Source organism: Euprymna scolopes, chromosome 46 (genome assembly GCF_053919585.1).
Source record: "Euprymna scolopes isolate OS-2025 chromosome 46, ASM5391958v1, whole genome shotgun sequence".
Taxonomy (NCBI): Eukaryota; Metazoa; Mollusca; class Cephalopoda; order Sepiida; family Sepiolidae; genus Euprymna; species Euprymna scolopes.
Window position 1 is genome coordinate 25,776,567 of NC_136527.1, and position 72,089 is coordinate 25,848,655.

Below are 72,089 nucleotides of genomic sequence, written 5' to 3' on the forward strand. Positions count from 1 at the left end.
TCAATATTTTCATTAAAAAATATAATTATAAAAATATTTTTGATATTTCACAAACATTACGATAAGCAGAATTCATTCAATATTTTCATGAAAAAATATAATTATAAAAATATTTTTAATATTTCACAAACATTACGATAAGCAGTATTCATTCAATATTTTCATGAAAAAATATAATTATAAAAATATTTTTGATATTTCACAAACATTACGATAAGCAGAATTCATTCAATATTTTCATGAAAAAATATAATTATAAAAATATTTTTAATATTTCATAAACATTACGATAAGCAGTATTCATTCAATATTTTCATGAAAAAATATAATTATAAAAATATTTTTTAATATTTCACAAACATTACGATAAGCAGTATTCATTCAATATTTTCACAAAAAATATAATTATAAAAATGTTTTTAATATTTCACAAACATTACGATTAGCAGTATTCATTCAATATTTTCACAAAAAATATAATTATAAAAATGTTTTTAATATTTCACAAACATTACGATAAGCAGTATTCATTCAATATTTTCATGAAAAAATATAATTATAAAAATATTTTTTAATATTTCACAAACATTACGATAAGCAGTATTCATTCAATATTTTCATGAAAATTATAATTATAAAAATGTTTTTAATATTTCACAAACATTACGATAAGCAGTATTCATTCAATATTTTCATGAAAAAAAATATAATTGTAAAAATATTTTTAATATTTCACAAACATTATGATAAGCAGTATTCATTCAATATTTTCATGAAAATATATAATTATAAAAATGTTTTTAATATTTCACAAACATTACGATAAGCAATATTCATTCAATATTTTCAAAAAAATAATATAATTATAAAAATAGTTTTAATATTTTACAAACATTACGATAAGCAATATCTATTCAATATTTTCATGAAAAAATTATAATTATTAAAATATTTTTAATATTTCACGATAAGCAGTATTCATTCAATATTTTCACAAATTATAATATTAAAAAATATTTAATGTGGTTTTAATGATAAAATTTATCACAAATGTTTCGTTTACATGCTTTAATGACAGTTTTTCTCTCAGAAAACATTCACATTCATTTCAAGTTTGCATAATGAACACTCGTTACAAGAAAACGTTTACGTTTGAACGATTCGAATTATTATTCCTAACATGTAAATAAATGTTGTTATTTCTAGTTTTTATCTTAATACAGTGGTTTCGAGTTCTTTGTCAAGTGTCGCTATTTGCCGGAGTTATTTCTATATTTTTATTTTATGTATGTGAGGATGTGCCTAGATGAAAACCTTCTATTAACCAGTGATCTTGTTAAATTTACATTTAATGATCCTGCAGATACTCTACTACTTTCGACTTCAAGAGATTCCTGCACCTGCAACCTCGGTCGTAAAAATTGATAGACCTCGATTGTGAATAGGTAAACACGGAGTCAAGTTAGTAACTCTTCAGTCAGTTCCTGTCACTATTTCTGTGAGTTCTATAGGGTCAGAATTAAAAAAGAAATCATTGTACATTTTGTACATTCATCTTAGTTTATTTTTAATCAGTTCATATGCGTGTTATGTTTGTACAGTGGTAACGTCACCAGCTTTGAATACTACAGTTTTTACTTTTGGTTTCGATTCTAGCTGATGACACCCTAATATTTTTTAGTACTTCTGACATCACGACACTAAAATATAGGAAATCTGAAATTAAATTAAAATATTATATTTAATCGTATTTTTCGAACAGGCAAAACCTGCCCCCCCTTCCTTGTAATAAAATAAAATTAACTTTCTGCCATTTTTTTGGCTTCTGTAGAATTTATGCGCGACTTGTTGTCACTTGTTTTGATCTTTTACTAAACTCTCGCTTTGGAGGTGGTGGTGTTGGGGGTAATTAAGCTTTTTTTGTATCAATATCTTAACACTTTACTTTATTAATTATCTTTGAAATTTATTTAACTTCTAAATTTAGCTGAATTTGTCAGTTTCTGAAGCCGCCGTAAAAACATTTTTCATTATAACTTTTTTTTTCACGTGTATTTTTCATATTTTAATCTTTCAAACACAATTTAAAAAATTAGAAATCTATAAAAGAATTCGATAATAAATAAATCTGTTTCTATAAAAAAATTTAAACAAATACGATCAGGCGGCTTTCAAAACTATGTCCACCTGTCAGTTTCCGCCATTAAATTGCACGTGCAACGAATTAGAGAATTAATAAAGATGAAACTTGTAATCTGTTCTCTCTCATGTAAATATTAAAATGTTAAATAAAATAATATTAATTTTATCCGTGATATTCACTAAATAGATCGGCTCTATTTCGGAATGATTTCTTTTTTTTTATTTTTCCTCTTCAATTTTGTTTTCTGCGAACTTGCTCTTCGGTTCGTCATCTTGAATGTTAACTTGAGTTTGTAAAGTCAATCACATTTGAAAAATCGTTTCCTTTATAAAAGCAGATAAAGTTAATCGAAAGCAGATTATAAAACAAAAACGTAAGTATTACTACATGGCGCACGTATGTGTATTTTTTTTATTTTCATCTTTTTTTCATTTTTTTTCATCGGATTATTATCGAATTATCTATCAGATTTTGTTTTCAATACTGACTTCAAAAAAATAAAAAAGGTCAATACGTAATTCTTTATGTTATCAGTGGTGGCCAATTATGAATGTGCTTTCACGTACAGAATTGATAACATTTTTCTTGATTTTTGTTCTTTAATGTCTCTGTGTCTTTATTGAAACATGGAATCAGAACGAAAGAAAAAAAACAAAACTTTTGGCTTAAAAAATTTTTTTAAAAATGCTTGCCTGACTAGTTGGCTATAAAGTGGGTGCTCATTTTAATCGAAAGCAGATTATAAAACAAAAACGTAAGAATTACTACATGAATTTAGTCTCGATTTTTGCGCATTTGCAGAATACGTTCAAAATGTAAGGGAGATAACTACATTTACTAAACGAATAATCCTAATGAAAATGTTGATTTATTGTTGAACATTTTTCGCTGTCGATTGTTTTTTTTTGTTTTTTTTTCAATACTGACTTAAACATAAAAAATAACTTGATTATTGCTAAAGAAAAAATCGTTTCCTTTATAAAAGCAGATAAAGTTAATCGAAAGCAGATTATAAAACTAAAACGTAAGTATTATTACATGGCGCACGTATGTGTATTTTTTATTTTCATCTTTTTTTTTTATTTAATGTTATTTTCAATACTGACTTAAAAAAAAACGTTCAATACGTAATTCTTTATGTTGTCAATGATGGCCAATTCTGTATGCGTTTTCACGTACAGAATTGCTAACATTTTTGGGTAAAATTTTAGAAAAAGCATGAACTCTAACATAGAAAACAAAATATTTTTCTTGTAGATTTCGGTGTGTTGAAACAGAATCTGAAAACCGTATCCATCGCAAATTAATAATTTTGGAAATATTAACATTTTTCTAATGGATTATTTTCTTTGTATAATCAGTTATAATGGATTATTTTCTTTGTATAATCAGTTATAATGGATTATTTTCTTTGTATAATCAGTTATAATGGATTATTTTCTTTGTATAATCAGTTATAATGGATTATTTTCTTTGTATAATCAGTTATAATGGATTATGTTCTTTGTATAATCAGTTATAATGGATTATTTTCTTTGTATAATCAGTTATAATGGATTATTTTCTTTGTATAATCAGTTATAATGGATTATTTTCTTTGTATAATCAGTTATAATGGATTATTTTCTTTGTATAATCAGTTATAATGGATTATGTTCTTTGTATAATCAGTTATAATGGATTATTTTCTTTGTATAATCAGTTATAATGGATTATTTTCTTTGTATAATCAGTTATAATGGATTATGTTCTTTGTATAATCAGCTATAATGGATTATTTTCTTTGTATAATCAGTTATAATGGATTATTTTCTTTGTATAATCAGTTATAATGGATTATTTTCTTTGTATAATCAGTTATAATGGATTATGTTCTTTGTATAATCAGTTATAATGGATTATGTTCTTTGTATAATCAGTTATAATGGATTATGTTCTTTGTATAATCAGTTATAATGGATTATGTTCTTTGTATAATCAGTTATAATGGATTATGTTCTTTGTATAATCAGTTATAATGGATTATGTTCTTTGTATAATCAGTTATAATGGCGTAAGTCACCTGATTACGCATACGTGCAGACCAAAGAGAACTCACATTTATTTTTAAAAAATTATCATTTTTTTTAGTTTCTGTAAGTGAAAAGTAAATATCACAACGCATCATTGTATTTGTGTATGTAATTTCGGTTCCTGCGTTCACGTGTGCACGAGTGTAAAGTGTAGGTACGATCAAAAATAGGGGACAAAAACGGGGGACCAAGTTTTGAAAGCCGATTTATCATAATTTTTTTGTATGTTTTCGACTACTTTTTGATTGTATTTGAATGATTAGAAACTAAAGTTAATTTCCTAAAGGAAAACATATTTGTGCACATGAAAAAAAGAAAAGTTATGAAAAGATTTTCACAGTGAGCTACCCAATTCAGCTAAATTTGGAAGTTAATTATATTCATTGTAAAAATCTTTTAAAAATTAAGTTATTAGTTTTCTGGGTCTATTTCAAAGATAAAAGTAAAGTCCTAACGTATTGAATTAAATAATAAAAAAAACACCTTGTTTGTACAAAACTTAAATTAATTAGCCCAAAAATCGAGTGATTCTGGCGTTCGCAAAACGCAACAAACTAAAAAAATTTTAAGACGAAAATCACGAAGGCCAAAAATTTCAGGCTGTCGAAAGACTGTGAAAATGACGTCATGTAATTAAAAGGGAGAAAGTTCTCCCCCCCCCCGTCATGCATCCGTACATTTCTTTTCTGGACATTTGTATTAATTTTTGCATTTTTTTATTCAATTATTTTTGTACGTTCCTGTTTTTAAATTAATTTTTTTTAATTATTGTTCAATATTATATAAAAAATATGTTACGCCGAAAGTTTCACATTCTTGCGAGCAAGGAAATTATTAAAATCTTGCATATAAAAATTATGCAAAATCTGTAGTTTAAAAAAAAATGTAGAAATATTTTTTCAATTATAATTTCTTTGTGTGTAAATATTAAATAAGCAATGCTTAATTCAATGGTAATATCGGTAGTTCGAGAAATTAATTTTTCGAGTTATATAGTATTCATCAGAATTAGGGGCTTTTTTCGTAATGTTCCTGTAAAAATTATTTTATTTTTATTTTATTGTTACAAATTACGATGTTTTATTATTTATGTTATATAAAAAAGCAAAAATAAATTCTTGCGTTTTTTTATTTACTAGTGAAAATCATAACTTTAGTAAAGGTATTTTTTGTTTAAACAAAATAATACATTTCCACTAAGATTTTAATAAAAATAATTAGTTTATTATATTCTGCGATCATTATTTGATAAATACTGAAAATTTGATTTTTGGTTAATTTTTAAGTAAAGGAAGGAGTCAAAATGTTTATACATTTTGAGCATCGGCATTCATTTTGTCCGTACCTAGTAAAGTGATTTGTCACATTGTGGAGGAATTTTTAGCGCACTTTTTAAATAAGAAAGTTTTTAAATGTAGTTCAGTTTTTGTGTGTTACATAGTTTTTAATGCTTTTTAATTGATCTAAAAGAATAAAGTTTTCATGAGCGGTTTACAAAAACATAATTATCCGTTTTTTCTATAAGTAACATACTGATATTTGTCGAGCAGAGTACTGATTAACATTTCACAAAAATTCTGTGTTTACATTGGCGGTGCAGAGGGGAGCAGGAGCTGTGCCGAAACAATAACAAAAAAACCTTTGACTTAAAAAAATTAAAAATAAGAAATGCACACTTTACTAGGTGGCCATAAAGTGGATGCTCATTTTACATTAAATTTATAATGAAAAGTGATCCCCCACTTTTGAAAAAGTAAATTTTTCATATCATGAAAACTATTTCTCCATTCCACTTTTAAATTCGTTTTCAGCACCCTTGAAAAACTTTTAAAAGTCGTCAGTGTAAAGATTTTTTTGGTGGGGGGTTGGAAATATTCTTGATGTAGACCAAAACAATTTATTTATCGTTTACTAAAAAAAAATATTTGATAAATTTTTCACTGATTCAAAAGTTTAAAGTAAAAGAAGAATGCATGTATGGAAGTGGTACACACCCTGTGTATTTTTTATTGTTATCTTTTTTTTTGTTAATTTTTAACGGATTATTTGTTTTTTTAATTTCGACGGATTATTATCTAATGGTCACTAATCCACCAGATTATCACAAAAAGAAATCAATATTTACCATTTTTAAGTTGTGCTCTGTTTCTAATACAAAGTTATAGTAAAGCGATCCCCCATTTTAGAAACATCCACTTTTTCAGTCAAATTTCGCGAATTAAGCCCTTTTTTAGCCTTTTTGACATTCAGTTGCTTTTTCTCATTTCTTTAATTAAATTTTTTGTTTCAATCTGAGGGATCGGTGTATTAGAAACTGTTTACACACGTAAGTATACCAAAGAGTTTTCATTTTAATTTATTTGGAAATGCAGTTATCAAATTTTCTGTTCGTTTGTTTACAGAATTCTTATAATTAAAGAAACTTATGTTGTATTTTTAAGTTCTCTCCAAAATACATTTAACAAACCTTACAAATAACTTTGATTAAATTAAAAAATAACCATGATTTTTAAACAAATTACAATATTACGGTTCTGAATTTTTAGATGGGGAATGATTCTTTGTATTATTTAGATAATTAAGACTACTGTTCTCATCTTGAGTGCTATTTATTGTGCAAACATTGTAAAAATAACATTTAAGATGAGAACAATAATCTAAATAATCCAAATGATACAACAATGTTACCGACTATGTGCATTGGTTTTTGCCTTTGTTTCATTCGACGGACCTCACATAAACAGTGCACCCTCGTTTCCTTGGATAGACTTCTTGTAGAATCTCTGTACGTGGCGCCCCTCTCCACAACAGTAACATTTCATTTTCTACCTGCCTATTTCCTTCTCTCTAATTTGAAATACTAGTCCCCTGTTCACTATTTAGTTTCCTCTTTTACCTCTGGACTCATAGCCCCAAGTAGAATCGGCTGTATCGTGTGAAAAACCTCCATGGGCTCGTTTTCATATTGCTGGCTTGCATCGAGCCAAGTCTTCCATTTCACTTTTGCTAGGGCTTTCTGATAAGCTACTGGAAGATCCTGTGGCTCATGTCTAATCACAACCATCTTCACCTCCCTATCCCTGACTAGTCTGCTTCTCTGCTCTATCCACCTATAAGCGCCTTTTGCATATCTAACTATCCTTTACATTTAGTATTGTATCCCTTCTAACCTACCCTGTCTCACGTTTGCTAATTCAACAATATGCTTCTTAGTGATTGCGACAATTCCATAGTAGTCCTCTAGGGATCTCTCACATTCGACCCATGTTAAACTTTCATTGTTTAACATGAGATTAGGAATCGTCTGACTGGGTCACTTGTTGTTTATTTTCTGAAGAAAAGATTCCCCTCTTATTGATCTTGTTACTGACCCCACTGCCTTTTCAATAGTGAAGTCCTCTGCACAAAATTTTAAAATAGTTGCTGCTTCATTATAACAATAGCAAATGCTACTGACGAAAGAACAATATATCAATACAACTTAAAATCAATTTTTTAAGAAACAGAAGATAGAAAAAATAAGCTTTAAAAATTTTGAGCATATATATCTGTTTTTGTTATCTTATGTGCGTCACATGTATATATATATATATATATATATATATATATATATATATATATATATATATATATATAATCATTTGTACCTCCTCGACGTGACTACCCCCGACAAACCCGACAAGCAACTAAACTAAGTCCCACCCCTTTACAGTAGAGATCCCTAGGTGTAAGAAAGCCTTTTACTCCAATAGTTTCTTCCCCAGAACTCCAGGTTTTGGAACTACCTTCCGGGATTCTGCTTTCCCAACTGTACTGATATGCAGAAGTTCAAGTATAATGTGAATAAACATCTCCTACTACCCATCTGTCTTCATAATGTCCCAGCAAAGTATCTCCCCAATAGTAGCCCCCTACTTCAAAGTAGCACTGTGCCTTATTTGGGATGAAAATTGAATAATATATATATATATATATATATATATATATATATATATATGTATATATATATATTTCGAGCATAACACAAGGGTAAAAAATCAAATGTCATCTATCTTATGGTTTTTTTTTCGTTTTCCTAAACTTCACAGGATCATTCTTTATCATGTGTTGACAGTTCGTCCAGACTCCATTATTCTTTGTTAGAATAACTGGTCAAAAAACGGTACCAAACAAAACGTATGCTGCACAGTTTTTGTTTCTTTACTGCATCATATTTGCACACCCAGCTAGAGCTGAAGAGTGTTGAGCAGAAGATGGATAGATGGAGCCATTCCCTTTAATCTTTTGCATTTTTTTTGCAGTTGCACTCACCTCTGACACCTCCGTGTGTGAAATAGTTGGCCTTTCATCTCTGATGATTCCAATCCTGACAAACTGACCCCATCATTCAGTGCGTTTGCTACCAACTGCCATGTGTGAGTTTGCATATGTGCACTTTCAATATGTGACACTAAGGAAATAAACTCTTGTCTCTTTTACTTTCCAAGGTATGTGATGCCACGTGGGTTTAATATTATTAAACATCTCTCATAATACTACATTAATAATATATAATATCTTTAAATATGTAATGAGTAACCCCAAATATAAATTATACAATTAGTCACCCCAATCTACGGTGCTAAGCATACGTAGTATAGTATTTTACATGATATATATATATATATATATATATATATATATATATATATATATATATACACATGTAGTAAAGTGTCTATACATCCATATATAGAGTGCCGTCAAAAAGAAAGTCCGCACTTGTCATCTTTTTCAAAAACTGCGAAATTAAGCTGAATTGAATGTCACAGTTTAAACAACCTTATACATAATTTGATTCTATTCATTCCTCTATAATTTTACCTGTTCATATTTGATTTTAATTTAAGTATCCTAGTGTTCACATCAATTAAAAAAAAATACCGTAAAATCGAGGAGGCAAAAACTATGCAGCAACAAATGAGCTTAAAATCAGTTTAAATATTAACAAAGCATCACTAATTGTTATACAACGTAACATTTACAACACATGCATCGACTTGTGATTAGAAAACGGTATGAGTGACTGTGCAAAAGCACTAAAAACTTGCAGTGTTCGTGATGCCACTAAATCTGGTCGTCCTAGAGCTACTTCTTACAGAGAAAATAATGCTATCAAGATTCATAGTTTAAGGAACAGATTTGAAACGGCTCCCCAAATTCAATAAAAGTGTAATCGTGTTAAAAAGGGTTTCATTTTCTATAGTTAAGAAAAGATTGACGAAATTTTATTTGCAAGGTTGTGTTCGCAAAACACAAGCCAACGATTTCTGAAACAGAACAGAAAGCGCCCTCTCGACTTCATCAGATGCAATGAAGAATATGACTTCATATTAGTCGAAAGTGATTTTTAGTAATGAAAGGAGAGAGGGCAAGCTGTATGTGCATTAAAGAAAGGCTGAGGAATGTAATCCTAGGTGCACAGTTTCAACACTACAAAGTGGTAGAGATTCAGTTTTGATGAGAGGCATTAATTAGGCTTAATTAATTGGACTGGTTATTTTCTAAAAATACTTTAATTTGATTGAGAATTTTCTTAAAATGCTTTAATTAATTTGACTGAGGCTTTTCTAACAATACCTAATTTATTTGATTGAGCATTTTCTAAAAATATTTTTAATTTGATTAAACATTTTCTAAAATACTTTAATTAATTTGACTGAGCATTTTATAAAAATACTTTAATTAATTGATTGAACATTTTCTAAAAATACTTTAATTAATTTGATTAAAGCATTTTCTAAAAAATACTTTAATTTGACTGAGCATTTTCTAAAAATACCTTAATTAATTTGGTTAAGCATTTTCTAAACTACCTTTATTAATTTGATTAAACATTTTATATAAATACTTTAATTAATTTGATTAAGCATGTTCTAAAAATAGTTTAATTAATTTGATTAAGCATTTTCTAAAAAATACTTTAATTAATTGATTGAGCATTTTCTTAAAATACTTTAATTTTTTTGAACATTTTCTAAATTACCTTTATTAATTTGATGAAGCATTTTCTAAAAATACTTTAATTAATTTGATTAGGCATTTTTAAAAAATACTTTAATTAATTTGACTGGGCATTTTCTACAAATACTTTAATTAATTTGGTTAAGCATTTTCTAAACTACCTTTATTAATTTGATGAAGCATTTTCAAAAAATACTTTGATTAATTTCATTGAGCATTTTCTAAAAATCATTTATTTAATTTGACTTAGTATATTCTAAAAATAATTTAGTTCGTTTCATTGAGCATTTTCTAAAAATACCTTAATTAATTTGGCTGAGCATTTTCTAAAAATACCTTATTTTATTGGATTGTGTATTTTTTAAAAATACTTTAATTTATTTGATTGAGCATTTTCTAAAAATGCTTTAATTAATTTGATTGATCATTTTCTAAAAAAAAAATAATAATTTCACTGAGCATTTTCTAAAAAAATACTTTCGTTGGAATTTGATAATCTTCGTGCAGAATAATGCTCTCATTCACACAACTGGCAATGTCAAGAGTTTCTCTGAAGTGCATGATATTTCGCAATTAGATTGGCCTACACAATCCCAAGACCTCAATTCTATTGAAAACGTATGATATTACATCAGGCAACAGCTACACACTGATAAATTTTCAAACCTGAAAGAATTTTGGACAAAACTTAAAGAGATGCCATTTTACCAGAGTATTTCCATACACTTAAAAAAATACCCAAAATTGTTCAGGCTGTCAAATTGCAGAAGTCCTATGCTACTAAATATTAACTCGTTCATTAGGTTTCTGTTCTAATATTGTTATATTAATGTCTTATCGTTATATTAAAAAACAATTTTCCATTGTGTGGAATTTTATTTTGCCTTCTCAATTAGAAGTTAATTTTTTAAATTGATGTGAACACTAGAATACTTTAATTAAAGTCAGACATGAACAGGTAAAATCATAGAAAAAACGAATCAAATGAGATTTTGGTTGTTTAAAAAGTTATTTAGTTACATTCAAATAAATTAGCTTAATTTTGTGGATTTTGAAAAAAGGATAAGTGCGGACTTTCCTTTTTGTATCACTATATATATATATATTTTTATTATTATTAAAAAGTTGTGACATCTAGAAGGAAAATAGTTTCAAAGATTGTCTTCTAGGACCCGTGGTGCTATGGTTACAGTACTTTATAAAATTTAGTTGTAAGTTACTAATTCCTGAACGTCGAAGTTTCTATCCTCAGTGAGATTGAAAATAGAATTAGAAATTATGTCGCACATGTACTCAGTAATGGCTAACAACATGAGAACGCATGCTATACTCAAATACTAAATAAAGGCTTCCATTCAGAATTCTGTACAGATTTCTCAATTCAAGAGAAAGGTTCCAACTGAATACGATCGGAGGTAACAGTAACGTTGTGTAAATGACACACAAGATAAGAACAGTATTCTGAAGAATCCAAATAATCCTCATCCTTAAAATCAAGAAACAAAAAGTAATGCATAAGACTATGCAAATTCTTTTGAATTTCATTCATGATAAATGTTTTTGATATTTTTAATAAAAAATCAACGTAATAGATAAACTTTTAACAACATGAAATATGTTTTGTAATTTCATTTTATATTTCCAGAATTTACAACAATGAAAAGAAATCCCTTAATTGATAAGAATGATCTTTCTTCGTTGGTTGATTAAAAGTTTCAAAATAAATATAAATTCCTTCATATGAATTTTGAAAGGTTTTAATACAAAAGCCTGCCTATCATCATACACTCCATTGTACATACTTTGAATATACTTTTTGTGGAATCATGCAAGCAAGCATGGTGGACAAACCACATTCTTGCGAAGTATGTGGTTCTTCTTTTGCATGGAAGTCAAATTTGTTCAGGCATATGAAAACACATACAGGGGACAAACCACATTCTTGTGAAGTATGTGGTTCTTCTTTTGCAGAGAAGTCAAATTTGTTACGTCATATGAAAACACATACAGGAGAGAAACCACATTCTTGTGAAGTATGTGGTACTACTTTTGCATGGAAGTCAAATTTGCTGAGTCATATGAATACACATACGGGAGAGAAACCACATTCATGTGAAGTATGTGGTTCTTCTTTTGCAAGGAATTCAAATTTGTTGAATCATATGAGAATACATACGAGAGAAAGACCATATTCTTGTGAAGTCTGTGGTTCTTCTTTTGCAGAGAAGTCAACTTTGCTGCGTCATATGAAAACACATACGGGAGACAAACCACATTCTTGCGAAGTATGTTGTTCTTCTTTCGCACAGAGGTCAAACCTGTTGTGTCATATGAAAACACATACAGGGGACAAACCACACTCTTGTGAAGTATGTGGCTATTCTTTTGCATTGAAGTCAAACTTGTTGAGTCATGTGAAAACACATACAGGAGAGAAACCACATTCTTGTGAAGTCTGTGGTTCTTCTTTTGCACAGAAGTCAACTTTGTGGAGTCATATGAAAACACATACGGGAGAGAAACCACATTCTTGTGAAGTATGTGGTTCTTTTGTATGGAAGTCAACTTTGCTGCGTCATATGAAAACACATACGGGAGACAAATCACATACATGTGACATATGTGGCTCTTCTTTTGCACAGAAGTCACATTTGATTAGCCATATGAAAACACATACATGGGACACCTTGTCTCCTTGATAGAAATTGTGAAAACGTTCTGCATGAAGGGAGAAAAAACAACATCCGAACATCTTTGGTTAATGACAGCCTCACTGAAGTTTTGAGAGAGGATTCCACATACAACTACCTCGGCATTTAGGAAAACATAAATGTGTAACATGGAAAAATGAGACGTAGGGCAGAACAGGAATATACGGTACGTCTGAAAAATATCCTCAAATCTGAACTAACCCCTAAAAACAAAATTACGGATATAAACCAGCTTGCAATACCTGTGATCATGTATGGTTTCGGTATTACAGACTGGCCTCAATATAACATAAACAGGCTCGATACAAAGACCAGGAAACTATCCCTACATAAGGTAACATACCAAAAATAATGCATGGACAGGATATACCTACCACGAAAAGAAGGTGGCTTAAGCCTCGCTGAATTCAACCATGCATATCGAGCCACTATATTAAGCATGGACCAATATATTAAAAGTTCAACAGACATGACAATTGAGATGGTGAAAGACCATCATGATCATCTTTCTCAATAAACCTCAATCACAAAGCTTGCTGAAAACTTTGGAGGAGTCATACCGGAGAACACTGTCGATATACACGATAAACCAGCGATACAGATTGCAAGAATAAAAAAATGCACCAAAATAGAGATAGAGACAAGAAAACAAGGATAGAAACAAAATAAGCGGGCAGCGAATTTCCTAGAGGAGCTGAAGCAGGCGTACATAGACAAGGATGCTTCACTCCAGTTGCTTAAGAGTGGGAGACTTCGATTTGATGAAGAAAGACTTATTGTAGCTGGGCAAGATTCAGGCTTACTCACAAATGGATTTTAAAAAATGGCTGGCCTACAAACAAATGGCCAGTGTAGGTTTTGTCACTCAGCGATTGAAAGCGCAAGCCATCTAATGTCTGCATGTGTAATCTTATTGGCAGATGGCCATTATACTGCTCGTCACAACAAAGTATGCAAGTACCCCCATTGGAAAATCTGTGGAGAGATGCAACTTGACAGATCGCCGAATATCTGGGAACATGAACAACCACCAATAACATCAAACAGAAAAGTGACCATGTTCTACGACAAAGACATACAGGCGGGCAGATACGCAAAAGACAAGGCCATTACACCAGATATTATATGGAACAAGCCCGAAAGAACTGCACTCATTGTCGATGTCACAGTCCCAAATGATTTCGGCCTTAATAGAGCAGAACGGGAAAAGATAAACAAAATATCAGGACCTAAAAAGTGATCTAAAAACGACATGGTCTCTGAAAGAAAGAAATAATCTACCGGTTGTGATAGGAGCAACTGGCTTAAAATTTATATCATAACAGAATCAAGCGTTACCTCCAGAGGGAGCCCCTCGATCTCTTAAAACTTACTGAAGTAAAATAAAAAAAGGACAAACCACATTCTTGTAAGGTATGTGGTTCTTCTTTTGCATGGATGTCAAATTTGTTGCATCATCTGAAAACACATACGAGAAAGAAAGCACATTCTTGTGAAGTATGTGGTTCTTCTTTTGCATGGATGTCAAATTTGTTGCGTCATATGCTAACACACACAGGGAACATGAACCACCACCAATAACATCAAATGGAAGAGAAACTACATACTTATAAAGTATGTGAAGTATACCAGCCACATGCAACACGAGCAAAAGAACATTTATTATGAAACTGTCCAACCATTTTACAAATATGACACGTAGAAAATAAGCCTTCTACAGAAAGTTGTTAAATTATTCCAGAATTTCTATTACATAACATTGGAAAAATAGGCCAAACAATATCGTGACAATTATTTTCTCAGTTCATTCACCAAGTAAGGAAGGCTTTAGAAAACAGCTTAAAAGAGGATGTCTCCACTATGATCAGGAGATAATTATAATAACTGTCAACGATTAAAGTTTATGACCAATTTTTCTAAGATGAGTGGTCTAAGCAACGACAAGTGCAGATTGAACTACACAGAAATAGTGAATGAGTGATTTCACATCGAGCTGTCAGGTTCTGCTAGAGGACGGCTACTATACAATGGAATATACAGCAATGTGTAAATATATCCACATGACGATTCTAACAACTTTTTTGCTGACAACTTTTTTATTGTTACAATTTACGATGCTTTATTTCCATAAAAAAACAAAAATAAACCCAATCATTTTTTTTACTACAGAAAACGATAACTTTGGTAAAAGTATTTTTGTTTAAATAAAATAATACATTTCCACTAAGTATTTACCGTTTAATTCAACGCAGTAACTGACCACACACTGCCAGGGGTGTATTGGTATTGGGTGGGTCATCAGAGGTTGTTGCTGTTGTTGATGTTGGGTCAGTTGACAGGTTTCACACCTTCGGACTGCCTCGGTGATCTCTGCATGAATTCGGGTGTTGTGTGCCTCGGTATGCTCGACCATTTTCAGAACACAGTTCATCGCAGTATGGCTAGTCTTTAGTGGGCTGTCGTTTTTGTCCTCAGCCCTTTTTGTGATCTTTATTAGTGTCTGTAGTGTTGTGTCATGACTGGTCTCTTCTCAAATATGTAATCTGGAGTTGGAATATGGTGCCCTTATCTGCTGTTGTGGCTTCAGGAGTAGGTAGTGACACACAAGACAGAGTATCACTAATGGACATTTTGGGGTCCTGGCTTGTATTTCACGTCCAAGCAGTAGTTTTTTTAGCCTTAGCCCCCATCCGCTGGAGTCTCCTTGGGCTTACATGAATGAGTTTTGCGAGTATTGAGTGGTTTATGGTCGGGGAATACTTTTACTTTCTCTTTACCGAGAATGTATTTTTCACAAAAGTGAAGAATAGGGGCTTCAGTGATGAACTTTTTTTAATCTAGAATAAATAACAGTCAGTCAAAGACGATTTCTTGTCCAGAAAGTGTCGCAGTGGTTCACATACTGTACTGAGTTTGGGTGCAAACTTAGCGAAGTAGTTTACGACTCCTAGTAATCCCTGAACGCCTTGGATGTCCGTAGGGCGTTGCATCTGATATTGCTTTGACTTTATCCGGATCCGATGCCAACCCTTGTGCACTGAAAGAATGTCCCGTGTAGCTAACAGAGTTATTTTGTAAGTTGAACTTATTAGGGTTGAGCGTTAGTCATTTGTGGCACCTTTCTAGAAGGACCATAAGGGCAGCATAATGGCGTTTTTCAGCTTCTGCATCGCTATCACCGGACATGTAGAGTATAGTATCGGGTGCTATCACTTGTATGTTATGGAGTCCTTTGAAACAGCAGTCGAATCGTCGCTGTCATTCTTCAAGGGTTGAGCTGATTCCAAATGGCATTCAAAGCCACCATATCTTGCTAAAAATGTTCAGCATGTCGTTAAATATGAGGATGGCTCGTTTAGAATGACCTGAAGAAAACCGTCTTTGGCATCTACAACTGAGAAGAGTCTTGTGTTCTTCATTTTCGTTGCGATTTCCTCGACTGTTGGCTTTGGGTAATGGTTTCCATATGACAACTAGGTTGTTGATTCATGAAGTTGGCTCCTCAGTGACGCAGGCTATTATTCTTTCGTTGACCATTTCGTCAAGTTTTCTTTTTAACTCAGCTTTATGTGGCAGAGGGACTCGGCGAGGAATATTTTGCATAGATTTGGCGGTTGGGTCAAATTTAATTTTCTATCCACCTGGTAGCCTTCCCAGTCCAGTGAAAATGTCGCTGTAGTTGCTGAGGATTTCTTCTTTAGTAATTTACTTCACTCATCTGTCGCACACATTCTGTGTTAAAAGCTATGAACTTCAGTGCAGAGCGTTCCCATCTAGAAAATAATGATGGAGTTGTCGTACAGCTTCAACTTTGTGAAAGACGGTTGTAGCGGTGCTTTAGTAATCCGTTTGCAGTCAGCAAAGGCCAAGGTACTGCAGCTTGCCCCAGTGTCAATTTAGAATTTGCATAAGGTTTTTTGCTGTCTCCCGGGCTGGATATGCGAACGTTTGCCTGATAGTGTTTGCGATCTGTGAGACTTCTCAAGCATAGATGCTTTCGTCACTGCTGACTGGTTCTGTTTCCACGTAGCGCACCTTTGCAGTTTGCTGTTGAGGATTTATTTTGCCGCTATGATGGGGTGGGTTGCACCTGTGATTGGCATACTCTAGCAATATGTTTGCGCTTTAAGCAGATAGCACATGTAAGTTCATAAGCCTGACACTTTCCTTTGTCATGGCTCTGTCCACAGAATTTGCTTTTTCTTATCGTGTAATAGTTAGTTTCTGTTGGGTTGTTCAGTTTGTCGAGCTTTTGTTCAGCCTGTTTGGTGCTTCTGTAAATATCTATCATGCCTGTTACTATTCGGTCATGCAGTAGCTCATCCTCAAGGCCACCATAGTTACACGTTTTGATTAAGTGTCTTAGTTTGATCAAATATACGTAAAAATTTCCGCCCTGTTCCTGTGTACATGAATTAAATATATACCGTTGGTATATTATATCATATTTTGGTGTAAAGTACTCTGTCAGTCTTTCATAAAATGTTTTTCTCTCTGCTCGTTCCTCTAATAATATCGGCAGGCTTTTGTAGGGTGAACTGGGGTAATTCCACCCAAAACTTTACAATAATGGCTGCCAAAGACAAAATAATAGTTTTTTATGAAAGAAAATTTAACACACACACACACACATATAGGTCAAAACAGTCTAATATGAAAATAATTGAACTCTTGTGACAGAGCCAGTGAAAAAACATGTTTGAAATCAATTTCAATATTTACGAAAAAAAGGAGCAATTCCACTCCATCTTCCTTCCATTCCTGTTGCCTCCTTTGAGAATCAAAAGTGTAATTAACAATATAATATATCTACAGTGTCTTTTCAAAGGCACCTTACATGAACAAAGTCAGCTCTAAACCCCACACAAGGTAGCCTCTCCTATTGTTTGACTGAAAAGATTTCAAAGAGGTTTCTTGACCGGGTTGACGGAGTTTGTTCATCATTATCGTCATCATCACCATGGGGTGACTGGTTTAACCAGCCCTCATCACTGTCCCCGATTTGTGAATCTTCATCAGAGATGGTAGCATGTTCTTTCTTTCCATTTCCATTTCTCTTTACTTTCTGCTTTCTTGCTGAGGAAGTTTCATCTTCATCGTTGTTGCCAACTCAAGCTGACCGTTTTGACTGCCAATCTTCATCACTTTCGGTGTTACAATTGAACTCTAGATCGGGCTCGTCATCAGCATTTCCACTCTTGATTTCTTCCCCTTTCCTTTTCCTTTTACATTCCCTCTTCCCTTTCCTCCCTCTTTTTAGCTGGCCAGAGTTTTGCTCTTTTAGGCTGCCTTTCTTCCTCTTGTTGTACTATCGCTTGAATAAATTCAGCAGATGTCAGACTCTTCCCATATATCCTGGCAACTGTTTTTGCTAGCATAATCCTTCAGGACTCAACAGAATGAATGTTGGGAAATTCCACCAACCTAAAGAGTGGATTTCCCCCCAAGAGATAAAACCCACCTGTTTACTATACTAGTCTGAAATAGAAAGATTGAGTGTTTCAAATTGTAGAAAAAAGGGTAACAAATTCGTATAACCTGTGTCAGATTAAGAAAGCAGCATCTTGATTCTATGATCTCATCATAAAAAGTGCGAAAAATGTACTTACTTGATGGATGAAGTAGGATGATGTTTTCAAGCTGGAAGCAGTCAGATTTCCCACTAGCATGCCTTTTGGAAAGGAAATGCTATTCAAGGAAAGCAACTCTATTAAATGGACAACTCAAGTTAGGGATGAAACAGCAGTTATTTCCCATTATATGTAAAGGGGGTGGAATTACCCCAGTTCACCCTATATTTGAAGACATTCTTTGCATTTAAAATAAATATATTTATAAATAAATAAAGTAAAATATAAAAAATATATATTTGAAGACATTCATTGCATTTAAAATAAATATATTTATAAATAAATAAAGTAAAATATAAAAAATATATATTTGAAGACATCCCTTGCATTTAAAATAAGATTAAGAAAGCAACATCTTGTGCGTTTGCTGCTTTTTCCCAATTTCTGCCACGGCTGCATAGTTCTCCCATGTTAGTTTGAAAAACGCCCAGTTTTTTCAAAATCGCCACCCATTTCCATTTTTACTGGTGGTGGAATAAGTGTGTCAGAATTTGGAGGAATTTTTGACAGCCCTAACAAATACTGCGACTAAAATATTAAAAAAAACTCGTAATTTCTCTTTTTAAAGTGGGTTGTTTATTTTCTTTATGGAATATACTTCCAAAATAAACTATTAAAGTTGTTTAAAAATTAATTGAAATATTATATTTTATTTAAACAAAAACAGTGTTAACAAAGTGCCTGCGCGCATTTATGCAGCCATTTTGTTTATGTAATGAAATCAATTGAATTTTACGAGTTAATTTTTTTCAATTTTTTCACTTTAAAAATCTATCAACATTTTTCTATTGGTGATATTTTCAGGTTCAATGTAAAATTTAATGCTCTTCCCAATAAGCCGAATATAATATTCAAAAAAAGATTTTTTAACCCCTCCCCTATTTAGAAATGTCTATTCAAATGAAAATAATTAATTTTCTTACCTCAAATTTATACCTCACAAATTGAAGATAAAAGATCAATAAATAAAATAAGCTAATTTTAAACAAACAAGAAATACAGTTATTTGCAAATTTACCTGTAAAGTCCAAACTCTAAAATCTTTTGTTTTTAACCACGTTGATTTTTTAAGTGAAACCTTATAATCTTATATTGCACAGAAAGTTTCGTTTTATTACGAAAATTATTTCTATTTCATTCAATGTTTTTTTTTTAGATATTAAAAAGAAATTCACTCCATAAAGTAGCAATAAAATATATTAAATTAAAAAAAACTCTGAGAAAAGAAAAAAGAAAATCTTCAGTTTTTTTTATAAGTAAAATGTGACTAGTTTTTACCTATGGAGGCACAAATTTCTTTACGCACAAGGCTAGACAGCTAACGCGAACGTGTGTGTGTGTGTGTTTTTTTTTACCTCAATCTGTTCATCCGTAGTTCAAAACAAAAAGAAACACTAGTTTGGCGGTTGGCTAAACACCGTAATAATGCTTACATAAGTGCTGGGTTTTCAAATAGTTGTTTTAAAAAATTCTTTTATTTAAAAAAATACATGGAATTTCAAATATAAATATGGATAAATTCTTAACAATGAAGAATGGAACTACCAATTGAATAGTATTTTTTATAGGTAAGTCATTTTTTGGCATTTCTATATGCATATATTTTATCGAAGCAAGTTAAAATATGCTGATTTTCTTTAAATCTTTTTTTAAAGAAAACCGATTAAAAAAACAAATATTGCATAATTTGCTATTAAAACTATTATTTTTTATCTTTGCTTCTTTTATTGAAAAACTTAGGGTTTGAATTACATTTTTCAAGTAGTTATAAGCTTGGAAAGATAGGAGGTCGAATTATTCAATTTTTTATCACGCATTTTTAATGTCAGTTTCTGACACTGCTAATGGTGGAATTGCATATGCCATGTTTATTGATGAATAGGTTTTGTCAAACTTCCAAGCTTGTTGAAATCCACGTGATCCAATAAATGTCTCTCTCATATGGAGAAAAGGGTGTATGTAAGACAAGAGTCTAGAGTATTATACTGCATAGGTTTTTGCCGAACATGAGTTGGAAGTGTTCACTGAGTGTATATGGGTCATTCCGAAGAGAGAAATCCGATGACACCATGTTAAATCACGAGAATCAGGGAGAACACGAAGCTGATATTGAGTTAAGAATATGCCGCAGCTTTATTGCCTGAAAATGGTGGCCGGAAAAGCTAGTCATATTTTCATATGCATAGTTTCGCAGGAGATTGTAGACGCAGCTACATACTTTGTTTTAGCCATAGCTACGTACTTCATAAAATCTTCTTTGAATTTTAAAGTATTTATCAAACATGTCCTTTGTTTTTAGGTTTTTTGGGTTTTTTTTTTAATACAGTGGCGTAACTGAACCATTATATATGTAGCGTGTGCTTGCTCCGTGAAGTGTGTGGAAAAGTGAAGTGAGATTTATTAGCAAAGACACTCCGATGGTGGGCTCGGATGAGTTAAACTCAGGTACGTGCAAAATGAATGGCCGATACCCAAAGTGCATAAACATTTTACTCCCTAGGTATCCCTAAAACAATGTGAAAAACGGAGCGCATGTTCCCGTGACGTCAAACTTGTGTTAACTATACGAACTATGGAAAAGCAGAAGCGACTTAATGATTTTTAAAACCTTTCTTTATCTTCTTCAAACTGCCATTAATAATTCATCTTTGTTATAATTTTGATAAGTTTTAAGATTTACACAGTTTAATGATTAATAATAATATAGACATTTGTATATTAAATACGAAATACATTTTTACTGAACATTCAGTTGGTTAACTACGGGCTTCCATATTTCATTCGGTAAAAAGAGACGAACAAAAACTGAGGTGGGGTTACAAAATGATTAACATTTGTGCAATAATATTTCAAATCTGTTATAATCTGGCGATAAAATAGCTGACAAGAGCCATGTTGATGTAAAAACTTAATATTAAAAAAAAATATATAAACAATTAATTAAAACCCTATGTTGTAACGGAACATTTTGAAATAATGGAATTTTAATCGTTTTTATCTTTTAAAAATAATTAATGTTTGCGAAGTTTCTTTTTCTTGGCAATTAAACTGATTATAGTATATATCAATTCGAAAAAAAACCCTATTTGCAAAAAAAAAACATAATAAAATTAAATTTATATCATTTTTTAATTGCAACTTCAAGGTCAATTTTTGTTCAATACGCGTATTTAAACTTAAAAAAAATAAATAGTTTTTACTTATTTGAATTCTTATGTTTCATAATAAATAGAAATTTCGATAGATTAAAATATATTTTGTTCGAATTTCGACAAAATATATAGGGGGGGCACGCACTAAAAAAATATTTCCTCTCATATATTTTACGAAAACTGCATTTTATATGCAATTTCATTCTAAAACGGATAACAATCGAAAATTTCACGGTTGATTTTTGCTAGATTTATTAAACACGGGTAGTTTTTCGCGTTTGGAATGTCTACTACATGGGAACGTTATTTTAAAGCGCCAATTATGTAAACACTATTTTCGTCTCGCAATTTCATTATTTTCGTTCGATGAAATTTTTTTTTAAGTATTACTGGTTTATTTTGCCCTTCTTCTTTTAAATGGTACAAAAGTTTTACTGATAATATTAATTTATAATAAAGTTACATCGTGTTACGTATAGGGTGGGGTAATTCTGTGGCGAATTTTGGCAGTCCCTTTTCAGTATTTATTAACCATCACAGAATATTCTGTTATATTCGCATATCCCTCAATATTCACATGAATAAGCCAGAAAAGCAGCAGCAGCTGCGACGGCAACAACAATGGCGATGATAAGAAAAATCTGTTCGGCGAGTCAATACAAACGAACTCAATAAATACACATGACAACTCCAAATCCCATTTCTTTAGATACACACATGATTAGAATAACTCGAATCTTACTTTAACAAAGAAAACCGCCACAGAAAGCCGCACAGCAAAAACCAAAACCAAAATATAAAACACGGACATCGCAGCACTCAGCAGTGATTCAACAAACACAACTCCTAAGCAAGCATATAAACACCAATATATAATTCCTATAACAATGCAGCCGTACAACACCGACTAGATTACATTCACAATTTTATTAGCTTCAGTCAACAACCACTCAACCAGCATGGGATAATTATCGGCTCACATAATTATCGACGTTGAACCCATGTTCGCGCACATCATCCATCAACCTCTCCACGTGGAAACACCAACAGCGAGAATTAACACTCACATTCTCATTTCATCCTGAATCATCCTAGAGCGCCCAACTTTTCTCTCCTAAGAAGTTATAAACATTAACTTTACACCGAAAGCCTTCTTTCCTGAACATTCTCACATCCTTACGAACTTTGAACGCTTTGTTTGTTTTTACCTTCTCGTTAAGTTTGTCTCTTTAAATAAACGATTGAGAAATCAATCATTTAAAAATATAAACACATATTGTTTGCCTGGTTCCTTCTCGCTACCATACGCTTATGCATAATATAACAATACTAAACTCGTTATTTTTTTTTTAATTTTAGTGAAAATATATTATTTTTTGTAAACCACTAAAGTTAATGTTTTAAGAATTAAAAAAAAAAAACCTCATGAATATCTGTTTGCTTTTTTTTATTTGGTGCTAATGCACTTTTTTTTCTTTTTTATTATTATTATTATTATTATTATTATTATTATTATTATTATTATTATTATTATTATTATTATTATTATTATTATTCAATTGTAAGGTTTAAGTACAGAATAGGTACAGAACACCCTCCCCTCTCCATGTTAAGAGTGACGTTTTAAATAATAACGTTAATATTTCAGCACGGATCAATAAGTGTACCTTATTTTTAATAATGAGCAATTTATTATTATTTTTTAAATTAAGGTGTATTTTTTTTAAATCACTATTTTAAGAGTTTACTTTACTAATTAATCTTTCCAGTCAAGTTAGGTTTCTAATGAATAAAAACATTTCACGTGTATTTTTTCGTATAGATATAAACAATGGTTCTTTTTCAATATCTTCATTTTTAATGTGTTTAGTAAACTGCACAAGCTCCAGATTAACTCTCGGCTTAAATGTTTCAAACACAATACAAAAAAAAAAATACAAAAAAACTGGAATCTACAAAAATTTAAAAAATAATAAATAAAATACGAAAAGGCGGCTTTAAAAACTATCAGTGTCCGCCATTAAATTGCACGTGCAACGAATTAGAGAATTAATAAAGATGAAACTTGTAATCTGTTCTCTCTCACGTAAATATTAAAATGTTAAATAAAATAAAACTAATTTTATCCGTGATATTCACCAAATAGATTGGCTCTATTTCGAAATAATTTATTTTTTTATTTTCCTCTTCAATTTTGTTTTCTGCGAATTTGCTCTTCCGTTCGTCATCTTGAATGTTAACTTGAGCTTGTAAAGTCAATCACATTTGAAAAATCGTTTCCTTTATAAAAGCAGATAAAGTTAATCGAAAGCAGATTAAAAAACAAAAACGTAAGTATTAGTACATGAATTTAGTGTCGATTTTTGCGCATTTTCAGAATACGTTAAAAATGTAAGGGAAACGAATAATCCTAATGAAAATGTTGATTTATTGTTGAAAAAATTTTTCGCTGTCGATTGTTTTTTGTTTTCAATATGTGAATATTGAAAACAAAAAACAATCGACAGCGAAAAATTTTGAATGTAAACAAAAAAAAAAACTTCTTCATCGTTTACGAAGGAAAATAGTAATTTTATTAATTTTAAATATTTTTAACTAACGTTGTTTTTGTTTATAAAAAAAATAATATTACGTTTTTTATTGTTTAATGGTTTTTGTTTTCATCTTTTTTTTCAATTTTTTCAGTGGATTATTAACATTGATCTATGATTTTATTTTTAATCCTTAAACATAAACAACGATCAATGTCTACAATCTGAGGTAAAGCAAAAAAAAAAAAAAAAAAAAAAAAACTCTAAAAAATCTTTATAATAAAAACTTTTATAGTTTTTCGGGTGTGCTGAAAACGAATATATAGTTCAAAAGTGACGCAGAGAATTAGATTTCATGATATGAGGAAATTACTTTTTCCAAAAGTGGAAATAACTACTTTTTTTAGTATAAATTTAATGTAAAATGAGCGGTACTAGTGCACTTATTGATCCATGCTGGAATAATAATGTTATTTTTAGAAAGCCATTCTTAACATGGAGAGAGGAGGGTGTTTTGTACCTATTCTGTACTTTAACCATACAATTCAATAAAAGCAGTTACCATAAAACTTTAATTAAACTTGGAAATACTATTAAAAAAATAGTGCACTAGCACCAAATAAGCACCCACTTTCAGGCCACACGGTGATACTATTTTGCCTGAAAGCCGTTTTGGTAAATTTTTACTTACTTTCGACCTTAACAATCACCTGTAACATGATGATTTCTATAGTTTTTTGTATGCTGAAAACGAATATCCCATTAAACTTTGTCACAAATAAGTCATTTTTCGGATATTTCACAATGTAAAGAATTTACCAATACTGATAACATAAGGAATTACACTGCTTAATCAGAAAACTACTTTGTGTAAAAATATGCATATGCTTGAACATACAGAAATTATCACCACTGATAACATAAGGAATGACACATATCTGCATACAGATTATTCTCTTTTTTCTGTTCTTTAATGTCCTCGGGTTTTATTAAAAGATGAAATTAGGAAAAAAAACGTTTGCTCCACTTACTAAGTTGTCATAAAGTAAATGTTTCATATCATGAAAACTATTTCTTTGCACCACTGTTAAAAGTGATAATCGTGAAAGTTTTTTTTGGTGTGGAGGGCGGAGATTGTAGAACAACTTTTTTATAGTTTACAACAACAACAAAAAAATTATTACTTTAAATGATTTTTACTGGTTTCAATTAAAAAAAAAACAATGCTCGACGCCTGCACGGAAGTTGTATTCTTCTGTATACTTGTCACTATTCTACCAGATTATTAAAAGAAAATCAATATTTACAATTTTAAGTTGTGCTCTGTTTCTAATACAAAGTTCTAGTAGATCGATCTCCCATGAGGGATTGATATATTAGAAACTATGTACACACGTAAGTATACCAAAGAGTTTTCCTGTTTATTTATTTGGAATTGCAGTTATCAAATTTTCTGTTTCTTTGTCTAAAAAATATTCATAATTAAAGAAACTTATGTTGTATTTTTGAGTTCTCTCAAAAATACATTGAACAAACCTTACTTTGACTAAATTAAAAAAAATAATCATTATTTTTAAACAAATTACAATATTACGGTTCTGAATTTTTTAGATGAGGAATGTGTCATCGTATTATTTAGATTATTAAGACTACTGTTCTCATCTAAAGTGTTATTTATTGTGCAAACATTGTAAAAATAACATTTGTTGAAAACATTTTTTGTTTTTCCTTGCAAAAATGGAAATTCCATATTTACTTACTGGATTATTATATGACCCTTTAACTTTAATTCTGTTTTGAAAAGTGAAGATGACATAAAATTAAACTATTTTGTATTTTGGGGACATTAACTTTGATAGACGAAAAGGAAGTTATTATAAATGAGGCTTTCATAAGTAGATGTTCTAAATTTATGTTTGGAACTTACTTGGCTAGCATTTGTGTGTGCTTCAAAGGATTGGTCATGTAACAAAAAAGAAAGGAAAGAAAGAAAGCCTAAAATTATTGACAATTATGCAAGGCAGACTGATTCTAGTTCTGAAAATAAAGTACTCTCTGACATGAACAAAATCATCAAAATTATTTCTGGTTTCCATCCCACAAAAAAAGTCCCTTCAAATCATGAAAAATATGTGCCATATCATCAAAATGGTTTCTTCCTCACCCCCCAAATTCCCCTCAAATCATGAGAAATTAACAAAAATTCTTTCTCTTCCCTCTCTCTTTCCACTTTCCACAGCCAACTTTATACCTGCATGCATTAAATGGCTTTCTTCAAAAAGGAAGAACAAGAGAAAGAAGAGAAAATTAAGAATATGCAATCAAAAATGCAAATTTAATAATTCTCTTGCAGTAGGCAATCATTATGAAATTGAGTTATATATATGGCATAATCACGTTAACACACCAGTTCTCGTCAGATCACCAAAGTTAAGCAACGTTTAGGCTGGCTAATACCAGATTAGTGACCTTTGTGAATGCTAGGTGCTGTATGTGCTTTCCACTTATATCGGCATTGTTTCCAGTCGTCCTGAACCTCCACTTGCCACTGGTATTTACAGTGTTGACTCAAGAGAGGTGTGGTTGGAGATTGCGCAACTCTTATCACAAAAATCTAAAGTGTGTCAAGACGGAAGGAAGCCAGTATAATAAAAAATGTATAAAAATATATAAATATGAATAAAATGAGTAAATACATGGATAAATAAATGCTTAAAATAACCAAATAAATCAACAGATACATGAATAAATAAAAATCAATAGATAAATAAGAAAATAAATAAAGCAGAAGAAGAGAAAAAGGGAGAGAGAGAAAGAGTAGCGAAAAAAGAAACGGGAGAGGCGTAAGTTATTGAAGGAGAAAGAAAAAAGAAAGAAAGAGACAAACGGTTAAATAGATGGCTGGGTTTCCCATCATTAGGCCGTTTATCAAAATATGGTACATAAAATATAGAAATTACAAAAATAATAAAATAAAGAAATTTAAAAAATGAAATAAAAAAATATATTTCCGGTCTTAGAAAAGAAGAAGAGAAACGTGAAATATAATGTATGAGTGCATTAAGAGATAAATACCTGAATTACTACTCGATTTTAGTGTCAAATGTACTAGATTTACTTGTGTTTGAAGTTGGCATATTATAATATAGGCACACAATCACTAGCGAACATATACACATATATATGAAAAATATGAGCACATATAAACATATCCATACAAATACAAACGTATACAGTCACATACACGAACATATATACATAGCAGATATACGCATATGTATATGTGCACAGATGTAAAAACGTCCGCATATATATATATATATATATATATATATATATATATATATATATATATATATATATATATATATATATAGTGATCATATGGTGTGGTACATATAACCTTTACAATTGTTTATCATTTGTTGCAATAAGTAATACATTACCTCGTTCATAAACGTTTTTGTTTCATTTCAGACGATTTACCATTTTTCATCCGCATCTTTAAATGCTAAAATGTCCTTATCTGCCTCTTGTTCCCTAATCAAATCAAACCCCAATAACGTATGCTGTTTGTGCGATACTGATGAGCCTTTAACCTTCTTATATGATGCAAACTCAATTGAATCAAAATGATCTGAGTTTATTGCACCTACCTAGTAATTCTCACCATCTATTTCTACTAGGGAACGTCATTGACTCTGCTCAAATCCACGATGCATAACAAGAGATCCACACAAACATTTTCCTTCTCCTTAAAAGCTCACCTCTGTATTTTCCTATTCTGTATAGGCGAATTTAATATTAATATTGAATAAATATTCTAGAGGTATGTGATTTGTATAGATGATAGATGGTGACCTTCATACTATGAAAATATTCATTCAACTTATTAAGGGCATAGTGTATCGTGTAATTATTAAGTGTATCATGTATGCTTCTTTTTCTATGGTCGGCCATCTTGTCTGCATTTCACTAAGTTTATGGGATAAGAAGTAAATTGTTTTTTCAACCTCTATGCTCCCTTTGTACAGTCTGTAGTCTTTCTCAGGATTGGGATAAGCCAGTATAACAATATCTGTGGCTTCTTTTTTAAGTTGACTCTCGGGGATTTAACTCTTTTGTTCATCAAGCATAATAATCACAGTAATGTTACAAGCAACTCTACACTTAGCTATTTGGCAACCCATTCTCAAGGTGATTAATTGCTACTGTTCATTATAAGCAATCGAAACCTACAACAGTTTCTAAAACCTGTACAAATCATGCATGTAACATAATTTTCCAACTATTGATTAAATACGAGCATCATCTTCCAGAGCTAAATACTCATCAAATATTCTTATCGTTCCTAAACAAAAGTACATTCTCACATCATTATTCTTAAGCCAGTAATGGTTTAGTATCACATATCTATTACTGAAACCTCTGCTCCTCTATAATTTTTTCCTTCAATTCTAATCAATTCTATGTGCATTGTTCATAGTTTAGTTTGAAATCTTAGTCCTCTACTTTCTACTTTGGTTCGTCTTTTACGTCTTTCTCCATATCTTGGGCGACTAGCTGTCTCGTGGGACAAATGTCCATGGGGTTGTCTTCATATTTCTAGTTTGCATCGAACCAGATTTTCCAGTTACCTTCTGCTATAACTTTCTGATAAGCTGCTTGAAGATCTTGTGGCTTGTGTCTCATCACAACCATCTTCACTCTCCTATCCTTTAAACCATCTAAAAATCACAGTACCTGTTTTCTGACTTGTCTGCTTCTCCAGTTTATCCCACTTTAAGTGCCTTCTGCTAATCTATTTTTGTCATATATCCATTTTTATCTAACCTTACTCCTTTTTTCGATTCTGAAATCAGTCCTTTCACAAAAGCTGAAAATAGCTGCTACTTCATAATACCAACAGTATACTACTGACGAAAGAAAAAGATAAAAATTGATTTTTAGTTTTTTGTTGTTAAGTAACACGAAAGAGAAAAAAATTAGCTTAAAAACTTTTGAGCATATATATCTGTTTTATTATCTTATGCACATCACATATATGTATATATATTTGTGGTTTTCGTAGAAACAGGAGTTTAAAAATGAAATGTCATGTACCTTATTGTTTTATTTTTTGTTTTCCTCAACTGTATAGAACCCTTGTGTCGTATGCTTACAGTTCTCCATTAACCTTTGTTAGAATAACTGGTCAAAATGAAATATATCAACTAACCCCATCGTCCTGTGCATTTGCAACCAGCTGTCATGCATGTGTGCACCTTTATTCTATACTCTTTTATCTTTTACTTTCCAAGTCATGTGATGCCACGTGAGGTTAACATCATTAAAATATTTTCATAACACCCAAATATTTCTTAATATCTTTAAATGTGTAGCCAGTTAATTCTTGCAATCTATATAATGTAAACAATGTAATAGTTATTTTCTTACAACACCAAACAAAAGCAATTCATACTAATAACAATACTTATCAAAATGAAGTAGAAAATTAAAGAGAAACCATCAAGCAGAGAGCAAGACACGAAAGTATTCAAGTCGCTTTTGGAAAAATCATGACTAAGAGATTCCATGTAGATGTTGAGAATTATACAAATGTGAGCCGTGTCATTCAATAACAGTAAGGTTAGAAAAGCATTGAAAGCTGTAATATGTGGAGAGATTGAAAAATCAGCCATATAGATATGGCGGAATATGGAAAACCGTTAACCCTTTTATAAAGTAAATAATTATAGATTTAGAAGAACAAAAAGTAATAAATGGAAACAAATAAGCTTTAAAGAAGCTTAAAATACCTTTTAGACAACAACTCATCTCTAATCGTAATTGTTGTCATTCCAGGTAAGGTAACGTAATATCTAGTCCATATGCCTCGATTTCTTCTTAGTGACCGTTAGGAGCTCACAAATCTCTATCTTTCTGGTATATCTAATCGAGAAATAAGCCACAGATAAAAAGGTGATTAGATAACGGCACAAGTGACTGCAACAAAAACTGGCATTTTACACGATGCGCCTAAATCTGGTCTTACAGGAAGACAATGCTATAGATAGCAACGCCAGAAACAGATTTAAAACTTCACAAATTCAACAACAGTGTAATCTTGTTAAAAAGTGTTCTCTTTCTACAGTTAAAACAGATTGGAGGAATTAATTTTATGAGACTCTGTTGCAAGATGCAAGCAAATGATTACTGTAAAGAACAGAAAGTTCCGTCTGGATTCCGTCAGATGCATTGAAGACTATGATACTTCATATCACTCGATAGTGATTTTTAGCAATGAACAAAAATCCAATATGCAAGGCACTGATTGCAGGCACTACATCAGTCGAGGGGAGTATGAAGAATTTAATCCTAGGTACACAGTTTCAACGCTACAAGGTGGTTGAGGTTCAGTATGTGTGGCATATTATTAGTGCCTATAATCCGCTTGCAAGGTCGAATTTATTCGACCAAGTCCAGTAATATGTTGACTGAGCATTTTTTTACCCTACTTTGACCGGAATTTGGATGATTATCTAATTTTTATGTAGGATACTGCTTCCCTTCACGCAACTGACAGTGTCAAGAGATTACTTGAAGGACACGATATTCCATTTTTTAATTAGCCTGCACAATCTCCAGATCTCAATCCTATCAAAAACATATGACATTACATCTACACAATGACAAAATTTCAAATCGGGAAGAATTTTGGACAAAAATTAATGTGAAATGCAATTCCCTTTCACCGGAGTTTCTGCTGAAGACTAATTCAAATATTGCAGGTTGTCAAATTGCAAGAGGACTATACTACTAAATATTAACTAGTTCATTGTGTTCATGTTGTATTTGTGTGGCAGTAATATCCGAAAATTATATTCAAATACAATTTTCCACAGTGCAGTTTCTTTATGCCTTCTCAATTTGAAGTTAATTTTGTAAATTGTCGTGAACATCAGGATACTTCAATTAAAAGTCAAATATGAAAAAATAAAATTATAGAGGAATAAAAGATGACTCAATGAGGTGTTGGTTTTTTAAACTGTTACATTCAATTTAGCTGTAATTTGCAGCTTTTGAAAAAATGATAAGTACGAACATTTTGGTGCCATTATATATATATATATATATTGCTACCATAATATATATATATATATATATATATATTGCTACCATAATATATATATATATATATATATATTTCTACCATAATATATATATATATATATATATATATTGCTACCAATATACCATGTACTAAATAATTCTGTACATATTTCTTAGTTCAAGAGAAAGGTTCCCAAAAATACACCTGAATAAGATCGGGGGTAACATAGAAACATTGTGAAAATAACACTCAAGATGAGAACAGTCCTCATCTCAAAAAATGAAGAAACGCAAAGATTTTAATTAAATATTTGATATACATTAATTTTGTTGACTGACCAGTATTGCATAAAATTATACTCATTTTCTTTGTTGAATGTCGTTAATAAAAGATGTTTTGGATATTTTTAAAAATAATCAACATGAGAAATTCAAGGTAACCACATAAAATATATTTTTTAATTTTATATTTTCAGAATTTGAAACAATGAAAAGAAATTAATGGATAAAAAGGACTTTTCTTCATTGGTGATTTAAAAAAGATTTTAAATGATTATACATTTCTTCATTTAAATTTTGCTGAATATATCTAACATGGCAGACAAGCCACATTCTTGTGAAGTATGCGGTTCTTCTTTTGCACGGAAGTCACATTTGTTGGATCATATGAAAACACATACAGGATACAAACCACATTCATGTGAAATATGTAGTTCGTCTTTTGCATGGAAGTCAAATTTGCTGAGTCATATGAAAACACATACGGGAGAGAAACCACATTCTTGTGAAGTCTGTGGTTCTTCTTTTGCACGAAAGTCAAATTTGTTGAAGCATATGAAAACACATACGGGAGAAAGACCACATCCTTGTGAAGTATGTGGTTCTTCTTTTACAGAGAAGTCAACTTTGCTGTGTCATATGAAAACACACACCGGAGACAAACCACATTCTTGCAAAGTATGTGGTTCTTCATTTGCACAGAAGTCAAATGTGTTGAATCATATGAAAACGCATACAGGAGACAAACCATATTCTTGTGAAGTATGTGGCTATTCTTTTGCATGGAAGTCAAATTTATTGAGTCATGTGAAAACACATACGGGAGAGAAACCACATTCTTGTGAAGTATGTGATTCTTCTTTTGCACGGAAGTCATATTTGTGGAGTCATATGAAAACACATACAGGTGACAAACCACATTCTTGTGAAGTATGTGGTTCCTCTTTTGCACATAAGTCAACTTTGTTGACTCATATGACAACACATACGGGAGAGAAACCACATTCTTGTGAAGTATGTGGTTCTGCTTTTGCACAAAAGTCACATTTGTTGCGTCATATGACAACACATACCGGAGACAAACCATATTCTTGTGAAGTATGTGGTTCTTCTTTTGCAAAGAAGTCAAATTTGTTTAGTCATATGATTACACATACGGGACAAACATATTTCCACTAGAAAAAAACTGTAAAAAACTTAATATCCAGTGTAGTAGCAAATCTTGTACCAGAAAGAACAGTTTAAAATAAGTCATGCACTAACCACTATAACTATGAAATTTCTAAGCTGCATACATAGAAAATGTGGCTATTAAGCCTGACATAGTGATATGGGACAAGAAGGAGAATGTGGCAAGCCTAGTTGAAGTATGCGTTCCTTATGATTCTGGTCTTCACAGAGTAGAGAGGGAGAAAATAACAAAATATCAACGACTGATGTACAACATAAAAAGAATCTGGAATATTACGAATGTATCCATCATACTTCTCATTATAGGATCAACCAGGCTAATGAAAAAATTACAGACACTATCTGGCGAATATACTCAGTCAACCAAGTACAAAAGAAATACAAACAATAGCACTTAAAAGGATGGTTAGAATCTTAAAAAGATGTTTCGTTTGGAGCAACTAAATTAGTGGGAGAATGTTTGTAGAATGCTCGATCCCCAGCAAAAACAAGAAAATTAAAACAGAGAGAAAAAACACATTCTTGTTAAGTATATGGTTCTTCGTTTGAAGGGAGGTAAAATTTGGAGCATGGATGCTAAAAAGATAAGAAAATTAGAAATATTTGCACAGATGTGAGATTTGATGCATTATATGAAAACACACACAAGAAACAGTGTCTGATGATCTTCCAATATCCATGTCTCAACAGTGGGCAACCATTTTAATTTAGACTATTTTACAAATCTTACAAAATCAGAAAACAAGTCTACTATGGAAATCATCCAAAGGAGTTGTTAAAAATACTCCAGAACTTTCATTACTGAAAATTGGAAAAAATGGGCCAAACAATATTGTTACAAGTATTTTCTGGATGCATTCACATAGGACTGTATAAGTTTGAAATAGAAATAATAATTCACCCAGGACTATATAAGTTTTAAGGACTATATCAGTTTGAAATACACAGAAATAATAAGGATGAGCCATTTGCTATTAAGCTGTCAGGTTCTTCAAAAGGATGGCTATTATACAATGGAATACAATGGGATGTGTACATATATCCACATGACGATCTATAACATGTTGGATATTGAATGCTGCAGCAAGTCATAGGAACAGCAGTTGGGCATGTTTTACGCAATCCGCTATGACTCTATGATTCATAAATCTACGCACTTTGAAACGGAGCTGTTAAACCTGACATAATTATATGAGTCAATGAGTAGAAAGTCACAACCTCAGAAGATAATGTCTTCAATAATACTGGACTAAAAAGAGTCAGAGTAAAAAATAACAAACTACCAGGTATATGTATGACGTGAAACAAAACGGAATCATTGGAAAATCTCTTTTTCAGTAATTATAGGAGCAACTGAAATCAGACAAATATACCAGGTGAACCAAGTGCAAGAGAGATTCAAACAATTACTCAAAAACAGAGTTAGAATCTCAAAATGATTGTTTGCTGGAAATGTTTGAGATAAAGGTTGAATGCCTGGCATCCGGTAGGGTGCGCCATCACAAGCTTAAACAAAAATTTTTAATTAAAATTAGCCAAACCACATTCCTTTGACGTATGCTGTTCTTTGCATACTTCGACTGATGAAAATTGAAACAAAAGAAAAAAATGTGTATGAAATATACTAACTGGTTTAATGAAAAATTAAATATATTTACACACAATTTCTAGAAAAGCAAACATTTGCAATGAAGCGATAACAAGGATAACTGTCTATAAATATCTATATATTCTAATTAAATTATGTGTAAGTTCCAGGGCAATCTCTTCAGACTAACTAAAATGTATGGGTAAACTAACTATTTATCAGGTAAATTCGACACTTTGTTGTCAAAACTTCCAATTCCAAAACTCGACACTTGTTTCCAAACTTCCAACTATAAAACTCAACACTCTTTCAAGTTGAGTTGCACACGACTACGTATGTAGCATGCTTTCTTCTTACACGTTCATCCACAGTGAGAACTAAAATATTAATTTTTTTTTTAAAGTTAACCATATTCTTGTTATATGTGTTGGTATTTTTGTGTTAAAAAACTGGTATTCTCTCACGCAAAAACATGAGAAACGAATATGATATTTTGATTTTGTTAATAATTTTCTTTTAAAAATAAAGTTTTTATTATCCTGTAAATCTTTGAAATTACCCAAAAGAACTGAGGTCATGTCTTAACAGTTTTTTACTTTTATTTTTAAATTTAATATATTTCAATAAAACGTCTATTTTAAACAAGTTTTCGTGTTTAAATATCTAATTAATGTGTTAACCTTTTAACATTGTTATTTTCATACAAATCTTTATTGTGCAAGATATTTTAAATACTAGGAGCGTTCAATAAGTAATGAACCTGACCCAATTCCGTTTGTCTGCTCTAGTAGAATGTTGCATATGCAATGATTTATATTTCTGTTGATAATGTGGCAAAGTACAACTCTGAACAAGTTGTTCCTGATTTACAAGTGTTTGAAATTAGTTAACTGTGAAATGGAGCCTGTCAAGTGTCATGCAGTGATCAGTTCTCTTTTTGCAATAAGGCACACCACAGGACATACTATAGAAAACTTGATGAAATTAAAAGAAACGATGTCACATCATATTCCTGTAAAACGTTGACATTGTGAATTCCAATATGTCATGAAATCTGTAACAGCAGCAGCACCTAGGTATTATTGCCATACATCTGTCATTAATGAGACAACTGTTAGCTATTGTGAACCTTTTTTGAAGATCCATGCTTGGCTATTTGCCATATCGCTAAAAAGCTTATGACTAGTACAGGGTCTGTGGAAATTATCTGATGGATTCCTAGGTTGCTGACAACTTTCCAAAAGCAAAACCGCATTGATTACCATATTGTACTGAAGAAGTATTAACTCCAGGTGTCTTAATGAATTTACAGGAGCTTACTACGCTTCAAATTTTCAGAAATTATTTTAAAGCTATTAAAATCCAGAGCCAGGGCCAGATCAGGAAATATCCCCCTGCAAGTTATGACTCCAATCCACAACACACATTGTTCGAGATCAGAAGTGCAGATGTCTATAAAATCCTCTGTCATACACTTTGCCTCACCTTGCACAATCTGATTGTCACATTTTGAAGCCTTAAAATTGTTTTTGAAAGGAACGCCTTTGCCAGATGATACAGCTTGATTTCTGATTTAAAAGATGCGAGAAATGTGTAACTCTATGATGTTCTTATCTAGAAAACAAACTAATAACTGTGACGATTTTCGTTGTTTTACTTATATGAGAAATTAGACCACGGCATTATGTAGTAAACGCCTGTCCTAATAATTTTATATTTTTTCGAACATTTTTAGGGACATTTTCTCCTTCCAAATCATACGAAAAAGTAAGAGTGTTGAACAACATCCGATTATCATTTATTGTTTCAGCATCAGATATCGATAAACATTCAACAATCATAAACTGATTAGCCATATACAACCTCGACGTAGATAGTAAATTGTGTAGCAGTTATATTTTGTGGGTCTGTTTTATATTTATGTAAACGAATTTTTCTACTTAGAATAATTGATCTATTATTATCAGATTAAAATATTTTGTGTGAGGGAGAACTTCTACTGAGTTACACACTTCTTTCGTATGTAAATTTTTGCATGAGGGACTGAACAGGAGTTTTCACCGGCTGGAGTTACGCCTTCTTACCGGTGTACTCCTGGTTGGCAGATGTAAATAAAGACGCCATTTTTATAGAAGCTGATCTGTCGTTATGTCTTATTCAATCTATTGACATCCTCGATAATGACACATGGTGGCCGCGAGTGGGATAATGATATGTCTAAGTAAGATGTACAAAAGGATAAGAAGCGGAAAGTTATTTGCAGAAACAGATAAGTAAATTTATTGTTCTTGTTTAAAATTTTAATTCGTACGTACGTAACGTGGAGAAAAAAATGTCGGAAGGAAGCATGGAAGAAACAAACAGACCAGTGGCTGGCATAAGACCACCAGCGCCCTTATGTATGGAAGATAATTTATCGGCGAACTGGAAGTTGTTTAAACTGAAATGGCATAATTACGCCATTATTACGTGTTTGACGAGACAGTCATTACAATATCAAACGGCACTTTTGCTTCACACGTTGGGAGATGACGCATTGAAAGTTTACTACGGATTTCAATTTCTAACACCTGAGGATGAAAGAACACCCACCGAAATTATTCAGGCATTCGATAAATACGCTATAGGGGAAACGAATGAGACCTACGAGCGTTACGTATTTCATTCTAGAAAGCAAGGAGGATCAGAGACTGTGGAATCCTTTATTACGGCACTTCGGACGTAAGTAAAAACGTGCAATTTTTGTGACAATTGCGTTTCATCAGTACTCAGAGATCAGGTAGTGCTGGGAATACACAACCCCCAGACACAAGCTGAATTATTGAAAATAAGACAGTTAGACTTACAAAAATGTATTGACATTTGTAAGCTGTCTGAAAATGCCACGGTCCAGTCCAGAATCCTAAGGCCTGAAGGAGTGAATAAGGTTGATTTTAAACCGAGGAGAAAGACATCGGCACAAACTGACAGAGATTGCTGGGCGTGTGCATTGCGGCATGGACCGAGAAAAGAGTTATGTCCTGCATTTGGCAAGACCTGTTATCAATGTAATGGGAAAAACCATTTTGCCGCGAAATGCAAAGTATCAAGGAAAAAGAAGGTGCAGGCTGTCAAAACCCAATATGAGGACCAGGAAAACGACAGTAGTAGTTCAGACTATGGACAGGTAGACAACATAATGATTAAGGAAAAGGTGAATGCTCTGAGTCAAGAGGTGATAAAGGCGGAAATGATGGTGAAAGGAAAACCAATTGCTTTTCAGCTCGATAGTGGAGCGTCCGTGAAGATATTGAATGTGAAACACGTGATTGTAAAAACACTGGAACATTCAAATAAGACCCTTGTCATGTGGAATGGAGCAGAAGTGAAGCCGTTAGGAGAGTGTCGAGTTAAAATGATAAACCCCAAAACTGGACAGAAATATGCAGTTAAGTTTGTCATTGTGAAAGAGGATTTCCGTCGCTTACTGGGAGCAAATGCAATCCAGAAAATGGAACTCGTCACAATCAATAACGACAAATTCAAAATGGTCGCCAAAGTTTCCCAAATGAATGAATCCAGCACCCAGTACTCGGACAGCATTATCAATGACTTCAGAGATGTATTCAAGGAAGAATTTGGTCAATTACCAGGAGAGGTACATTTGCAGGTGGATCCAGGAGTAACACCAAATGTTGCAGCAACACGGAGAATACCAGTGGCACTTAAAGACAAGCTAAAAGTCGAGTTCGAAAAACTGGTTAAGAAGAATGTTATTGAACCAGTGAGCGACCCAACACCATGGGTAAGTGCGTTAGCACTGGTAACTAAGAAAAATGGAAGCCTGCGGATATGTATAGACCCAAGACCACTGAATAAGGCTCTGAAGATGGAACATTTTCAGTTACCTACACTGGACGATTTACTACCAGAACTGGCTGACAGCAAGGTATTTTCTACCCTGAATCTACGAGAGGGATTCTGGCATGTAAAATTAGACGAAGTCAGCAGTCGCTTAACAACATTTGCTACACCATACGGTAGGTTCCGGTTGAAGGTTTTACCTTTCGGTATTTCTCCAGCTCCAAAGATATTTCAAAAGACCCTTTTTAACAATGTGTCCGATTTAGAAGGGGTGGTTAACAAAGCGGATGATCTTCTTGTGATTGGGAAGGGTAAAACAATGGAGGAAGCAACAATTTATCATGACCTAAAACTCAGGAAACTGTTGCAGAGATGTCGTGATCGCTGGATGCGATTGAATGCTGGAAAATTGAACTTACGACAAACGTCTATATCTTTCCTGGGACACATAATAACCAGTGATGGTTTACTTCCTGATCCTGGGAAGGTAAGAGCCATAAAAGAGATGCCGTGTCCAACAGATGTGAAGGGAGTGCAACGATTGGTTGGATTCGTGAATTACCTGGCAAAATTTCTACCACACACATCTGATGTGATGGCCCCAATTCGAAATTAAGTGAAGACAGATGTGCCATAGACATGGTCCCAAATCCATGAAGAGGCTTTTGGGAAAATTAAAGAGTTAGTGAGTTAGGCACCAGTGTTGAGGTACTATGATCCCAACAAATCTTTGGTCATCCAATGCGATGCAAGTGAGAAGGGCATGGGGGCTGCACTACTACAAGAAAGTCAACCTCTAGCCTATACCAGCCGTGCACTGACCGACACAGAAACTCGGTATGCACAGATTGAAAAGGAACTACTAGTAGTAGTCTTCGCATGTGAACGGTTTCATCAATATACGTTTGGTCGACAGATAACAGTGCTAACCGATCATAAGCCACTGGCGGCGATTATGAAAAAAGAATTGGTGAAATGCCCAAAACGACTTCAAAACATGCTGATGCGACTACAGGCTTACGATGTTACAGTTCTGTACCATCCATGTAAGAAAATGTTCCTTGCAGACACGCTATCAAGAGCATACATTTATGCATTGAGCAGTGAAGATATGGACGATGAAGATGATGTCAAGGAAGCAGAATATATTCCTGTAACAGAGAGAAGGCTGCTTGAACTGCGCTCAGCCACGAAGGAAGACAGAAGCATGCAGCAGTTACAGCAAGTAATTCTGGATGGATGGCCAGAAGAAAAAATACATCTTGACCCAGAGGTGAGACCATATTTTAACATGCGGAATGAAATGACGGTGCAAGATGGTTTAATTTTCAGAGGAAACCGGGTAGTGGTTCCACTGACACAGCGGGCGGTGTTGAAAGAAAAGCTGCATTCCACACATCTGGGAGTAGAAGGATGTTGCAGAAGAGCAAGAGATTGCTTGTATTGGCCAAATATGAACAGTGACATCAAAGACTATGTGTCAAAGTGCTCCACATGTAGAAAATATGAAGTGGACAACCCGGCAGAACCATTAATGGTCCATGAAGTTCCTGACAGACCCTGGGCAAAAGTGGGAGTAGATCTCTTTAAGTTTGCAGATAGAGACTATCTGTGCACAGTTGATTATATGAGCAACTTCTGGGAAATCGATCATCTTCTCAATACACAAGCAAAGACAGTGATAACTAAACTTAAACACCATTTTGCACGACATGGAATCCCAGATCAGATTGTAACTGATAATGGGCATCAGTTTAGTAGCCAGGAATTTTCTACCTTTGCAAAAATGTGATGTTTTACACATACACCTGTCAGTCCATACAATAGCAAGGCAAATGGCAAAGTGGAATCTGCGGTAAAGATGGCAAAGAACCTTTTCCGGAAAGCGATGGACGATAAGGCTGATCCATACCTAGCAATGTTGGATCACAGGAATACGCCAGCTAAAGGTCTCTTATCACCAGCTCAGAAGCTGATGTCAAGGAGAACAAAAACACTTCTCCCAACCAGGGAGGATTTACTCAAGTCAGAATTGCCCAAAAATCTGAGAAAATCAGTGAAGCAAGACCGCAGGAGGCAAGAACATTCTTTCAACCACAAAGTAAAACCACTTAAACCATTGTATCCTGGAGATGTAGTACGGATGAAACCACACATAAATGGTCAAAAAGAGTGGAGTAAAGCTGTTGTATGGAGGAGACTGGATGAGCGATCATACCATATAAAAGTGGATGGGGACTTATATCGACGGAATAGAGTAGATTTGAAGAAAACTGCAGAGACACCCCCACTCACATCAGGAATACACCAGCCATATGAAGTGCAGAGCGAGTTACCCAAGAATACAGGGCAGAGTACAGAAGAGATATGTAACTCAGAATCACCTCAATATGGAGGTGAAATAAGAGAAAACCTCAACCCGACCCCATCCCCAACAAAACCAAGTCCGGTAAGGTTGCGGACAACACGGTCAGGAAGAATAATAAGAGATCCTGTGAGATTCAAGGATTTCACAACATAAGTGAAAAAGCAGAATAATCCCTGTTAGGTAGGAGGGTAGTCAGCCCAAGGAATGCCTAGATCACGGTGTTTTGTAGACTGTTTTAATTCTTATCAGACTTTTTGTTGTGTTTTGTTTGTTTTGTTTTGTTTGTCTTTATCTTCTGTTTTTATTATTGAGAAAAGAGAAGATGTTGCATGAGGGATTGAACAAGAGTTTTCACCGGCTGGAGTTACTCATGTTTGGGAGATGTAAATAAAGACGCCATGTTTATAGCAGCTGCTCTGTCGTTATGTCTTATTCAATCTATTGACATCCTCGATAATGACACACTATTTTAACGGATCCATGTTGGGTTATATGAGAACCATTATAGGCTGTTAGAACAGTTGGTTCATCCTTTGTTGCACCGGGGAGTAGCTGTCCTTCTGCACTTATTAGGTGTGGAAACATCTTCCGGAAGGTACGTAATGGAAGTATGTCACCTTCGACTCCTGTGTCAACCTTAGCTTTCAGAAAATGGGTGTCTGAGAGGTTGGGAAACTTGATTACAAGGTCTGTGAAGACCTCTGTCCGACTGTTCCGTGTTCTCGAATAGAGTCGAAAGACATTTGTTCAAACTTGTCCCTCTGAGAGGTATTTACCGAGTGCATACGGTTGCCGTGTTTCCAATGTTTGTACTGGTCCCTTTGTGCTTCTCCATGTCCTGGTTTGTTACCTCCATCTTTCCATGTTTTGCGTGTCGGAAAACGTCCTGCTGCATTTTTATTTTTGCTTGCCCAATGATTTTGTTTTCCACACGCGGAACATGTGGTACCCCATGCGGGACATTGTTGCTCTTGATGGGAACCTCCACATCTGTTACACTGTTTGTACTTGATTGCATATGTATCATGCTTATTCTGCTCTAGTTAAGCCAACTGTCTCATGTGGGTTATGGAAACTTCATGTGTCCTATCACAATTTATAGCTTCCGGCAGTGTCAATAGTTCGCCTTTCGCTAGAAGCTGCTTTTGGAGTTCTGGGTGCTTTATTCCTGATATAACCTGCTCGATGAGGCGTTCCTCCATTTCCTGGATATCCCGGAACTTGTATTTCAATGCCTGTGATTTACACCGAAATTCCCTGATTCCTTTTGATAATGGCGCAGGTAAAAACGAGCGATTCGGAAGTTTAATTGCGGCTGCAGTCTTTCCTCGAATTTTTCCCAAATTATTTCTGGATTATTCCTGTCGGCCTCGTTTTCGAATGACCAAGTGTTGTATCTTTTAAGGCCTTCTTCTCCGGACAGTAGCAGGATGTGGTCGACCTGTTTTTCCAACGAAATATTTTTAACTGAGAAGTAAAGATTACAATGTTGCTTAAATTATCGAAATTCTTCGGTTATGTCTGTGGACGACCAATTGATCGACGGTTCGTTTGTAGCCATTGTATTTATTTATTTCGTTTAGTTCCAGACGATATAAATTCAGTCTTCCGTTTATTTATTTTATTTTTTTATTTTTCATATTTTTAATAAACTGACAGAACAAATGTACATGTATGTGTGTTTTCCGTGAAACTTAAACGTCTGAGAACTTATACATATACTTCCTAATATATGTATACAGTTTTTAAATGACAGTAATGTATATATATATATGTGTGTGTGTGTGTGTATGTATTTATTTATTTTCGTTGCATTTAAAACACGAAACATGAAAAGCAATGCTTACTCTCAGTTTGAAGCTTGGCGCCAAGTATTAATTTTTCCCATGCGGTCTGAACGTGGCCAATTTTATTCATTTATTTATTTTTTTAAATTTCTTTTACTGTCGTGTGTATATAATAGGGACGACCTGTTCGTAAGGTTTCCCAAATGAATACCAAAACATGAGATTCATTTATGAGAAGCGGAATACGGTCTCCATTTTTTTTTATTGAACTCCAGTTCCGTGTCAAACGGAAGTGAATGTATATCCGAGACCTCTTTACTGAAGAGTTCTTTAAGGGGAGGTAATGGTTCATGCTATCACAGTTTATATCCAAATTGAATACAAGATCGAATGCCTTTCCCGCCAATTTAAATTTTAGTAAAAGGAGTTTATCTGCGTCATCTAAATTAGATGTGTAAAATTCGAATTTTCTAAGAAAGCTTCGAAATTCGAATTCATTTGACAACAGATTCCCACTGAATTGAGGACACTCTACCTACATTTTCATATGAACATTAGCATTAGACTTTTCCAAGTCAGGTCCAAAACTTGTTAATTTCCTTCTAATTTCCGCCATAAACTGTGCGGAATCTTGATAATATTCAATCTCTCCTCCACTGAAGATTTTATAATTAACTGGTCAAAAAGATCATCCAACTCGAATATCCATTTTATGTATATCTGGAGAAAAATTCCTTTTAAATTCCTCATCTAGCTTTTCTCCTATCCAAGCTAGGGTCGTTGTTATTTGAAATTATTTTGCTTCGATTCGAGAAAGCAAATTCGAATTAGCCATTATTCTTCGACACTACCAATAACCCAATTAGCGAAAAATCAAAATGGCCGTTCTCACATGGGAATGAAAAAAGACTTGAAACTACAAGTTTTAATTTTCCGACAACGTTAAATCATAGTCGTCGAAAGAAAAAAAGGAAGAATTTGTGAACCCAAATCACCGCCAAATAAAATATCTATTAAAGCAACGATATAAATTTAATAATGAAGGGAGATAACGAATAACTTCGCTAAGCCTAAAATAATTTCGACCATATGGTGGACCAAATTTATATAAAAACTAAATTTTCCAACACAGTATTCAAGCAACAGACACACAGCATAAATAGAATTATAATTAATACTTTTTATATTATCTTCTGATCAAGAAATATTAATAACATCTTCACTTGATAAATTTGGCGCCAAGAGTACCCTCGACAATTAGTAATAACAATTAGTAATAACAAGATATCTGAATGGTTCAAACAAAACCGTGGGCGGACAAATTGACCAATGAGGAGCCTGCTTATTTCTGCAGAATTTCTCACAAAGTTTACTGCTTATTCATTTTCCGACTAAATTTCAAACAATTTTTTTCCAGTTCAAAGATCACTTTCTCCTCTATATTTTGAAAAAAAATCAATTTTCTTTTATAAAATATAAGTTACTTAAAATAAAATTACAATTCCAAAATTCTCAGAATTCGTAAGGAATGAGACAACAGTTTTTTTTCTGATTGGCTGTTGATTACTATAGCAACGAAATCTGTTATTCTATGTCAAATCAGCTTGGGACGGCAGAGATGATGACGTAATAAGGTATTTAAAAAAAACTGTCATGATTTATCGCTCAGCTGTGCTCAAATGCTAACTGACCTTTTGCATTTGCAAAAACTAACTGCTGGCTGAATGAATGGCACAATCCAGAGAGAGAGAGAGAGAGAGAGAGAGAGAGAGAGAGAGAGTATAACAAGTGAAACAGAAAGAAAATATTATTTCAAAGTAAAGCCTGGAAAAATCATGGATTACAAAGAAAATGCGAACATAAAAGTAATATGGTTAAGATGAAAATTGGAAAAGTAAAAGGACTAGTTGTTAAAACTATAAATAAACAAGATATTCTAGTAAAAATATAATCAATCTATGACTTAAAATATTGCAGCATTAGGAATTGATCATATAATTTTAAATTTAAAAAATCCTTAATGCTGCAATGTTTTAAGTTACATATTGATTATATTTTTTACCATAATATTTATTTCTTCTTAATGCTAAGATATATATATATATATATATATATTACTTTTCAAACTCGCACTTTTATGTAATATATATATATATATATATATATATATATATATATATATATATATATTCATAAATATATATATGTAAAGTAGCGTTCAAAACTAAGGGACAAAATTTTAAAATCTAATATTTTTTAGAAATAACAACTGTGAAACGCTGAAATTTTGACAACTGATAGTCGTTATCAACCATAATAACATACTAAAATTTGAATCATTTGCAAACGATAGAAAAAGAATTATAATATTTATTTATTTATTTAAAAGATTTTCTAATCGATTTAAATCAGGACTTTGCGGTGGCCAATCCATAATTTAGAAATCTGGCTAGCTAAAGTAACTCATTACCACCTTTGCCTTGTGACATGGGGCATTATCTTGCATAAAGGTAGCTCTATCGAAACCTTAATTCTGTATGATTGGCACATGATCTTGAACAATGTTTTTATAAATCTGCGCGTTAATACGAGTTTGTAACCGGATGAAAAGCACTGTACCTTGGCTGGAAAACATGTTGCAGTTTCAAAATCACTGTCTCCATTTTCCTTTGTTTTTCTTTGTTCTTCACCACCGCTGTTTCCCATTTGCCTTCTCTTCCCTTAAACAAAGGATGCGATAGACTAACGCAACCTAAAAATAAAATTACTGTTCAAAAATTCTCAGAATTTGTAATGAATGAGGAAAGAGATTTTCTTCTCTGGTTGGCTGTTGGTTATCATAGCAACGAAATCTGTTATGCTATGTCAAATCAGCTTGGAACGGCAGAGATGATGACGTAACAAGATATTTAAAAAAAAACTGTCGCTAATAATTTATTTTTTATTTTTTTCTATGTGTACATTATAAAATCATTAACTTTAATGTCGGTATCTCCAAACTCATATAATAACAAAAATAAAACTTGCTTGGAGCTGTTAAATTCACAGTTACACTTTCTTAATGAAATTCTCTTGTGCGCATGCGCGGATTAGACGGCTTTAGGCAGCCGATGAAAGCTGCTGGAAGAACTGTCGCTCGGCGCAGTTCCGTGTCGTGAAATTCGTTGTTTGCTTAGAGTGTGCGCCTGTATAAATATGATAACATTGTTATTGAAAAAAAAAAGGAGGTTTACTTATATTTTTTAAAATTATTATTAAAATCTGCACATAACGTGTTCTTGTACATAAAATATTGTGCTATTTTTTTTTTTAAATACGCACACTTTTAGCGTTGGGATTTAAGTCGGTAGCAGACGGAAATATATAATATGCAGAAACTGTTTATTTTTATTTATTAAAAGTATTCGGAAATTTAGCACTGAAGCTAACACGCGGCCAAGAGTAAAAACCAAATATACAATAAATACATTTTACCATAAAAATAAAGTTACTTTTCCATCTACCTGCCTTTTTGTTTGTTTCTTTAAAGTAGTTTTAAATGCTATTTATTTTGCAACAACTAAACTTTACAAAAACAACTGTTTACATTTTTTCCTAGAAGCAAAAAAGCGAAGAAACAGTTTATGTTGAAAATATATTTTAGTTAGAAATCTTTTTAGCGTGTATGTTTTAGATATAAAAAAAATTAGCATTTATTTGCCTCCGACAAGGACAATGTTAGAAGTTTTACACTTTGAAAAATGGATTTTTTACACAAGATTTTTTAATTAAAATGTGTTTGTAAGTAAAAAAAAAAACACAGTTTTTTTTAATAATTATGCATTTTTAAACTTTACATTGAATTTGTTAGTAGATGGGTCAGATAATACGCATTAAAAAAAAGTAATCAGAAATCCTTCTGGACTGAGACAATTTTAATTTTTTGTTTTTTGGGGAAGAAAGCTACATTAAAATTCGATGTTTTATAATGCTTATATATGACATCCTATTTTCTTATAATAACTATCCACTTTATGTCAATCTTTACCGGCAGGGGAAGGTCAGTAAATAGCCAAATTTGTTCTTTTTATATAAAAAGCAAGTTGTTAAAAGATTTGTAAATAAAATTTTGTATCTTTAAATATTTTTGGTTGTTTGCTCACTATATAAAAATGTAAACTTTTTATTTTGCATTTTATTTACAAATACGTTTTGTTATAAATACATCTTTAAAAATAAATTTTGTAAATTAAACTGTTATTAAATAAAACGCTATTTTCAAATAGTAAACTCCTAAATTAACACTCGTAGGGAGGCAGATAAATTTCAAAGTTTTTCTTTTCTTTTTTTTATAAAAAATAAGTTATTTTTAAAAATGTTTTTCGTTTGTTTGCAAAAAAAACAAAAAAAAAACGCAAACTTTTATATATTGAAAAGTTTAAAAGGAATAAATATATATATTATTTTTATTCTGTAAAGTGTACATAATTAAAAAAAAAATCTTTTTAATAAAAAAGTTTTTGCGTATTATCCATTTCTGATTGATTATTTGTCTTTGTTATATATTTGAATATTTATTTGGATGTTTGTTTATTATTTGATTAAATATTTATTTATATATTCGAATTCCTTTACACGATATTAAAAAAAATACGTAAAATTTTTGAAGCAGCACCCCCACTAATCTCAGGCACGAGCCGCCACTATATATATATATATATATATAATCAGAAATCAGAAATACACAATTATATTTTAAGTGAAAATAAAGTTCGAAATCGGTTATTATTTAATTAAAAGTAGTTTACTTACCAAACAGTAGAGTTAAGTTCCAAGATTAACTTTTAACCCGTCTTTTGAATTAAAAGAAAAAAAATACTTTTTAAAATATTAGCAAATTACAATAATTATAAAAGTTATTTTCTTTTTTTTAAATAGTTGTCTATTTTTCATGTATAATTTATCCAACAGTTACCCCCCTTTGCCGGATATTTTTCTTATAGAGTTTCCCCTGACTCGACACCGGTAAGTTGACCGGTGTTGTGTTCCCTCTGTCTTTTACCTTCTGTTGGCCTTTCGCCGTTTTAAATCATCTCCGGTAAGAAACATTATATATCTCCTTCTTAAAGACACTTTTTTTTTATTTTTATCGTTATTTTTTTAAATATTATTTCATCTTAACTACGAACTTTGTTTATTTTCTTTACCTACATGCCCCCCCACTTACTTTTAACTGTGTTCTTCATTTCATTATGCATACGACTCCCCATTCAGCCATTTATAACTTCTCGTTACTTATCTTTTCTTTTTGTGTTATCAACAATGTTTTTTGTTTGTTTGTTTGTTTTGTTTCTTTCATTTTGTGTGTGTGTGTGTTTTTTTTTCCTTTCATTTTTTTTTACCATATCTACTCTCAATATGCGTGTGTTAATTAAATTCTTTTTTAATTTTAACTACGAACTTTGTTTATATTCTTTACTCACATGTCCGACCTCCTTACTTCTAGTTGTGTTGTCCATTTCCTTACACATACGACTCCCCGTTCAACCCTTTTATAACTTCTCGATTCTTATCTTTTCTCTTTGTGTTATTAACAATGTTTTTTGTTTGTTTTGTTTGTTTCATTTTTTGTGTTTTTTTTTCTTTCATTCTTTTTTTTTTTTTACAATATCTACTCTCAATATGCGTGTGTTAATTAAAAGGGTAAAAATAAAAACAAATCTAATTACTAAGGGAGATAATTACTTCCGGTGTTATTTCCGGATAGTAACTCCACGGTCAGTTTCTACAAATAGAGTTAGAATTTTAAAAAATCGATATATATTTTGTACATTCTTCTTAGTTTATTTTTAATCAGTTTATATGCGTGTCACGTTTGTACAGTGGTAACGTCACCAACTTTACATGTTACAGTTTTGCTTTTTGGTTTCGATTCTAGCTGATGACACTCAAATACGTTTTTTATTAATTTTGCCATCACGATTCTTTAATCATATATACGAAATCTGAACAAATTAAAAATATCACATTTAAGCATATTTGACGCCAGGCGCCTCTCCCTCCCCCGCTAGGTGTAAAATACAATCGACTTTCTGACATTTTTGGGCTTCTGTAGAACATATGTGCGACGCATTGTCTCTTGTTTTGATTGTGTGAAGCTTGGTCCATTACTAAACTCGGGGAAGCGGCTAATAAAACTATCTTTTTTTTAAATTCAATATCTTAAGACTTTACTTTAATAATTATCCTAGAATAATAAAACTATCTTTTTTTAAATTCAATATCTTAAGACTTTACTTTAATAATTATCCTAGAAGCCGACGTGAAAGCATTTTTCATTATAAACTTTTTAACGGGTATTTTTTTTTTCTAATATAGAGATTAACTTTGAGCTTTAATCTTTCAAACACAATTAAGAGATAATCGGAAATCTATAAAATCTATTAAAAAAATATGATAAACCGGCTTTCTAAACTATGGTCACCTATCAGTTTCCGCCATAAAATTGCACGTACCATGTAACAGATTAGAGAATTAATGAAGATGAAACTTGTAATATGGTCTCTCTTATATATATACTAAAATGTTAAATAAAATAAAACTAATTCCATTTCATTTTTCCTGTATAGATAGTAATTTAGGCACGTCCAATATAGTTCGTTTTCCATATCTTAATTTTTAATATGTTTGGTAAACTGTACAAGCAGCAGATTAACTTTAGGCTTTAATTTTTCAAATACAATGAAAAAAAAAGTCAATTACATTTGAAAAATCGTTCCCTTTATAAAAGCAGATAAAGTTAATCGAAAGCAGATTATAAAACAAAAACGTAAGTATTACTACATAAATTTAGTACCGATTTTTGCGCATTTGCAGAATACGTTTAAAATGTAAGGGAGATAACTACATTTACTAAGCGAATAATCCTAATGAAAATGTTGATTTATCGTTGAAATTTTTTCACAGTCAATTGTTTTTGTTTTCAATACTGACTCAAACATAAAAAATAACTTCATCGTTTACCAATGAAAAATGATTTTATAAATTTTTAATGTTTTTAACTTTCACAAATTTAAAGTAAAAAAAATGTATTTTGTTTGCTCATTTTTTTTTCAGTTTTTCGGGTGTGCTAAAAACGAATATATACTTCAAAAGTAGCACAGAGAATTATTTTTCACGATATGAGGAAATTACTTTTTCAAAAATGGGGATCAGTTTTCTATATAAATTTAATGTGACCACATAGTGATAATTTTTTTTTATTTGTTTTGTTGGCCTACCTGGAAGCCGTTTTGATAAATTGGTATTTACTTTCCACTTTAACAATCATCTTTACAACATTATAACTTCAATAGGTTTTCGGGTATACTAAAAACGAATATCGCATTTAAATTTGCTGCAAACAAGTAGGTATCTAGATATTAAACAATAATTGTTATCAGTGGTGGCCAATTAAGTATGCACTTGCACATACAGAATTGATCACCACTGATAACATAAGGAATTACATTGCCTTATATTTGGAAAACTACTTGTTTGTGGAAAATATATGTGCGCACTTACCCATACAAAAATGGTCACCACTGATAACATAAGGAATGACGCGTATCTGTTTACAGATTATACTTTTTTGTTCTTAAATATCCTTGTGTCGTTATTGAAAGAGGAAATCAGAAAAGAGAACAAAAAATACTTTCGCCCAAAAAACAGGCAAAAAATGACTGCCTTCCTACGTGGCCATACAGTTACTTTACGTTTAATTTATATTTAGTGATTACTCACTTTTTTAAAAAGTGAATTGTTCATATCATGTAAACTATTTCTCAGCACCATTTTCGAAGCATATATTTGTTTTCAGCACCCACGAAAACTGATAAAAGTCGTCATTGTAAATGGTTTGGGGGGGTGGAAATATTCTAGACAGTGACCAAAATAACAAACCTTACAAATAGTTTTGAAAAAAAATAATCATGATTCTTAAACAAATTACAATATTACGGTTTTGAATTTTCAGATGAGGAATGATTCTTTGTATTATTTAGATTATTAAGACTACTGTTTTCATCTTGAGTTTTATTTATTGTGCAAACATTGTAAAAATAACACTTGTCGAATATTTACTTACCGGATTGAGATAGTACACTTTAACTTTAATTCTGTTTTGAAAAGTGAAGACGATATAAAATTAAACTATTTCATATTTTGGGGGACATTAACTGTGATAGATGAAAAGATTGAAATTATTATTAATGGGTTTTCATAAGTAGATGTTCTGCATTTATCCTTTGCTCAGCTTGACTGAGAAATGGTATTTTATTTGCGTTTCCACTTTTTCGACACATTTTCCCTCTCACTGCATATGAGTCAAAACATGTCTGATTGTTGTCTTTTCTCATCGTGTGATATCCTTTTTTCTGCCTTGTTTTCTCTTCTCCGTCCCATGACATTAGTATGTGCAAACTAACTTTATTTTCATATGTGCTAAGACGGCTGCTTTTTATAGTTTTACTAGTCAGCTATCCTACAGCTGCTGCTGATTTCTCACATAAGCACCATGCACATATGTTTTTGGATAGCTGAATAAAATAAAAGTTAAATAAAATCTTAGTATTATATCTCTAATTTCTTCCTGAAAGTTGTTTAATACAGGGAGTTTGATAGTTTATTATTATTTAGAGATTGTTTTAGTTTTTCAATAAGTGTGATTCATTATTAATTTTTCTTGGTGTTGGATTGTATCTTTTATTGTTATTTCTTCCTGTTATTTTTTACTATATGTGTACCCCCTTTGCTATTGTTATGGAGTTTTATTTTTCTTCTGGTTATGACTGAAGGTAGCCTTGTGTCCATGGAAATAAAGTACAGAGCCGTTATCCCTCTCTTGTTATTTGTATGAACTTTTATTATCTTTCAACTATGAGTAAAAGAACCCGTGTATCTTTTAGATCCTTAGTCATGTGTTTGTTATGAAATTTGGATACGTTTCAAATGTTTCCTATGATAAACATCTGGTAAAAGGTCATCATTTCTCAGAGTAACATTAGAAAAAGCAGATCATTTACTTTTCAACTGCAAAATCATCGAAATGATTTCTAGTTCATCCCATAAAAGCTGATCATTTAGTGATCACTTACAATCCTATGAAACTATCAAAAATTCCTTATCTTCTCTAACTTATGAATAAAACTCTCCTCTGTCCATATAGGAAGAATAAGAGGAAGAGGAGACAATTAAGATATGCAATCCAAATTGAACAATTCTTCTGACCATGCCGTAGGTTAGTCATATCACAATCGAGTTAGTTACTCAATGTCCTGGTTGCTGCATAATTGGTCCTAGTAATGAGGTTTTTCTTTAAGTCTAAGAGCCTATTAAAGGAGCTACAAGAGGAAAATGTTGCTTCCTTCAATATTTCTCCTCTTTTAGGCATCCTCCAAATTATGTGATTAAAAACAAAAAATACATTAAGACGGTTCTAATTAAAATAGATGACTACTTTTACAAAACTTTAAAATTGACATCCACTGTGTGTATTTGTGGTCAGTCCTAAAGTGATATGATCACTGTTAAAATTAATCAATATTCTATGAGATATGTTATTGATATTCTTAGCTAGTATAAATCGAGCCACACATGTGCAGTCTTCCTTTGCAAGTGTGCTCATCTTCAACAGCTGCATGCGGCAACTAGTTGACCTTTCTGCCCCTGAGGATTTCAATACTGAAAACCTGACCCCATTGTTCCATGCGTTTGTTACGATGCAACATTTACATATGACTACGTAAGACTTAGGAAATCAAAACATTTGAATATAGCATACTGTTTACATTGTTTTTCTCAGTTTTATTCCTTACTTTTGGACGTTCTTATTTTGAAACAAATTGTTATAATTCTATTTGAAAAGGATTCAAATTTTAGTATGTTATTATGTATGATAACGACTACCAGTTGTCAAAATTTCAGCTATTCACAGTTGTTATTTGTAACAAATATTAGGTTTTAAAAATAGTCCCTTACTTTTGGACGCTACTATACACACACACACGCACGCACACACACATATATATATATATATATATATATATATATATATATATATATATATATATAAATCAGAAATACACAAATATTTTAAGTGAAAGTTCGAAATCGGTTAAATTAAAAGTGGTTTACATACCAAACAGTAGAGTTAAGTTCCAAGATTAACTTTTAACCCGTCTTTTCAATTAAAAAAACATGCTTTTTAAAATATAAATAAATTACAATAATTATTATAATTATTATTTTTTTTAATAGTTGTCTATTTTGCATGTATTATTTATTCAACGGTTACCTCCCTTGGCCGGATATTTGGTGCAAGTCTATAAATGGTCCACAAGTAATCTTTTTTAATATAAAAATCTGAAAAAAATCTTTATAATGTACGTACTTGTCAATGAATAAAAATGTAATATTCCAAAAATCACGTAAATCGATCAAGTAGTTTTTTTTATTTAAGAAAATCAAATATTATGAGACATTTTATCGAAGAAAAACTTCTCACCATCTTGTTTTTGAATGATACACTGCTAGCGACACATATTGGCAATGTTGGGAATATAAACAAGAAGGGGCAGACAATCGACTTTCCACGCTATAGAAAAAAAATTAAAGATTAAGACATTTATAAGTTTTTTCAGAATGTTGAAAACGAACATAACGTTTAGAATTGCGGCAAACGAGTAGTTTCCAAGATATGAAGAATTTTACGGAAATTGAGCACCCACACGTTGATCCGTTTGTCACAAAATATTTTTTCCATTCCCCCTTCGTCTCAACGCTCTCTAGCGCTCCATAATCTACATCTTTTTTCACAATTCAACAAAACGAATACAATAATGAAACTGTCCAACAATCATAATCAGTATAATATATATATATATATACATATTCTTTTTCAAATCAACAAAACACAATTATAAAACAAAATAACCAGCAACAAACATTATACAACATTTAAAATCAGTGTCAAATGTATTCCATCAGCTTAACCATATTTATAAATTTCTGCTTGAAAAAATCTCTTTTCTTTTTTTTCTGCAATATCAATCGTTCAAACATTTTTACGAGATTTTTCTATCTTGTTAACTGAAGTCATTATAGTTTTATTATTAATATTTTGTTCTTTCAAATAATTTTTTACTTTTGTTTAACCCTTTGGTCGGTCCTGTCAATTTTTGGGACCAAAAGTATTAAATTCTATTACTTATTATGAAAATGCTTTAAGATACCCTAGAAACGGCTTGTCTTTCACTTATAGAATGCCCCTAAGCCCTATATGTCCTTATTATAAATGGTATGCCTGGAAGCATTCTATTCAACATAGTTCAACTCTGCATTCACGACACGAAGTTGTAATCCTTGGGCATTTAAAGCATTCATCTCAGTTATTCCCTTAAGTCGGTCTAACGACAATAATGTTGTCTATCGTCTTGGCAGTGTAATAACATATTGTTTTGCCATGTGCTTCATTCATGTGTATGTAACTAACACCCCACTGAAAAATAGTACAGTCTGGTCATTTATTGATGAGTGAAGTAGCTGACCTTGTCACTGGGAAGTAGTTTGTATTTGGAGTCCAGGTTGGCCACAATGGTTGACAGTGAAATTTGTAACATAAAGTATGGATCAGGCAAGACCCACAATCATTGGTTTAAGCCGAGAATTGTAAGAGACACAGACTAATTTCGAAGTCATGCTATGTGTTAATACTCTCATCTCCATTAATAGTATTTCAGACTCTTCATCCGGCTTTTCCTGTCTATGTCAACTCCTTCATATTGTGATATCGGTTTGTTCCATCGCAGAATTGCTATCTGACTCCATGAACTCCCTCGGAGAAGCCAATGTGGTCTTTCTTAATGATCTTTCCAATCTGGAAATGTTTCATCCCTTGATCGACATTGGCAGATGTTTCTAAAATGAATAAAAGTAAATAGATTAATGTAAACATTTTTCGTTAAATATTTGAAAATAGAAACAAATTAATTTTGTTAACAAACCAGTATCAAAACTATACAAATTTTATTTTGAATTTCATTAATAAGAAATGTATGTTTATAAAATGAACATATTAAATTCAATTTTATTAGATCAACTGTATTTTTCAAATTTATTTTATATTTTCAGAATTTTCAACAATGAAAAAGTCCAATAATGGATAAAAAGGACCTAACGTCATTGGTGATTTACAAATGTTTATAATAATTAAATTTCTTCATATAGATTTTCTAAAGTCAAAATGTATCATCGTATATAATCATACTACCCGTTGCATATAATTTTGGTGGAATTAGATGCGAGCAAACATGGGAGACAACCCTCACTCTTTTGAAGTATGTGGTTATTCATTTGCATGATGTCAAATTTGTTGAATAATATGAAAACACATACGGGACAAAAACCACATGTTTGTGAAGTATGTGGTTGTTCCTTTACACAGAAGTCAACTTTGCTGTGTCATATAAGAATACATACAGGAGACAACCAACATTTTTGTGAAATATGTGGCTTCTCTTTTGCCCGTAAGTCACATTTGTTGCGTCATATGAAAATACATACAGGAGACAAACCACATTCTTGTGAAGTATGCGGTTCTTCTTTTGCACAGAAGTAAAATTTGTTGAGTCATATGAAAACACATACGGGAGAGAAACCATATTCTTGTGAAGTATGTGGTTCTTCTTTTGCCTGGAAGTCAAGTCTATTGAGTCATGAAAACACATACAGGAGAGAAACCACATTCTTGTGAAGTATGCGGCTCTTCTTTTGCACAGAAGTCAAATTTGTTGACTCATATGAAAACACATACAGGAGAGAAACCACATTATTGTGAAGTATGTGGTTCTTCTTTTGCCTGGAAGTCAAGTCTGTTGAGTCATATGAAAAAACATATGGGAGACAAACCACATTCTTGTAAAGTGTGTGGTTCTGCTTTTGCATGGAAGTCAAGTTTGTTGTGTCATATGAAAACACATACGGGAGACAAACCATATTCTTGTGGTGTATGTGGGTCTTCTTTTGCATGGAAGTCAACTTTGTTGAATCATATGAAAAAACAGATGAGCGAAACCACATTATTTTGAAGTATGTGGTTCTTTTGCACACAAGTCAAATTTGTTGAGTCATATACAGACACATGCCGGAAAACAAACTACATTCTCATGACATCTGTGGTTCTTTATTTGCATCAAAATTTAATTTGTTGACTCATATGAAAACCACATATTTGTGAAATATGTGGTCTTTCCTTTGCATTAAAATTGAATAAATATAATCATATAAATACACATACGGGAGACAAAACCTGAATATTCCATGTAGTAACAAATCTTGAGAACAGTTGGAAATATCAATTTTAATTAAAAAATTCCTACAGCTACATACCTAGAAAATTGGGTTATTAAGCCTAACAGTGATATGGGACAGGAAGGAGAATGTGGCAAACCTAGTTGAAGTAAGCGTCCCTAATGATGCTGGACTTAACAGAGCAGAGAGGGGAAAATAAAAAAATATCAAGGAGCAACCGGGTTAATGAAAAAGAATTTCAAAAACTATCTGGCGAATATACCTGGTGAACCAGGTGCTAAAGAAATACAGATAATATCACTTAAAGGGACAGGAAGAATATTAAAAAGATCTCTCGTTTGAATTAACTAAACTAATGGGAGAATTATGGCATCCGGTAGAATGCCCCATCCCCTGGAAAAACAAAGTGATCAGAAAATTAAAACAAAAGACACCACATTCTATTATAAGGAAATTATCAGGACAGAATTATAATGACTGCTCACGATCAAAGTTTTGTGGCCAATGCTTCTAATAAGATGAAGGATCTTAAAGCTGACATAATAAAATGAGAACAGAAAGAAAAAGAATCAAATTTAGAAGTTAATATTTGGATAAACAGACAACAACAAAAATACAACTAAATACCAGGGTTTTATGTAAGACATAGAAAAGAACTGTAATCTTAAGAAAATGTGTATTCTAGTAATTATAGGAGGAACTTAAATCAGACAAAACAATTTTAAACACTAACTCGGAAATATACCTGGTGAACCAAGTGCAAGAGTGATTCAAGCAATTCTTCAAAAAGAGACAAAATATTTTAATTATTTGTTGGTTGAGATGTATGAGATGAAGTATGGATGCGCCATCAGCCCTTAAAAAATAATTGAATAAAAAAACAAACCTCATTCTTGTGAAGTATGTGATTGTTTGCATAGACGTAACATTTGCTTTTTACTGTGCACTCTGTTGCCAAATTGCTAAATCCAAACTTGACACTCTGTTTTCAAAACGAAATGAAAGAATCAGAAAACAAGACTGCTACGGAAATCAACAAAACGAGTCTTTAAAAATACTCCAGAGGTTTCATTACAGAAAATTGGACAAATGAGCCAAACAATAGCATGACAACTATTTTCTGGATTTATTCACTCAGGACTTTATAAATAAGGAAGGCTTTATAGGCTGGTTTAAAAGTGTATCGTGCCAGGAAAGCGCCACTATTATCAGGAAAATAATAATGACTGCTCACGATTAAAGTTTTATTCCCAATGCTTCTAATAAGATGATCTTAGCATGACAAGTTTAGTTTGTGCAAAAGAGAAGTTTGAGCCATTTGACATTTGCTAGAAGATGTCTACTATACAATGAAATACAGTGGATTGTGTAAATATATCCACATTATCTGTAAAATGTTGAATATTGAATGCTGCAGCAGGTTCCGGGAACAATAGTCGGACATATACACCATCGACTATGACTCTACGATTACTACAAGTACATACTTAGAAAACGGAGCAATTGAAGCTGACATAATAAAATGAAACAAGAAGGAAGAAGAATCAAATTTAGAAGTAAATATTTGGATGAACAGAGTGACAAAATATAACGAAACACCAGATCCACATCATCTGTAAAATGTTGAATATTAAATGTTGCAGCAAGTCCTGGGAACAACGGTTGGACATATAACAAAATACCAGGGTTTGATGTACGACATAGAAAAGAAAATGTAATCTTTAGAAAATCTGTAATCTATTATTATAGTAGGAACTTAAATCAGAAAAGCTATTTTAGACACTTCCTCGCAAATATACCTGGTGAACTAAGTGCAAGAGAGATTAAAGCAATTCTTCAAAATAGACAAATTTTTTAGATTATTTGTTGGTTGAAATGTATAAGATGAAGTATTGATGCGCCATCACCCCTTAAATAAAATAATTGAATAAAAAAAAAACAAATCTCATTCCTGTGAAGTATGTGATTGCTTGCATAGAAGTAACATTTGCTGTGTAATATGCACTCTGTTGTCAAACTGCTAAATCCAAACTTGACACTCTGTTTTCAAAACTTCAAGACTTTTTTAAAAGATACCTGGCAAAAAGGTGATGTTGAAAGAATGTTTTTATATCCAGTAAATCAGAATGGGGACAATACCTCCCGAACATAAGCATTTGCCAACCTGGATATCGTCCTCCCAAACAGAAAAGGCATTCATAAGCTGAAGGTCAAAGTGGAGGAAATAAAATTACTCCCGAGCCCAACTAATGTTACCGATCTGCAGAAGGTACTAAGGATTATTACCTACATGGCACCTTGCATTCCGAGGCTTTCAGACCTCACAGCAAGCCCCAGGAAGCTCTTAAAAAGGTGCTGACTACCAATGGAACAATAACCACCAGAAGTCACTGTAGGAAATAAAGAACATAATATGCAAGGAGATGCTACTCCGATACTATGACCCATAAAAAAATCTAACATACAAGTTGATGCCTCGTCCAGAGGGTTGGGAACCGTACTAATACAAGAAGGCAAACCTATAGCTTTTGCCTCAAAATCACTCACTGGAACCGAGCAGCGCTATGCCAATATCGAGCGCAAACTCCTGGCTGTCGTATTTGAGTGTGAACGCTTTCGTACATACATCTATGGCTGCTCCTTTGAAGTTGAAAGTAATCACAAGCCCTTGAGAATGATTTGCCTCAAGAACCAAAGAGCAGCACCCCCTCGACTTCAACGGATGCTCCTGAGACTCCAGGAATCTGACAGGATCATAAAATATCGATCGGGCAACGAAATGCTACTAGCTGATGGATTATCTAGGCTACCCAACAAAAGGAATAAAGAGGTCATAGATCTAGACATCAAAGTGGACTTTATGCAGTTTTCTACTGAAAAACTTACACTGATTCGTCAAGCAACGGATGACGACCCCATTTTGCATGAGCTGAAGATGCGGATCCTAAATGGTTGGCCAGACTTTCGCAGGAAACTACACAAAGACCTTTAACCATACTAGTTTTATTGGTATGAACTCTCTGTTTAAAATAGGATTCTGCTCAAAGGCAACAGAATTCTGATACCTCAATCAATGGACGCAGAGGTACTCGAGAAGATACACTATGGACACCAAGTAAGTGACAAGTGTAAATTAAGAGCAAAAACTTGTGTTTTCTTGAGTGGAATCAACAATGACATTGACACCATAACACAACAATGTGACGTATACCAAGAGCTCCAGAAATTCCAACCCGCTGGAACCCTCATGCCGCTTGAGATTCCGGTACAACCGTGGCAAATCTTAGCCACTGAGCTCTTCAATTTGAATGGAATCAACAATATCTTGTGGTGGATTATTATTACTCAAAGTACCCTTCATCCGCAGTCTCAGGGAATTCTCCAGCAAGCAGGTCATTAGTTGTCTCAAGCAAATATTTGCTGAGCAGGCAGTCTCTGAAAGGCTCATAAGCGATAATTGCTCACATTTTAGCTGCCAGCAGTTCAAAGAATTTGCCAAAGCCTGGGACTTTGAGCATATTACCAACTCTCCCAGATACCCCCAATCAAACGGCATGGCAGAACGCTGCCTTCAGAATGTCAAAGCAGTCATGAAGAAAGCAACGTTGAGCAATTTTTTTAGCCCTTCCCGTTTAAAACTCATGATATTTGTGCATCTGATACAAGGAAAAGGGCATGGATATTGATAGGCATTGAGGAATAACTTTAAGGGCTAGATATATGGCGGCCATCAATTCCAAGGTAAGGAGTAAGTTCCCTTGATGAGAGCCACTTTAGCTTTGGTGAATATCAAGGAACATGGAGTCATATTTTTGACTTTTTTTTTTTTTACAAAGGCATCACCACATTATCAAGGCCCAGAGGCCACTCAAGGATAGGGTTAAAGAGTGTACAGTAGAAATTGGTCAATATAGTAATCATTAGTAATGAAAATTTGGTAAATTTGATAACTTATATGGAACGGCTCATCAAGAACTTATTTACTTTAGACTTGAACACAACCATATTGTAGTCAGCCGGAAAGCAGGAAAACGGAAGACAATTCCACAGGCGTGCAGTTCTAAGAAAGAAGTTTTGTTCATGGAATCTACGTTTAGGTTTAAGCACAGATAAAGAGTGGGGGAAATTATTGATAGTGTTTACAGCTAGACGAGTGTTTCTTGTGAAAGTTTGGCGAGGGGGGACCATAGATTGAAGCTCAGTTGAACACTTTCCATGAAAATAACGATACATCAGAGACAAACTCGCAACATCTCTTCTGTGAGATAGAGGTTGCAAGGAGGAGAAAAGGGCATCTCCTACGAGGCTACGAAGTCTATTTTGAACTCTATCAAGGCAGGACAAGTCCTTTCTAGCAGCTCCTGCCCAGATGTGGCAACAGTATTCCATCCTTGGACGTACCTGGCTATAAAAAGAAAGAAAATCCGTTGGCATGCTTAGATGTATCTTAGAAACAAATGATTTCAACCCGGGGAATCCTCCAGTAATACACATCTGGGGTACCTAAAGTCCCATAAATTATTTAATTCTTTGGCATTTGCTATAAAGTAAGAAAACTTTCCGGAATCTGCTGATCCCATGATAATTTTTTCCCACAATTGACGAACAAGAATCTTCCCCTGAAGAGTAACAAAGAGAAGAAACCACAATGAGTCGTAGACACTCGAAATCTGAGACAGTGTGCCACGTTTTTTTTTGGACATTATCGCCTAAAGCTGTGAGAGTAATTTTAAAAGAATCTTGTTGGGTAGAGATGTAATAGAATCATCTTTCAACATTTTAGCTAATTCGTGCAATTGCAGGATCTCAGCTCAAAATCTGTTTTCTTTATCTTTCACGAACGTTGCTAATTCGTGAAATTGCAGGATCTCAGCCCAAAATCTGTTTTCTTTATCTTTCATGAACGTTGCTAATTCGTGCAATTGCAGGATCTCAGCTCAATATCTGTTTTCTTTATCTTTCAACATTTTAGCTAATTCGTGAAATTGCAGGATCTCAGCTCAAAATCTGTTTTCTTTATCTTTCACGAACGTTGCTAATTCGTGAAATTGCAGGATCTCAGCTCAAAATCTGTTTTCTTTATCTTTCATGAACGTTGCTAATTCGTGAAATTGCAGGATCTCAGCTCAAAATCTGTTTTCTTTATCTTTCAACATTTTAGCTAATTCGTGAAATTGCAGGATCTCAGCTCAAAATCTGTTTTCTTTATCTTTCACGAACGTTGCTAATTCGTGCAATTGCAGGAACTCAGCTCAAAATCTGTTTTCTTTATCTTTCATGAACGTTGCTAATTCGTGAAATTGCAGGATCTCAGCTCAAAATCTGTTTTCTTTATCTTTCACAAACGTTGCTAATTCGTGAAATTGCAGGATCTCAGCTCCAAATCTGTTTTCTTTATCTTTCACGAACGTTGCTAATTCGTGAAATTGCAGGATCTCAGCTCAAAATCTGTTTTCTTTATCTTCACGAACGTTGCTAATTCGTGCAATTTCAGGATCTCAGCTCAAAATCTGTTTTCTTTATCTTTCAACATTTTAGCTAATTCGTGAAATTGCAGGATCTCAGCTCAAAATCTGTTTTCTTTATCTTTCACGAACGTTGCTAATTCGTGAAATTGCAGGATCTCAGCTCCAAATCTGTTTTCTTTATCTTTCACGAACGTTGCTAATTCGTGAAATTGCAGGATCTCAGCTCAAAATCTGTTTTCTTTATCTTTCATGAACGTTGCTAATTCGTGCAATTGCAGGATCTCAGCTCAAAATCTGTTTTCTTTATCTTTCAACATTTTAGCTAATTCGTGAAATTGCAGGATCTCAGCTCAAAATCTGTTTTCTTTATCTTTCAACATTTTAGCTAATTCGTGCAATTGCAGGATCTCAGCTCAAAATCTGTTTTCTTTATCTTTCACGAACGTTGCTAATTCGTGAAATTGCAGGATCTCAGCTCAAAATCTGTTTTCTTTATCTTTCATGAACGTTGCTAATTCGTGCAATTGCAGGATCTCAGCTCAAAATCTGTTTTCTTTATCTTTCAACATTTTAGCTAATTCGTGAAATTGCAGGATCTCAGCTCAAAATCTGTTTTCTTTATCTTTCAACATTTTAGCTAATTCGTGAAATTGCAGGATCTCAGCTCAAAATCTGTTTTCTTTATCTTTCACGAACGTTGCTAATTCGTGAAATTGCAGGATCTCAGCTCAAAATCTGTTTTCTTTATCTTTCAACATTTTAGCTAATTCGTGAAATTGCAGGATCTCAGCTCAAAATCTGTTTTCTTTATCTTTCAACATTTTAGCTAATTCGTGAAATTGCAGGATCTCAGCTCAAAATCTGTTTTCTTTATCTTTCAACATTTTAGCTAATTCGTGAAATTGCAGGATCTCAGCTCAAAATCTGTTTTCTTTATCTTTCAACATTTTTGCTAATTCGTGAAATTGCAGGATCTCAGCTCAAAATCTGTTTTCTTTATCTTTCAACATTTTAGCTAATTCGTGAAATTGCAGGATCTCAGCTCAAAATCTGTTTTCTTTATCTTTCAACATTTTAGCTAATTCGTGAAATTGCAGGATCTCAGCTCAAAATCTGTTTTCTTTATCTTTCAACATTTTAGCTAATTCGTGAAATTGCAGGATCTCAGCTCAAAATCTGTTTTCTTTATCTTTCACGAACGTTGCTAATTCGTGAAATTGCAGGATCTCAGCTCAAAATCTGTTTTCTTTATCTTTCATGAACGTTGCTAATTCGTGCAATTGCAGGATCTCAGCTCAAAATCTGTTTTCTTTATCTTTCAACATTTTAGCTAATTCGTGAAATTGCAGGATCTCAGCTCAAAATCTGTTTTCTTTATCTTTCACGAACGTTGCTAATTCGTGAAATTGCAGGATCTCAGCTCAAAATCTGTTTTCTTTATCTTTCACGAACGTTGCTAATTCGTGAAATTGCAGGATCTCAGCTCCAAATCTGTTTTCTTTATCTTTCACGAACGTTGCTAATTCGTGAAATTGCAGGATCTCAGCTCAAAATCTGTTTTCTTTATCTTTCATGAACGTTGCTAATTCGTGCAATTGCAGGATCTCAGCTCAAAATCTGTTTTCTTTATCTTTCAACATTTTAGCTAATTCGTGAAATTGCAGGATCTCAGCTCAAAATCTGTTTTCTTTATCTTTCAACATTTTAGCTAATTCGTGAAATTGCAGGATCTCAGCTCAAAATCTGTTTTCTTTATCTTTCACGAACGTTGCTAATTCGTGAAATTGCAGGATCTCAGCTCAAAATCTGTTTTCTTTATCTTTCAACATTTTAGCTAATTCGTGAAATTGCAGGATCTCAGCTCAAAATCTGTTTTCTTTATCTTTCAACATTTTAGCTAATTCGTGAAATTGCAGGATCTCAGCTCAAAATCTGTTTTCTTTATCTTTCAACATTTTAGCTAATTCGTGAAATTGCAGGATCTCAGCTCAAAATCTGTTTTCTTTATCTTTCACGAACGTTGCTAATTCGTGAAATTGCAGGATCTCAGCTCAAAATCTGTTTTCTTTATCTTTCAACATTTTAGCTAATTCGTGAAATTGCAGGATCTCAGCTCAAAATCTGTTTTCTTTATCTTTCAACATTTTAGCTAATTCGTGAAATTGCAGGATCTCAGCTCAAAATCTGTTTTCTTTATCTTTCAACATTTTAGCTAATTCGTGCAATTGCAGGATCTCAGCTCAAAATCTGTTTTCTTTATCTTTCACGAACGTTGCTAATTCGTGAAATTGCAGGATCTCAGCTCAAAATCTGTTTTCTTTATCTTTCATGAACGTTGCTAATTCGTGCAATTGCAGGATCTCAGCTCAAAATCTGTTTTCTTTATCTTTCAACATTTTAGCTAATTCGTGAAATTGCAGGATCTCAGCTCAAAATCTGTTTTCTTTATCTTTCAACATTTTAGCTAATTCGTGAAATTGCAGGATCTCAGCTCAAAATCTGTTTTCTTTATCTTTCACGAACGTTGCTAATTCGTGAAATTGCAGGATCTCAGCTCAAAATCTGTTTTCTTTATCTTTCAACATTTTAGCTAATTCGTGAAATTGCAGGATCTCAGCTCAAAATCTGTTTTCTTTATCTTTCAACATTTTAGCTAATTCGTGAAATTGCAGGATCTCAGCTCAAAATCTGTTTTCTTTATCTTTCAACATTTTAGCTAATTCGTGAAATTGCAGGATCTCAGCTCAAAATCTGTTTTCTTTATCTTTCAACATTTTTGCTAATTCGTGAAATTGCAGGATCTCAGCTCAAAATCTGTTTTCTTTATCTTTCAACATTTTAGCTAATTCGTGAAATTGCAGGATCTCAGCTCAAAATCTGTTTTCTTTATCTTTCAACATTTTAGCTAATTCGTGAAATTGCAGGATCTCAGCTCAAAATCTGTTTTCTTTATCTTTCATGAACGTTGCTAATTCGTGAAATTGCAGGATCTCAGCTCAAAATCTGTTTTCTTTATCTTTCAACATTTTAGCTAATTCGTGAAATTGCAGGATCTCAGCTCAAAATCTGTTTTCTTTATCTTTCACGAACGTTGCTAATTCGTGCAATTGCAGGAACTCAGCTCAAAATCTGTTTTCTTTATCTTTCATGAACGTTGCTAATTCGTGAAATTGCAGGATCTCAGCTCAAAATCTGTTTTCTTTATCTTTCACAAACGTTGCTAATTCGTGAAATTGCAGGATCTCAGCTCCAAATCTGTTTTCTTTATCTTTCACGAACGTTGCTAATTCGTGAAATTGCAGGATCTCAGCTCAAAATCTGTTTTCTTTATCTTCACGAACGTTGCTAATTCGTGCAATTTCAGGATCTCAGCTCAAAATCTGTTTTCTTTATCTTTCAACATTTTAGCTAATTCGTGAAATTGCAGGATCTCAGCTCAAAATCTGTTTTCTTTATCTTTCACGAACGTTGCTAATTCGTGAAATTGCAGGATCTCAGCTCCAAATCTGTTTTCTTTATCTTTCACGAACGTTGCTAATTCGTGAAATTGCAGGATCTCAGCTCAAAATCTGTTTTCTTTATCTTTCATGAACGTTGCTAATTCGTGCAATTGCAGGATCTCAGCTCAAAATCTGTTTTCTTTATCTTTCAACATTTTAGCTAATTCGTGAAATTGCAGGATCTCAGCTCAAAATCTGTTTTCTTTATCTTTCAACATTTTAGCTAATTCGTGCAATTGCAGGATCTCAGCTCAAAATCTGTTTTCTTTATCTTTCACGAACGTTGCTAATTCGTGAAATTGCAGGATCTCAGCTCAAAATCTGTTTTCTTTATCTTTCATGAACGTTGCTAATTCGTGCAATTGCAGGATCTCAGCTCAAAATCTGTTTTCTTTATCTTTCAACATTTTAGCTAATTCGTGAAATTGCAGGATCTCAGCTCAAAATCTGTTTTCTTTATCTTTCAACATTTTAGCTAATTCGTGAAATTGCAGGATCTCAGCTCAAAATCTGTTTTCTTTATCTTTCACGAACGTTGCTAATTCGTGAAATTGCAGGATCTCAGCTCAAAATCTGTTTTCTTTATCTTTTAACATTTTAGCTAATTCGTGAAATTGCAGGATCTCAGCTCAAAATCTGTTTTCTTTATCTTTCAACATTTTAGCTAATTCGTGAAATTGCAGGATCTCAGCTTAAAATCTGTTTTCTTTATCTTTCAACATTTTAGCTAATTCGTGAAATTGCAGGATCTCAGCTCAAAATCTGTTTTCTTTATCTTTCAACATTTTTGCTAATTCGTGAAATTGCAGGATCTCAGCTCAAAATCTGTTTTCTTTATCTTTCAACATTTTAGCTAATTCGTGAAATTGCAGGATCTCAGCTCAAAATCTGTTTTCTTTATCTTTCAACATTTTAGCTAATTCGTGAAATTGCAGGATCTCAGCTCAAAATCTGTTTTCTTTATCTTTCAACATTTTAGCTAATTCGTGAAATTGCAGGATCTCAGCTCAAAATCTGTTTTCTTTATCTTTCACGAACGTTGCTAATTCGTGAAATTGCAGGATCTCAGCTCAAAATCTGTTTTCTTTATCTTTCATGAACGTTGCTAATTCGTGCAATTGCAGGATCTCAGCTCAAAATCTGTTTTCTTTATCTTTCAACATTTTAGCTAATTCGTGAAATTGCAGGATCTCAGCTCAAAATCTGTTTTCTTTATCTTTCACGAACGTTGCTAATTCGTGAAATTGCAGGATCTCAGCTCAAAATCTGTTTTCTTTATCTTTCACGAACGTTGCTAATTCGTGAAATTGCAGGATCTCAGCTCCAAATCTGTTTTCTTTATCTTTCACGAACGTTGCTAATTCGTGAAATTGCAGGATCTCAGCTCAAAATCTGTTTTCTTTATCTTTCATGAACGTTGCTAATTCGTGCAATTGCAGGATCTCAGCTCAAAATCTGTTTTCTTTATCTTTCAACATTTTAGCTAATTCGTGAAATTGCAGGATCTCAGCTCAAAATCTGTTTTCTTTATCTTTCAACATTTTAGCTAATTCGTGAAATTGCAGGATCTCAGCTCAAAATCTGTTTTCTTTATCTTTCACGAACGTTGCTAATTCGTGAAATTGCAGGATCTCAGCTCAAAATCTGTTTTCTTTATCTTTCAACATTTTAGCTAATTCGTGAAATTGCAGGATCTCAGCTCAAAATCTGTTTTCTTTATCTTTCAACATTTTAGCTAATTCGTGAAATTGCAGGATCTCAGCTCAAAATCTGTTTTCTTTATCTTTCAACATTTTAGCTAATTCGTGAAATTGCAGGATCTCAGCTCAAAATCTGTTTTCTTTATCTTTCACGAACGTTGCTAATTCGTGAAATTGCAGGATCTCAGCTCAAAATCTGTTTTCTTTATCTTTCAACATTTTAGCTAATTCGTGAAATTGCAGGATCTCAGCTCAAAATCTGTTTTCTTTATCTTTCAACATTTTAGCTAATTCGTGAAATTGCAGGATCTCAGCTCAAAATCTGTTTTCTTTATCTTTCAACATTTTAGCTAATTCGTGCAATTGCAGGATCTCAGCTCAAAATCTGTTTTCTTTATCTTTCACGAACGTTGCTAATTCGTGAAATTGCAGGATCTCAGCTCAAAATCTGTTTTCTTTATCTTTCATGAACGTTGCTAATTCGTGCAATTGCAGGATCTCAGCTCAAAATCTGTTTTCTTTATCTTTCAACATTTTAGCTAATTCGTGAAATTGCAGGATCTCAGCTCAAAATCTGTTTTCTTTATCTTTCAACATTTTAGCTAATTCGTGAAATTGCAGGATCTCAGCTCAAAATCTGTTTTCTTTATCTTTCACGAACGTTGCTAATTCGTGAAATTGCATGATCTCAGCTCAAAATCTGTTTTCTTTATCTTTCAACATTTTAGCTAATTCGTGAAATTGCAGGATCTCAGCTCCAAATCTGTTTTCTTTATCTTTCAACATTTTAGCTAATTCGTGAAATTGCAGGATCTCAGCTCAAAATCTGTTTTCTTTATCTTTCACGAACGTTGCTAATTCGTGAAATTGCAGGATCTCAGCTCAAAATCTGTTTTCTTTATCTTTCAACATTTTAGCTAATTCGTGAAATTGCAGGATCTCAGCTCAAAATCTGTTTTCTTTATCTTTCAACATTTTAGCTAATTCGTGAAATTGCAGGATCTCAGCTCAAAATCTGTTTTCTTTACCTTTCAACATTTTAGCTAATTCGTGCAATTGCAGGATCTCAGCTCAAAATCTGTTTTCTTTATCTTTCACGAACGTTGCTAATTCGTGAAATTGCAGGATCTCAGCTCAAAATCTGTTTTCTTTATCTTTCATGAACGTTGCTAATTCGTGCAATTGCAGGATCTCAGCTCAAAATCTGTTTTCTTTATCTTTCAACATTTTAGCTAATTCGTGAAATTGCAGGATCTCAGCTCAAAATCTGTTTTCTTTATCTTTCAACATTTTAGCTAATTCGTGAAATTGCAGGATCTCAGCTCAAAATCTGTTTTCTTTATCTTTCACGAACGTTGCTAATTCGTGAAATTGCATGATCTCAGCTCAAAATCTGTTTTCTTTATCTTTCAACATTTTAGCTAATTCGTGAAATTGCAGGATCTCAGCTCAAAATCTGTTTTCTTTATCTTTCAACATTTTAGCTAATTCGTGAAATTGCAGGATCTCAGCTCAAAATCTGTTTTCTTTATCTTTCAACATTTTAGCTAATTCGTGAAATTGCAGGATCTCAGCTCAAAATCTGTTTTCTTTATCTTTCACGAACGTTGCTAATTCGTGAAATTGCAGGATCTCAGCTCAAAATCTGTTTTCTTTATCTTTCAACATTTTAGCTAATTCGTGAAATTGCAGGATCTCAGCTCAAAATCTGTTTTCTTTATCTTTCAACATTTTTGCTAATTCGTGAAATTGCAGGATCTCAGCTCAAAATCTGTTTTCTTTATCTTTCAACATTTTAGCTAATTCGTGAAATTGCAGGATCTCAGCTCAAAATCTGTTTTCTTTATCTTTCAACATTTTAGCTAATTCGTGAAATTGCAGGATCTCAGCTCAAAATCTGTTTTCTTTATCTTTCAACATTTTAGCTAATTCGTGCAATTGCAGGATCTCAGCTCAAAATCTGTTTTCTTTATCTTTCAACATTTTAGCTAATTCGTGAAATTGCAGGATCTCAGCTCAAAATCTGTTTTCTTTATCTTTCACGAACGTTGCTAATTCGTGAAATGTCAGGATCTCAGCTCAAAATCTGTTTTCTTTATCTTTCACGAACGTTGCTAATTCGTGCAATTGCAAGATCTCAGCTCAAAATCTGTTTTCTTTATCTTTCACGAACGTTGCTAATTCGTGCAATTGCAGGATCTCAGCTCAAAATCTGTTTTCTTTATCTTTCACGAACGTTGCTAATTCGTGAAATTGCAGGATCTCAGCTCAAAATTTGTTTTCTTTATCTTTCACGAACGTTGCTAATTCGTGCAATTGCAGGATCTCAGCTCAAAATCTGTTTTCTTTATCTTTCACGAACGTTGCTAATTCGTGAAATTGCAGGATCTCAGCTCAAAATCTGTTTTCTTTATCTTTCACGAACGTTGCTAATTCGTGCAATTGCAGGATCTCAGCTCAAAATCTGTTTTCTTTATCTTTCACGAACGTTGCTAATTCGTGAAATTGCAGGATCTCAGCTCAAAATCTGTTTTCTTTATCTTTCACGAACGTTGCTAATTCGTGCAATTGCAGGATCTCAGCTCAAAATCTGTTTTCTTTATCTTTCACGAACGTTGCTAATTCGTGCAATTGCAGGATCTCAGCTCAAAATCTGTTTTCTTTATCTTTCACGAACGTTGCTAATTCGTGAAATTGCAGGATCTCAGCTCAAAATTTGTTTTCTTTATCTTTCACGAACGTTGCTAATTCGTGCAATTGCAGGATCTCAGCTCCAAATCTGTTTTCTTTATCTTTCACGAACGTTGCTAATTCGTGAAATTGCAGGATCTCAGCTCAAAATCTGTTTTCTTTATCTTTCACGAACGTTGCTAATTCGTGCAATTGCAGGATCTCAGCTCAAAATCTGTTTTCTTTATCTTTCACGAACGTTGCTAATTCGTGAAATTGCAGGATCTCAGCTCAAAATCTGTTTTCTTTATCTTTCACGAACGTTTCTAATTCGTGCAATTGCAGGATCTCAGCTCAAAATTTGTTTTCTTTATCTTTCACGAACGTTGCTAATTCGTGCAATTGCAAGATCTCAGCTCAAAATCTGTTTTCTTTATCTTTCACGAACGTTGCTAATTCGTGCAATTGCAGGATCTCAGCTCAAAATCTGTTTTCTTTATCTTTCACGAACGTTGCTAATTCGTGAAATTGCAGGATCTCAGCTCAAAATTTGTTTTCTTTATCTTTCACGAACGTTGCTAATTCGTGCAATTGCAGGATCTCAGCTCCAAATCTGTTTTCTTTATCTTTCACGAACGTTGCTAATTCGTGAAATTGCAGGATCTCAGCTCAAAATCTGTTTTCTTTATCTTTCACGAACGTTGCTAATTCGTGCAATTGCAGGATCTCAGCCCAAAATCTGTTTTCTTTATATTTCACGAACGTTGCTAATTCGTGAAATTGCAGGATCTCAGCTCAAAATCTGTTTTCTTTATCTTTCACGAACGTTGCTAATTCGTGCAATTGCAGGATCTCAGCTCAAAATCTGTTTTCTTTATCTTGCACGAACGTTGCTAATTCGTGAAATTGCAGGATCTCAGCTCAAAATCTGTTTTCTTTATCTTTCACGAACGTTGCTAATTCGTGAAATTGCAGGATCTCAGCTCAAAATCTGTTTTCTTTATCTTTCACGAACGTTGCTAATTCGTGCAATTGCAGGATCTCAGCTCCAAATCTGTTTTCTTTATCTTTCAACATTTTAGCTAATTCGTGAAATTGCAGGATCTCAGCTCAAAATATGTTTTCTTTATCTTTCACGAACGTTGCTAATTCGTGAAATTGCAGGATCTCAGCTCAAAATCTGTTTTCTTTATCTTTCACGAACGTTGCTAATTCGTGCAATTGCAGGATCTCAGCTCAAAATCTGTTTTCTTTATCTTTCACGAACGTTGCTAATTCGTGAAATTGCAGGATCTCAGCTCCAAATCTGTTTTCTTTATCTTTCACGAACGTTGCTAATTCGTGAAATTGCAGGATCTCAGCTCCAAATCTGTTTTCTTTATCTTTCACGAACGTTGCTAATTCGTGCAATTGCAGGATCTCAGCTCAATATCTGTTTTCTTTATCTTTCACGAACGTTGCTAATTCGTGCAATTGCAGGATCTCAGCTCAAAATCTGTTTTCTTTATCTTTCATGAACGTTGCTAATTCGTGCAATTGCAGGATCTCAGCTCCAAATCTGTTTTCTTTATCTTTCATGAACGTTGCTAATTCGTGCAATTGCAGGATCTCAGCTCAAAATCTGTTTTCTTTATCTTTCATGAACGTTGCTAATTCGTGCAATTGCAGGATCTCAGCTCAAAATCTGTTTTCTTTATCTTTCAACATTTTAGCTAATTCGTGAAATTGCAGGATCTCAGATCCAAATCTGTTTTCTTTATCTTTCAACATTTTAGCTAATTCGTGAAATTGCAGGATCTCAGCTCCAAATCTGTTTTCTTTATCTTTCACGAACGTTGCTAATTCGTGAAATTGCAGGATCTCAGCTCCAAATCTGTTTTCTTTATCTTTCATGAACGTTGCTAATTCGTGCAATTGCAGGATCTCAGCTCAAAATCTGTTTTCTTTATCTTTCAACATTTTAGCTAATTCGTGAAATTGCAGGATCTCAGATCCAAATCTGTTTTCTTTATCTTTCAACATTTTAGCTAATTCGTGAAATTGCAGGATCTCAGCTCCAAATCTGTTTTCTTTATCTTTCAACATTTTAGCTAATTCGTGAAATTGCAGGATCTCAGCTCCAAATCTGTTTTCTTTATCTTTCAACATTTTAGCTAATTCGTGAAATTGCAGGATCTCAGCTCCAAATCTGTTTTCTTTATCTTTCACGAACGTTGCTACAAAATTAAAGCAGTCACGGTCACAATTATTGTCAATATAAAAGTTGTTGGAAACTGTATATGACACCAAATTAGCTTATATTTTTAAAGATAATGTTTGAGTATAAAACTCAAAATAAAAGGACTTGTATTAAACCCAAATATAATAGTATTGTATCTGAACGTCTGCAATTTATCGTTCACCTTAAGAAAAACAAAATAAAATTTATTCTTATCTTGAATAGATTTCAAATAAATCTGTAAAAAGGAACATAATTGTTTTTTTTCTGAAGCCTAGTAACAGATCCAATAGTTGAGGTGTGAAATTGAAACCAGAATAAGCGACGTCATTGATTGAAGTCGTCTCAACGTTTTAGCGAACAGTTTAAGACAGGCGGATATTTGCAGTTACCCCCAGGTGAAAACGAGAAGGATTTAATTATTCCGCAGTTTTCATATTCTCTGAAAATTGCAGATAATCATCATACAAGCCCTTATTATTTAAGGATTCTGCCATCCTCTGCATTATTCGCAGAGAGAGCACATAATCAGACTTTAGGAAGTTACTCAGAATCCCACGGTAGATCAATATATTTTCCGTCCGTGAGAACGATAGATTCTTTAAATTCATTTACCTTCCCTTCGTCACAGGAAGACAACTTATTGTTCTCATCGATTCCAATAGAATCTAGATAGAAAAATCTCTCGATTCAAAAATCTACTGAAGATTCATTAAAGAACAGTTGAATGGCATCCTCATAAATAACAGTAGAATTCAGCACGTTAGCAATCAAATAAGAATTGCATGTAGGCAGAACATTTTGCACCTTATCAAAG

The 72,089-nt window shown here is 32.7% G+C and overlaps 1 long non-coding RNA gene across 1 annotated transcript; it reads left to right on the plus strand.

Annotated features, from left to right (window-relative positions):
* The first annotated feature begins 2,430 nt into the window (after positions 1-2,430).
* LOC145270893 (uncharacterized) lies at positions 2,431-35,038 on the plus strand. Its single transcript, XR_013865613.1, has 2 exons — positions 2,431-2,516; positions 31,811-35,038. It is a non-coding gene; the product is annotated as an uncharacterized LOC145270893 (long non-coding RNA).
* Positions 35,039-72,089: the final 37,051 nt, after the last annotated feature.